Genomic DNA, 72,089 nt, shown 5'->3' on the forward strand with positions numbered 1-72,089 from the left:
CAAACGATCAAATTATTACAACGGGTATAAGCAAAGTCGGTCCAGGGACCGCATCAACGAGCCGATGTGGTCCCCGATCCGACTAGATTTTTTAACCTGCCTGATCGAGATCTGGGCAATTTCAGGCCAGATGTTGGTCGGGCAGGCCCGTCAGTAGTGCCCATACACGGCCCGATTAGCTGCCGAAACGGTCTAAGGGACCCATATCGGCAGCTAGAATCGGCCCGTGTATGGGGACCTTTAGTCCCATTTAGTTCTAGATATAATCCAAACCTTTTTAAATTCTTTAGCTACATCCAAATGGCCAAGTCTAGACGTGGTGCCTAATGATACAGAATGTACAGAATATTTAAATATAACGCAACGTTATAAACAAAATAACCATCCAAGCATCTCCCTGTTGAGGGTGACCAGAAGTCAACTGACGCCTTTAGTCACAGGTTACAGTAAAGTCAAGAACCGAGTCCCTGTTCTGTAAGACCAGCATCTCAACGGCATGTAGTAACTCCCAAGCAGTCAATAATTGACAAAAGTTAGTTGATAATTAACACATTTCCCATTATTTTAGCATATTTTACTCTGTCACACGCTCAATACGCCTGAAATAGCTATTCTAAAAGCTTCTGAACAAAACTACCTGTACCCCATTTAACAACAACACTGTAATCCTGTTTATAGGTTTACAGAAACAGAGGTCAGCATGTAACAGATAAAATTAAACGGAGCCAGCTGTAAGCTAAGGGAAGCACTTTAATAGTTCCCATAAAATCCCTGGACAATGAATCTGTTTTTGCCCTTAAAAGGTATTAGACGTGACAGTATTAATGGCTTAGGGAAAGGAGATGGTTGCACGTTCAAGCTGGGTCTTTTTCATTCGATGGGGTGATTTTCTACTTTTTATTCCCCAGTTTGCCAGGGCATGCACATTCATTAAACTCGTTACCATATGTGGAACTGATTCTCAGAACTGAGATGAAGTCATCAGAAACATTCAAGGTTACATTTATTTATTAACGTTTTGGGCACTTCAGTAAAATGCCACGGAGAGTCATTTAGATTTCCAGGATGATTCCCAAGGCTGTTGCAGAAAAGAAATAGAAAGTGAGTAACTGTCCGGCATTGCATTCCTGATCTCGATTACTGTATTGCAAAGGAAAGACCCACTTGCTTAATATATATTTTGCTCACTAAATGGACATTTTTAAAACTATTTATTTGAAATTATCTCCTATTGGGTGGGCAGCAGATGGCAGGTGAGTTTCTGGGGCTTTACTGTTTACATGGTTGAGTTTATGAGGCTTATTTCCTGATGAAGTCCATCTCTGAAGATACTACTAATGCCTTGGCACTGTGTTCCCATGCTTTCCCCTTCATGGCATGGGGTTGCTAATACCTGGTAGTGCTCCCTTTAGCAGAAACAACCTCAAGCAGGCTTTTCTTACATTGTCTTACACATTTCTGACATTGACTGGAACAATTTTTTTCTAACTCCTCCGTGAATTGAATTTTTCAGCTGTGGGACATTTGTGGGGTTTCTTGCATGTAGAGACCATTTAACCCCCACCCCCCCCAGCAACCCAATAGGATTTCAATTAAGGCTTTGATTTGGCCATTCCAAAAACCTTAGTTTCTTTCTTTTTTTAGACAGTCCTTGGTAGGATTCACTGTTGTCATGTTGCAAGGTCTTCAGATGAGCTTCAATCTTTTGATGGTCTCACATTATCCTTAAATACCTCTAGTACAATAAAAAAAATCATATTAGATTTCTATGATTGTGAACTGAAGGCAGCCCCAAATGCTTTGCAATTAGTATCAGGTTCTGTCTTTGTTTTTTTCATGTCATCTGGTATTGTGGCCAAAGAACTCTATCTTTACCTTTTCTGTTCTGAGCACATTGATCATAAAGTCCCAGTCTTGTCCTTTGTTCTGTACGGCAAATGTTTCCTCCCAGCACACATCCCATGTAGATTTAATTTCCGCAGCCTCTTTCTAATGGTAGACTTAAGGTCCCCATACACAGGCCGATAGTAGCTGCTGATATCGGTCCCTTGGACCAATTCGGCAGCTTATCGGCCCGTGTAGGGGCAGAAACAAGGGGCCTGCCCGACTGATATCTGTCCTAAAATTGTCCAGATATCGATCGGGCAGGTTAGAAAATTCAGTCGGATCGGGGACCGCATCGGTTCGTTGATGCGGCCCCCGAACCGACTGCCCCATTGATGCCAATATAATTCAATCGTTTGGCCCCAGGGCCAAACAATCAAATTATTTTTTTTTTACCTACACCCTCCCCGATATCGCCCACCCGTAGGTAGGGAAATAGGGTGAAGATCTGCTCGCTTGGCGATCTCGCCAAGCGAGCGGATCTCAACATGTATGGGGGCCTTTATGTACTTTGATGTTACTAGTTGCAAAAGTTACCTGTAGATCCCATGATGAAATTATGTTATTCACAGAGACATCCTTCAGCATCTTGAGTTGTGCTCTTGGCCTGGCCTGAACAGTTACAAGATGTTCTTCACTTGTCAAGATCTTCCAGACAGTTGAATAACTAATGTCCAATTGTATGGCAATCTTTTTAAATACTTTCCCAGACTCACAGCTATCTATAACTTTCTTTCTAAAGACCTCATAGAGCTCCTTCAATCTAGACAATACATTATTAGCCCCCAGACTGTCTCTTGTATGTGCTTAGGAAGTAAAGATGTGTAATTCAAAAGCAGTGCATAGGATTCTAGCAATAGGCAAACAGTACAAATGGATAAACATCCAGTTTGACTATTATGGTTAAAGAGGTTGGTTACCTAAATAATTGAAGTGCATAGAAGTGGGAAAACACTATATTGAAGGGTGCTCTTTTGCATCATAAACATTCTAGCTTGCATTCCCAGCAGAAGCATGGGGTATTCACATGGATGTTCCCAGGGTGAACCCATAAGGCAAGTCTAGCACATAAACTCACAGTTGATATTATACCTGGTAGGAGAAATCCATAACAGGGACCCTGCACTTTGTTATATTTAAAGACCAGTATTACACAGGGTGTTTTGTGCTGCTAAGATGGGCTTCACCCAGTTGGTGAGCAAGACATTTCAGTATTACAGATAACTATATGGAGCATATATGGCCCAGTTCTCCCAGTAAAGCCAGCATTGGCCGAACTGCCTCAGGGCAACATGCTGCGGTGTTTCAAAATGACCATCTATATCTCAATACCAGCAACCTTTGCCAACCAATGCATATTGCACTGTTAGTGTTTTTTTAAGATTTTTACTGTTTATTACAGATAAACTGATTGGCAAATGATTTTCAGAAAAACTACAGTTATCAGACCTCGTTAACAAAATAGAGTGCTGTCAACAGAGGAAGATTTCCCATGGTGGATAAGTACTTCCTGAAGAGAAGAAAAAGAAGAGAGTTGGAAGCAGAGGCCTAACCTAGATAGGAAGTAGACCCTGTGGCTGTTAGGGGAGCACAGGAGGTGTAGGGGCCCAGTTGGACATGACTTATAAGCAGTGTCAATATCTTTTTGGGGGGCTAAAATGATGTTGCTATGAGGCCCACTAACCTTTTGTTATGAAACTGGCTGGAAAAATGCCCTTTCCTAGACTGTTAATCTCTGAGGGGCTTCTGACAAAATCATTATGCCGTAACCGTGGGTGGGCTCTAGAAGTGAGCAAGGGAAGTTAGTGAGAAAAACTCTTAATGATTTACAATGTGGACTTGTAGTTGAAAATGTTATAATAATTATAGTCATCAATATGTTGATGTCATAAGGGTTCAAACTGGAGTTAACCAACAGTCAGTACGTCCATGTAACCACATGGTTGCCGAAGAATTGCAGATCTATAATAGTTTTTATCTTCCTCATATATTCTTGCTAGAGTAAAGATGCCTGATTCAACTGAATGCCTGATGGATAGTTGGATGTATTTGCCTGATGGATAGTTGGATGTATTTGAAGGTTCTGTGGATGAGCAGGTGCCTAAAACTGGGCTGCCGAAGGCAAAGTATCAGTTTTGCACAATGTACTTATTTGGGTCTGACGTTTTTGAAGTAGTGTACCTGCAAAAACGTTCCACCAAAACTTAGAGAAGAAGCAAAGATATGGCAAAACAGAGAAATAAGTAATGACTGAGTTTTTGTGGTGCATTAGCTTCAGATACTGATAGACTGATACAGTGATATTTCTACTGGCAGAAACAGATAATGGTGGCTCCTAATCTGCTTTCTAACACTTGAGGTCCCCATACACGGGCCGATTCTAGCTGCTGATATGGGTCCCTTAGATCGATTCAGCAGCTAATTGGCCCGTGTACGGGCACTACCGACAGGCCTGCCCGACCAATATCTGGCATGAAATCGGGCAGATTGGGCAGGTTAAAAAATCTAGTTGGATCGGGGACTGCATCTGCTCGTTGATGCGGTCCCCAAACCGACTTTGCCTATACCCGTCATTATAATTCGATCGTTTGGCCTATATTCTCCCGATATCGCTCACCTGTAGGTGGGGGATATTGGGAGAAGATCCGCTCGCTTAGCGACATCGCCAAGCGAGCAGATCTGAAGGTATATGGCCACCTTAAGAGCAGATTCCCCCCGGATACACACCAGATACCAGATATCCAGGGGGCTTTTGCACCACCAACAAAATCCTGCAATCCTGTGTGCAGGTACATCACCGTTATATAATTAAGTGTCCTTAGTCATTGTATGGACAAAGGGGGCACACTGTTATGTGACAATGTCTTGGGTTTGTGGTGGCTAAGTGAGTTTCAGGTTGTGCCTGTTGCCAGTATACTGGGTTGGATGCTCACAATTTGCACAAAGGATTGTATAGTGTCTGGGGGAGTATGGATTAGGCCATATCCTTTCTTGAGATATCCCGACTAATTGTTGACAGCAGCCATTAGTTGGGTTTGTATGGTTCGGAGGAGATGTCTCTCATGCAGGTTGGGCATGCCCTAGAGGAGAAAGGAGCTCCGTGATCACCAGGGGTGTCAGGGGGGTTCCCCAGTCTGTAAAAGGGGTTTTAGACTAAACTTTCTGGTAGGGTGGGGTTGCCACTTGTTTGGCTTTGACCTGAATAGTTCAGATTTTCTGTTCAGGTTTCAACAGTCTGTTAGGGTTTCAGCCTTGTGAAACATGAACAATAATCTGGCCAATAAATGAAAAAGACATTAATTATATTAAGATACTCATCATGATTTTTTCTATCAATGTGGCTTAGTTATTCAATTCAGTTAATATCTTATTACAGAATGAAAAAAAAATCAATCAAAAATGTGGAATTGTTTTTCTTAATTAGCACTGTTGTATTTCAGAGCTTTTTGGATAACTGGTTTCTGTAAAATAGATGCACTTCTGCATTAAAATTGTTGAAAATGCTATGTGTGCTTGTGGGGTTTGTCTGCCTTCTGTATAACAGATCCCATACTTAGTTAAAGCAGTGATCTCCAACCAGTGGCTCGGGGGCAACATGTTGCTCTCGTGTTGCTCTCAGTGCCCCCAAACCAGGTAGGTATTTCTTAATTCCTGACTTAGGGGCAAGTTTTTTTTGAATAAAAACAAGATTTCCTACCAAATAAAGCCCCTGTAAGCTGATAGGGTGCATAGAGGCTGCCTAATAGCCAATCACAGCCCTTATTTGGCTCCTCCATGAACTTTTATGGTGCTTGTGTTGCTCTCCAAGTCTTTTTACATTTGACTGTGGCTCATGAGTAAGAAAGGTTGGGGATCTCTGACTAAGGATTGGACTTATCAGACAGAACATAGATCTAGTTAGGGTTGCCACCTACCTAATTTTGAACCAGACATCCCAGTTTTTCAAAGGTCTTTCCAGTTCAAAACTTTCTGTCTAGTTTAAAACAGGACAGAAATCCCGGCAATTGTGTCTAAGTGATGCAACAAACCTGCCCTGGCATCATAACCCCTCTGACATCATTGTGCCCACCCCTGATGTCAACATGCCCACCCCCAGCATCTCTGCCCCACCTCCTGATGCCATCAGCCCTGCACCCGTTGTTTGGGATTAGCCACCAGCAAAGGTAACAACCCTATGGTAGGGGAAAATGGTGCCAGAAGGGCACAGCAGGCCTCAGAAAAGAAGATGTGCCATAGGGTTGCCACTTGTCCGGTTTTGACCAGCCTGGTTTTCAGAAGGGTTGTCCGGGTCAACAGGTCAATGGAAACACCATTATTAGCATTAGTTTGTAGATCCCTTGACAGGGTTCCAGATTACCACTTGGCAATGCAAGGCATTGTTGAAAGAAAGATTTGAATATTAATTTCCCTGCCCACCTTTTATTTGACTTTTTTCAGGATGCAGCAAATGAAATATAGAAATCTTTTTTAGAGTGCCTACTGTGTGCTCCCTTAAATAAAACTTATTGGTGGCAGCTTTTGGCTTCAGGTCAGCCCTGTCTTTCTGCCTACCATAGATCAGGAGGTAGAGGTGCCACCTGGAGGTAGGGTTGCCACCTGGAGGTAGGGGTGCCACCTGGAGGTAGGGTTGCCACCTGGAGGTAGGGGTGCCACCTGGAGGTAGGGTTGCCACCTGGAGGTAGGGGTGCCACCTGGAGGTAGGGTTGCCACCTGGAGGTAGGGTTGCCACCTGGAGGTAGGGGTGCCACCTGGAGGTAGGGTTGCCACCTGGAGGTAGGGTTGCCACCTGGAGGTAGGGGTGCCACCTGGAGGTAGGGTTGCCACCTGGAGGTAGGGTTGCCACCTGGAGGTAGGGTTGCCACCTGGAGGTAGGGGTGCCACCTGGAGGTAGGGGTGCCACCTGGAGGTAGGGTTGCCACCTGGAGGTAGGGTTGCCACCTGGAGGTAGGGGTGCCACCTGGAGGTAGGGTTGCCACCTGGAGGTAGGGTTGCCACCTGGAGGTAGGGGTGCCACCTGGAGGTAGGGGTGCCACCTGGAGGTAGGGGTGCCACCCAGTTGAAGACCACTTCACTTGTAGCTGGTTTTGTAGATATGAGTGTAACTCCCAGTGAAATCTGTATCAGAAGTTTCTATTTCAAGAAAAAGGTGAAGCAGTTTTGAGGCATATGTGATTCGTAAAAGGCAAAAAAATCATAAACCTAAAAAAAAATGCGCTGATTAAAATATTCGGTTATCGTGCGCTCTAAATTCCCACACAATCTTGTCTAGCTGTGTTTGTGTAACTCTGAATGGTACTTAATAACTCATGCTTCCTGGGAATTCCGATAATGTAGGTGTCGTTTAAAACCATTGACAGTTAAGGACCTAAAACTCTGTGCAGCCCAGGGCCAAGATTTTCTTTTTTTTATTTCCTTCTATTATATAACAATCCGGACCCTCAGTAAATTAAGGCCACAGGGGGGAGTAGAAAAAATGAAAATCTAAAGCAAGCCTGCCACCTGCTGGTCTGTTGGACTCTCTTCAATTATGGAGCTAATAGAATTGATTTGATGGAGCTAATGGAGTTAAGGGGAGCAAAGCCAAAAGCAATTCAAACCCAAAAGATAACAGGAATCAAAGCAAATATTTTTAGTTTCGCAGTCTGGTGTTAACAGTACAGTTGATTAAAGGAACATTGATCTCCTTTTTATGCTATCTGCTACCGTATGTGTTTGTATGTACATGTACAAGGTGTCCCCTCTTTCATTTTGCTCCTGCGATGGTGATATCTGAGCAGGGACGAACTGGGCCAGAGGGGCACCGTGAAAAAACCTGACCCAGACCCAATCTCCACCAGCGTTCCCCCACTGATCTCCCTCCCCCGATCGTGCCAAAGATAAGTATAATGTACACCCCTGGGGGTGTGTGGTGGTCGCAGCAGGGGCCCCTGAGGGGGGGTGTGGGGGCCCCTGGGGTGACAGCCCCAGTGGGCCCTGCAGACTGCAGTCTGACCCTGTACCTGAGGCACATATTTGCAGGGTCGGACTGGGGGGTGAAGTACCCACCTGGGCTACTGCCAAAGTACCTCCGCCGATGCATCCCCTGCAGGGGCCCCCGCCATGCACCCCTAACCCCCCGACCCAATGTCTTCCCCTGAATGCGTATCAGGGGAGGACATCGCTGGCCAGGAGAAATGGCAACAGGGTTGAGTCTGGGATGCTGGGGCCCACCAAGGCCGGGGCCCACTGGGTATTTTCCCCTATCTGACCCTGCATATATGCATCACCCATCTATGCACACTGGGCACCACCCTTATTTGCAGTGCTCTCTCTGTTGGGGTTGCCACCTTTGACCTCGGCAAAAATCAGACAAGAGGGAGCGATGATGATATGATGGGCAGAGCAGTGATATATGAGGATGGGGTCATGACATTTGGGGGGTGTTTATTCATTTTGGGGGAAACTTGAAAAGACAGTTGAGACCCGAACAGCCCTAATAAAAACTGAACTGTTTAGGTCTAATTTGAACAGGTGGCAACCCTAGTTGGTGTATCCTCTGGAGAATCCTCCCTCAGTCTTTTTAAAACTAAACTTAAAGACTCCCTTTTGGAGCACTCGCCCAGCACCTGATCTGGGAACTGGCACTTATATTGTAATGTCACCCACTGTGATCTACAGCACTTATATTTGCCTATTTGTGTCTGTAAGTTACCCTCCCATATAGATTGTAAGCTCTACGGGGCAGGGACCTCCATCCTCTTGTGTCTTTGACTCTTAACTTATTGCAACTGTATATTTTATTTATTTGTATTTATTGTTATACTGTGTATTTATCTATTATTATCTTAATAACCCCCTGTTTGTATTAATGTATCCTACTGTACAGCGCTGCGTATATAAGTAGCGCTTTATAAATAAAGATATACATACATACTTCTGAAAGAACCAGGCGGCCCGGGCTCAGAGGAAGACCCAGGGGGCATGAAAAGGGCATAAAGTTCTAAGGTGGGTGTGATTAGATTTGGTGCATTCTGGGATATGGATCACATTTCTCCCAGACTGGATTACAAATATTCCTAGCAGTCAGTGGATCACAAATAGTTGCCATTCACTGCATTGCTGTACATACAGCAGACATATACACTAGATAGCTTTGCATCAAATAGTTTTGACCTTCAGTATAAACAATAAGGAACTCCCCGTCTGTGTATATAGGATGGTGAATTTATTAGAGAAATGTCTCAGACCTCCATGGGTCCTTCCTCAGGTACCTGACCTGATCACCAGAAGTCAAGAGTTTTAACACAGATTAAACGTGTATTAGGACTAATAGTGTCTGGGCGTTACAGCAAAGCATTAGGTTAGAAATTGGGTGCCTTATACAGAGGGCCTTAATACCAGGCTGGAAGCACAGGAATCCAACAAAAGAGAAGATTCTTAATTCCAAATCAGCCCCATAAAATGTCATATTCGCAAGGAACCATTATAGAGCTATAGTGAAAAGAGTTGTGTAGAGCACATATGCTCTGTGTCTGGGTATATTCAGTGAGTGAAATATAATGTATATGGTTTGGGGCCTTTCATTAGGATTCAGGCATTAAAAACTCCCAGATGGACAGTAACCATAAAACAGTTCCCGTGCGCTTGATTGATGCATCGCAGACCATTTCTATCTTTGTTTCTGGTGCTACTGGAAGTCCCAAAAGACAACAGCCCAGTGATATATTGCACCGAAGGCAGAGCCAGCCCCAGAGAAAAGGCAATGTGTTTGCTTGCGTGTGTATAGGCACTCCTTCTCCGGTACCCTCAAGCAATGAACTGCAACAGCCAAGACAGTGGGAGGTCCAGAAGCTGCCAAGTCTAATTAAGACTAACGTATACGTACAGGCAAATATCCTGTGCATATTTAGAGATAAACAGTTATGTAGGGCAGCCTAAGTATAAAATATAAGAATCAGACTGACAATTACTATACATTGGGCACCATACACTCACACTTGCCATGCACATAATGGTAATTATCAGCATGACAAACCTTTACCACCATCATTGAAGCCGGACCTGAATCATCATACCAAACTCTGCTTTTATGACTTTGTAAGATGCGCTGATTCATTGTTTAATGGTGGGTGTTGGGTTTGGTCATCCTCACTGAAATTCACCGCCTCGGGTTCTAATACGTGAATGGCAAGAACCTTTACCATATGAGTAATATTTCCAAATGAATAAAAAGACAGTGAAAGTGATTAAAGGAACAATGTAGCCCACAAAAAGGTGGGGCTTTTGTTCACTTTTTCCATTAGATCAGTGGTTTCAACCTTCCTAATGCCGCAACCCTTACAGTTCCTCATGTTGTGGTGACCCCCAACCATAAAATTATTCCTAAGACCATCGGAAATATGTGTTTTCCAATGGTCTTAGGTGACCCCTGTGAAAGGGTCATTTGATACCCAAAGGGGTCCCGACCCACAGGTTGAGAACCACTGCTTTAGATGTTTGATAAAACACTTTGGCATAGGCCAATCTTTCATTGACATAGTTCCAGCAGGGGTTTACAGATATTATACCCATCAGTCTCTGCTTACAATGTAAGGTGCTTATCATACACACATATACGGGCAATTTTATCAAGAGCTAGGTAACCTACATAGAGGTATGGGGAGAACATATAAACTCCCCTGCCCCAAGTCCTTCTATAACTGTTTACTTTCTGCTCTTGGACCCATGTACTCTACTCTTTGTGCTGCATACTTTAGAAATACTATGATGAAAGAGCTACTCAGTGTAGACATTCCTCACCTTCCTTCTCCCTCGGATCCGATAGGGAGGTTTTTTTTGGCTGGGTTTCCATGCTCTTGCTTTCTACATTTGTCTTTATTCACAATTGGCTCTCGACTAAAAGGATAATAGCTTTGTACAGAGTCTAAAATAAATGTTAATCAAAGTGAATCCCCTCTTTTACACTGTTTATTTTCTTAACTGAGGTTTGAGAGAAATCTATTTTAACTGTCTATTTCTGGAGCGCTTGGACAGTCAATTAAGTTAAATGCTGCTTCAAGAATCTGCCCCAAGCCAATTGCTGAAGCTGAAACGTTTGGTCTGAAGTAAGCCCCCACCTGCTAATCACGCAGTGCAGAGACATGAAGAATGAAAAATAGAATAACAAAAAATAAATATAATTGAATAAAAAAATACAAATTTCACATTTCATTTGACATTGCAAATGTAAATTCAATTTCAGCAAAGGGAATATGGGGCTAGATTCAGTTTAGTGAGAAAAAGTTATCTCATGGTTTATTATGTGAAAACTCATGGACGAAATTCAGTTCGATGAGAAAACACGTTTCCCCTAATTCAATTCCAGTTTTGTTCCCGTAGACTTTAATAGAGTTTTCACCTGCTAAACACTGAGATAAGTTTTTCTGAATTGAATTGCATCTCATATTGAAATCACCAGAGCTTGATTTTTTATTATACTTGATCCGTTATCTGGAAACCTGTTATCCAGAAAGCTCTAAATTACAGAAGGCCATCTCCCAAATAATTCCCATTTGAAAACGTATTTCCTTTTTCTCTGTAATGATACAAAAATAAAAACCTTGTACTTGATCCCAACTAAGATATAATTACCCCTTATTGGGGGCAGAACAGCCCTATTGGGTTTATTTAATGGTTAAATGATTCCCTTTTCTCTGTAATAATAAAACAGTACCTGTACTTGATCCCAACTAAGATATAATTACCCCTTATTGGGGCAGAACAGCCCTATTGGGTTTATTTAATGGTTAAATGATTCCCTTTTCTCTGTAATAATAAAACAGTACCTGTACTTGATCCCAACTAAGATATAATTACCCCTTATTGGGGGCAGAACAGCCCTATTGGGTTTATTTCATGGTTAAATGATTCCCTTTTCTCTGTAATAATAAAACAGTACCTGTACTTGATCCCAACTAAGATATAATTGCCCCTTATTGGGGGCAGAACAGTCCTATTGGGTTTATTTAATGGTTAAATGATTCCCTTTTCTCTGTAATAATAAAACAGTACCTTGTACTTGATCCCAACTAAGATATAATTACCCCTTATTGGGGGCAGAACAGCCCTATTGGGTTTATTTAATGGTTAAATGATCCCCTTTCTCTGTAATAATAAAACAGTACCTGTACTTGATCCCAACTAAGATATAATTACCCCTTATTGGGGGCAGAACAGCCCTATTGGGTTTATTTAATGGTTAAATGATTCCCTTTTCTCTGTAATAATAAAACAGTACCTTGTACTTGATCCCAACTAAGATATAATAATTCCTTATTTGAGGTAAAGTAATCCTATTGGATTAATGTTTAAATCATGTTTAGACTTAAGGTATGGAAATCCGAAATATGGAAATATCCCTTATCTAGAAACCCCAAGCATTCTGGATAATGGGTCCTATACCTGTGTATATACAGTATACAACTATATATATATATATATATATATACAGTATATATACAGGTATATATATGCCATCCTAAAACCTTGAAAATGTCAAATTAATTTAAAAGGAATTAAATCAAATGAAATCAATCAAATTCATGACACCAAATTAATTAAATTCAAAATTGTTTCTGAAACTTATACTATTAAATGTTATTTCATCCCCACTGACTGATATCTTTCTCTAATAGAGATATTTCCTCATCACTCATTCTGTTATTACTACAGTTCCCGCTGTGAAATTGCTTTGAGTGTCAATGCCAGAATCCCCTGAAGGCGGCAGGTTCTCCCACACCCTTATAAAATAGTTGTAATGGATTTCCATGATATACTGCACTGCCTGTGCTCACACCCTTCCCACATAAACACTTTATTTTACATTTTTGCCCCATTTCACTGTCTAGATTTGTGCTCCGGGTGCCAGCAAGTCCATTTCGCTGGCTCCCTCTCTACTCCACACACTATCGACTTTGCTCAAATGTTTTAAACAGTTTTCATTTGACGTTCTTTATCTCCCTCACTCCGGCTATATGTCAGGTTCCATCTGTCTTCCCTGTAAGATAGCTGTAGCAATTCTGTAACCTGTTAACTGGAGAAAATCACTGGGATTATGCAGCCAGAACTACATTCCCAACATTTTATATCAGGACTTGGGCCTCCTATTCTGCAATTAGTGACAGATTTACTGAACAGCACCAAATGGGACTATAGTAATTTATTGCACCTTCCCTTGTTACCAGCTGAAATACACTATATTCATTGTTAACACACAAGGTTGGTATTATATAGATCCATCATTGCAGGTTTTCAGTCAGCAGCTTGTAACACTGCATGTTCTTCAACAGACCTTAAATTCTGCAAGGGTCAATATGTGGTTCATTAAGGGAGAACTAAATCCTAAAAATGAATATGGCTAAAAATACCATTTTGTATATACTGTATTTACTGCACCAACCTGAGGTTTTAGCATCTCAATAACAGCAATGACTCAGTGATCTTTACAGTTGTCACAGGAGCCCTCCATCTTGGTCAGTGACACTGCACATGCTCAGTGGGCTTTGGGTGGCTGTTGAGAAGCTAAGCTTAGGGGTCACCGCAAAGGCTGAGGCTGGCCTATAATATAAGCTGATGCTATAAGGCTAACTATTAATTTCTGATGCTAATTGCACTGGTATCAGAGCTTTGATGTAGTAATTATCTGTATTAATTACTAAGCAGCCTTAAATCATATACAGTATACACGGCAGTCAGTTCCAGATGGCGGAAGGAGAAGCAGCTCGCAAAGTCCGTCCCTCCCTCCCTCTCTATGAGAAGTAGGGGGTCTGTGTTTGTTGTTGCAGTTGACAGAGGGTACCATTACTCTGAGCTCCAGGGGAAGTTAAAAGGGGTAGTTGACACAGAGCATGAGTAGCTTGGTAGGCCTGGGGTCCTGACAAGAAGGTAGTCAGCCTCAGTTTAGGTCAGGGAGGAAGGGAGGCAGGACCCAGGCGTTACTTGGGAATTATATCCCCAATTTTAGGCGAGTAATGATTGACAGTTATGTAAATGTTTGTTCTACAAACAGTTTTGTTACAAATCTAGAATGTTATGTAATGTTAAAGGAAAACTATACCCTGTGACTGAATACTTAACCACCAGATAGTTTATATTATGTTAAGTGACCTAGTAAAGAATCTCACCAAACTGGAATATATATATCAGTAAATATTGCCCTTTTACATCCTTTCCCTTGAGCCGCCATTTAGTGATGGGCTGTGTGCTCCCTCAGAGATCAGCTGACAGGAAATAATGCAGCTGGAACTGTAACAGGAAGTAGTGTGGGAGCAAAAGGCAGAACTCTGTCCATTTATTGGCTGATGGGGCCTAGCATGTATGTGTGCCTTGGCTTGTTTGTGTGCACTGTGAATCCTATGATCCCAAGAGGCGGCCCTTAATTCTTAAAATGTCAGTTTTCTATTTAGGATTACCCAATAGCACATACTACTAAAAAAGTATATTTTTATAAAAATGGTTTATTTAGATGAAGCAGGGTTTTACATATGAGCTGTTTGTGCAATATATTTTTATAGAGACCTACATTGCTTGGGGGGTATAGTTTTTCTTTAAATGTTATGTTTAATAATCTGTTAACTGTGGCCTTCTCTTTTCGAACTAGAGTGTCTTTATTGGGGAAAAGCAATTCGTTTGGAGGTCAGTAAGTAAAGGACACTGCCCCCGTCATGGTGATTTTGGCCTTCGTTGTCTTTTAAGACCGGCTTCAATGGGATGTGTTGGTGCAAAGGAAAGATGTTTGCAAATTGTATATTTTTTCCATGATATTTCCCCAGAGGATCTGGATGCTAAGCTCGGTAAAATATGTTCCTGCTATCAGGAGGCCTTTTCTCCGTTTTCCCACACTAAATTTATCTTTATAAAGGGGCTGCGTGGTGTACAGACGGCAGCCTATATACGCAGGACTCTCGGTTAGCTCATGTCTGTACTCTCCGGCTACAATGTACATAGCAAGTGCACTTATTACGTATGTTCCAACCGAGGCACCGGCTTGTATGTAAACTTCAGCTGCGAGACGTCCTAACAATGTGCGCATTAGGCATACACATTAATATGTCACGGAGGAACCCTTCAGGAGAGAATGCGTTCATCTACACAGTATACATAGCAGCACATTGGCCCGTGTGTATTTAAAGATTACAGCTGCTTGACAAATCGGTCAGGAGTAATCTAACTTTAAAATACACCGCAGAACCGGTCTGGATCAGGAATCTAAATAGCTACGAAATACCGAGCGGCCTGATTATAAAAGCCTGGAAAAGAATATTTTGATATATGAACTTTTCTATCTCCTTTCGCAGTTGCTCGCGAGCCACACAGATGGTTTATGTACACGCTAATTTGTTTTCATTAGCTCATAAATTTTGGAAAATCCCAGAGGAAAACTTGCCAACCTTGCAGAGGCCTCGGATGTGTTTTCTTTAAGGCAGAGACGAGCTGTCAGTAGATATAAGCTCCATGGTAATAATAAAAACTGATGTAAAAAGAAGCCTTATACAGTATAAGCTGGATAAAGAAGATATTAATGGTCATAACTTTAACAGACACAGGGGAGCACCTAGAGATCCTCCTAGGCCCCACGTTCAAAAACACAGTCTATTCTCGTTATTATGTTACTGCTGCTTTTTAAGGGACTATTTGCACAGCAAATTTAATGATGGGGTCTCCCCAATCCCCAGACCCCCTTACCCTTCCAAAAAGCAGGTTTCATGAAGAAAAATTCAGCATTGTAGAGATACAAATGGATTCAGAAATGGTTTGCATTGCTAGATGTGCTCCTGAGCCCAGTGGTAGATATGAGAATAGCACCCAAGCAGGAGAGTCGCTTTTGCTGTTATGTGACTTGGGTCATATTGGCAGTACAGTACACTGAGTAGGAGAAACAGAAGCTTATCTGAAAGCAGTTCTATTATGTTGTGGGCTGGCTCCTTCTGAAAGCTCAGACTCAGGCACAATGGCGCCTACACACCAATATTACACCAAAAAAATTTGTTGGTTCAAAAATAAAATGTTAAATAGTAGAATTAATTATTTGCAACGTAATGTAGAAATATACCATTAAATTAATGACAGATCCCTTTAAGACCACCATGACCAATGGTTGGCAAAATGTAATCACTGGCTATTTGGGCTGCTTACTCTTTTTCCCATTTACCACTAATTTTTTTAATGGCAAGTGAGGGTAGTGGCTGTCTAGGTCAAAATCATATATAGGGGATAGGGTAAACTCCAAACATAAAGGAAAAAGCAGATACAGAAGGAAGTTATTGAAGGGGTCACTCTACTTATTTCTTGACCAAATTCTTTAAAGCAGTTGCATGCATTTTTTAGTTCAAGGCTCCCTTGGAAGTCTAACTAGTTTACAGATATTGCTTAATATTGGTGTATAAAGGTGGCCATACACTCAGATTTTTGTCTTCTTCCGACGAACTTTCGGAGATCGAACATACGTTTAAATGCAATGATCTAAAACTAACATTCAGAGTGAAATTGTAGGATAAAGCCCTAAAAATATCAAAAATATCGAAAATCGAGGATTTTCTGAACATGTAATAATTGGCAGACACCAGTTGTATGAAAGTGACTTCCTGGAAGTTCATTGTAGGTCCCCCAAGGATAACGCCCTGTTCAAGGGCTACAAAATTATTAAAGCCTATCCTGCATGTGAAAGATCCATTTGGGCAATCAAGACAATGAAATTTGGGAAAAAAATAGAACCCTTTAAAGGGGTGGTTCACCTTCAGGCTAACTTTTAGTATGTTATAGAAAGGTCTATTCTTAGCAACTTTTCAAATGATGTTTATTTTTGATAGGTTTTTAATTACTTGTCTTCCTTTTCTGACTCTTTCCAGCTTTGAAATGGGGGTCACTGACCCCCGCAGCCAGAAAACTATTGCTCTGTGAGGCTACAATGTTATTGTTATTTGTATGTTTTATAGCTTATCTTTCTATTTAAGGTCTCTCCTCTTCCTATTGCTTTCTCTCTTTTAAACCACCGCCTGGTTGCTAGGTTAAATTGGACTCTAGCGACCAGATAACTGCCATAATTCCAAACTGGAGAGCTGGTGCACAAATGCTAAATAATTCAAAAACCACAAATGATAAACCAATTGCAAATTGTCTCAAAATAGCATTCTCTATAGCATACTAAAATGTACAGTAATTTAAGGGTGAAAAACCCCTTTAAATAGAAGTAACAAGTGTGGTAGGTAATGTCTATTAGCCTTAATAATGTACCCAGAGACTTATGGAGATAGTATCAGCACAATACCTTGTTTCAATTCTGGAATAGTGCAGGTTCCCCAGTGGCCACTTCCCATCGGCACATCCAAGCAAAAACAGTCTGCAACAGCACCACTTGTATTCTTAATTAAAATGCCTTTATTGCATGTATCTTTTTGGGCATTACAGCTGTAATGCCCCAAAAGATATATGCAATAAAGGCATTTTAATTAAGAACACAAGTGGTGCTGTTCCAGAATGTTTTTTCCCAGAGCCTTATGGGCCAAGGTGCACAATATGGAGTGGGACCCTTCCCCAGGCTCTGCCCTCCATCCTCCCTACCACCTGGCGCCTAGGTGTCTAGGTAAAGACAGCCAGCACACTCAAAAACATACAAGATAATAGTCATTTAAAAGGCAAAGGAAAAAAAAAAGACCAACAGTAAACTTTTTCAGTGTCCGTGCCACTTTGTCAAACTAAAAGGTTGCTCAAATGCTGCTTTATGCATTAGTCTGAAAAATGCAGCATAAAGTCATTTTATATGAGCTGAGACTGTCCCTTTACCCTCTCACTCACATAAGAAAGCTAAATAGAATGTGGAATGGAAAGAACGCACATTTTATTAGAAACTACCAGCACCATTAACGTCATTTTAGCCGTCTCTTTAAAATTCAGAGAAACCACAGACGCACTGTATGCAATGCATCGGTGCAAGTGTTTTCTCAGATTGTTAAACACTGTAACGTAGTATAACAATACTTGGACTTTGTATATATAACGCACGTGGCTGTTTACGTATTCCTTGCCAATACAGGCCCCAAGATAGAAATACTGAGTAAAGCTCATTAAAACTTCTTATCAGCTTTAGTTGGCCATACATGGGCTGATAAAAAGTGATAACTTGGCCCCTTCAGACTCCAGCTCATCAGGCTGTATAAGCCTTTCAATGGCCTGCATGGCCAATATCTAGTGAATATTAGCCAGATATCTAGTTAGGTTAGAAAATCGCATTGGGCACATAGGCATGTAGAAGCAGTGTTCTCAACGGGTTGGCATAGTCTTAGGATCTCATTGTTCCATCAACCGGATTTGGCCCAGCAAGTAGGTAGCCAAATCAGATGATTTGTTGAACTCACCAAAGAGCTGATCTATTAGTGTATGGACATATTTAGTTTCCATTGGTGTGCATATTATCATTTAGTTCACTTTTGTATGACTCAAGGTCCTTTACAGAAATTCAGATCGGGCAGCAAAGAACTTCTTGTAGACCTTATGGCTCATTTATTATTATGGGGCAAAGTAAAGTCAAGTAGGACCTATGCCACTACTCAGTGGGCACCCCAAGGTCTTGCAGCTGTTCCATGAAGCATCAGGACACAATGTTCTCGGATCTTAAATCTTTGATGTTACATTTTCAAAGAGAATATAATGATGCATTTAAAAATGGGACACTTGGGTTCATTTTAAGACAGCTCTTAAAAATATAATAATAATATAGGGATCATATTTTCCCAGGTGTTTGCTACACAATGGTAGCATAGACCTTCAGAGGAGATGAATGGTGTCTGAGATAAAATTGCTAAGCTGGAATAGGTAAGTCAAAATAGAAGGTGAACTAGACAAGGGAAGATTACCAAATGACGCTTAATCGCTTATGGGGCATGCTACATCACATGTCAGCTAGGGATACGGAATACAAGCAAGTACAGCTTCAACGTCCTGGTTTTATCCTGCAAACTCAGGTTACATTCTGCTCAAAAGAGGACTGAATGTCTTCAGGAATGTGATCTGCTATCATTGTTATGGTCTTTAGGATTTTATAAACAAATGATAACTAAGGAGTATTAAGGGTCTTGCTCTACATATTCTAACATATATTAATTGGAATTTATAAGCAAGCAAACCTGAGCTTGAAACTAGTGAAATCACAGAGAATAGAACCCATCCCAGTGGAATGATTTATATTAGCGCTCTGTAATAAGCTTCAACCATTGCACTGGAGGCATCTAGCTACAAATAAAAGTGGTAAGTTGTTGGCTGGCTCTCCATGGTGTCCTATCCAGTTGAATTTGGTATAATCACCAATGGACATGGATGACCTTATTCTTATGCTCTGTTCAAAATGTAGCAAATGAACATGAGCTGTGGATCTTCTTTGCTTCCTAATCTTCTAATGCCCCAGGCTTTTGCCAACATGGTGCATTCTTTGTTTAAATAGATGACCTGTGACCCAACTTCCAAGCTGAAATACAGGGGAAAAGAAGGGGTAGAATGGTCAACATCAGACAAGCTGCTCAACCAAATCTAGGCATGTGTTGCGAGGTCAACAGATCACATGATCTTTCATATAAAAAAATGGATCTCACACCAATGTAGTCCATGTAGAAATAACCCTAGTACCTGGAAGTTCAAGGAGTTGATCAGGACCACTTTATATGGTTAAGTAGAAGGGAAAGGCTTACATTATCATTAATTTTGCATAAATTTGACTCACATCAACCCAATGTCCATCCCTTTGATAGCACGTGTGATAGTTGAGAAACAGTGATGCCAAATGACCTGAAATCTGGGGTTATGGAGTGGCCTTGTGTTACGTAACTGGTCTGAAAACAGAAGGCAACAGAACACACTATACTATTGGTGTACCAAATTTGTCTAGTCATCCTATCCTTTAGGAACAGACTATGGTCAGTGTAACATTTTTTTGGCTATATTTGATAAATCCAGCTGCTCTCACTGTATATTTATGACTCTCAGATGTGCCCCTTGCAACAGGTGGAGAAAGGGTCAGATGAGGCGTCTCAAATGCATATTAGCCAGAAACATTCAAGGGCACCAGTGGTTTTTGAACCAGATAAACAACTTATTTAACAATAGCAAAATACTTGAGTACATATTTTATGTACTTGAGTATACATACTTTAGTTCTCTTTGGGTCTACTGTATGTATGTATGTATGTATGTATGTATGTATGTATGAATAACTTTATTTATAAAGTGCCACAAGGGTACGCAGCACTGTACAATCTTACAGAATACAAAATTACACACAGGGAGGACGAGTGATATAATAAATAAATACAATAAATACATATATGTATATATACTGTATATATAAGTGCCATGTGGTATGAGACACAGTAGGAAGGAGGTCCCTGCCCCGTAGAGCTTACAATCTGAGTGGTTGGGTAACAAACAGGCACAAACTGGAAGGTAAGAGTGCATCAGGTATGGGCACTAATAACACAAACAGATTTTTTGGGTCATTTACGACCTCCTGGGCAGTATACAAAGTGTAAAAAATTGTACATTCCTCTAAACACCCCTTTGAGTACATATAAATATATATATTCACTTTATGATGTTATACTGTACATCCCCACTGTCTTAGATTGTTTCACTTGCTATTTATCCACACACTGTTTCTGGATATTTGACTGCCGCTTGTTAAAAAGCAACTCACCCATATATCCCAAATCCTAAACTGCATAACCCATGCACATAGGGTACAATGCAGCCGTTCTTGTAAGTAGAATGTGTGAACATGAGGAAGATGTGAAAGTCAACTTCCTTTCTTCCTTTGGAAAGATCACAGGCTCATCAAACCTTGGCCTCGGGGTCTTACTAAATGCTTTCCTGTGTTTATGTCTCTCAGAGCACTTCTCTTCTTGTGACTCTAGCATATGCACTGCTAATCTCCCTCGTTATCCTTTCAAATGCTACATATGTTGTACATTGCCTCGGAACAATGTGACAGCCAAAATAATAGGCAATGTCACAATTTAAAATATGTTTTCTAATACAGAGAGCTGTCGGTAGGGAGAGATGGTGCCTATAGTAGCAGTGGGGGGATAATAGCCTCTGGGAAGGGACTGGGGCTGTGGGATAGCAGGTATAGTAGGGAGAGATGGTGCCTATAGTAGCAGTGGGGGGATAATAGCCTCTGGGAAGGGACTGTGGCTGTGGGATAGCAGGTATAGTAGGGAGAGATGGTGCCTATAGTAGCAGTGGGGGGATAATAGCCTCTGGGAAGGGACTGGGGCTGTGGGATAGCAGGTATAGTAGGGAGAGATGGTGCCTATAGTAGCAGTGGGGGGATAATAGCCTCTGGGAAGGGACTGTGGCTGTGGGATAGCAGGTATAGTAGGGAGAGATGGTGCCTATAGTAGCAGTGGGGGGATAATAGCCTCTGGGAAGGGACTGGGGCTGTGGGATAGCAGGTATAGTAGGGAGAGATGGTGCCTATAGTAGCAGTGGGGGGATAATAGCCTCTGGGAAGGGACTGCGGCTGTGGGATAGCAGGTATAGTAGGGAGAGATGGTGCCTATAGTAGCAGTGGGGGGATAATAGCCTCTGGGAAGGGACTGCGGCTGTGGGATAGCAGGTATAGTAGGGAGAGATGGTGCCTATAGTAGCAGTGGGGGGATAATAGCCTCTGGGAAGGGACTGGGGCTCTGGGATAGCAGGTATAGTAGGGAGAGATGGTGCCTATAGTAGCAGTGGGGGGATAATAGCCTCTGGGAAGGGACTGCGGCTGTGGGATAGCAGGTATAGTAGGGAGAGATGGTGCCTATAGTAGCAGTGGGGGGATAATAGCCTCTGGGAAGGGACTGGGGCTGTGGGATAGCAGGTATAGTAGGGACAGATGGTGCCTATAGTAGCAGTGGGGGGATAATAGCCTCTGGGAAGGGACTGGGGCTGTGGGATAGCAGGTATAGAAGAGAGAGATGGTGCCTATAGTAGCAGTGGGATAATAGCCTCTGGGAAGGGACTGGGGCTGTGGGATAGCAGGTATAGTAGGGAGAGATGGTGCCTATAGTAGCAGTGGGATAATAGCCTCTGGGAAGGGACTGGGGCTGTGGGATAGCAGGTATAGTAGGGAGAGATGGTGCCTATAGTAGCAGTGGGGGTTATAATAGCCTCTGGGAAGGGACTGGGGCTGTGGGATAGCAGGTATAGTAGGGAGAGATGGTGCCTATAGTAGCAGTGGGGGGATAATAGCCTCTGGGAAGGGACTGGGGCTGTGGGATAGCAGGTATAGTAGGGAGAGATGGTGCCTATAGTAGCAGTGGGGGAATAATAGCCTCTGGGAAGGGACTGGGGCTGTGGGATAGCAGGTATAGTAGGGAGAGATTGTGCCTATAGTAGCAGTGGGGGGATAATAGCCTCTGGGAAGGGACTGTGGCTGTGGGATAGCAGGTATAGTAGGGAGAGATGGTGCCTATAGTAGCAGTGGGGGGATAATAGCCTCTGGGAAGGGACTGGGGCTGTGGGATAGCAGGTATAGTAGGGAGAGATGGTGCCTATAGTAGCAGTGGGGGGATAATAGCCTCTGGGAAGGGACTTGGGCTCTGGGATAGCAGGTAGTAGGTACTCATTCTAGCCTTGATATTTTCTGCTCCATATCTATACAGTACTGATGCAAATTAAAATATATTACCCTCCAGTTTTTGCCAATACATTCCCTATTCACTTAGATTGTAAGCTTTATTGGGAGGAAACCTCCTTTATCCTGGGTATTAATACTTAACCCTCCCCTTACTAATTGTATGTATTTTACTATCCTGTACCTGTTAAAATGTTGCCTTAGATAGATGAAATATACAAATGTCACGTAGCATTCGTGTATCTCTGCATATGTTGTAACAAGATGGTTTTAAGGACACAGATTTAACAAGTGCCATTTGAGATGTTCCTCAACATATGATTCTTACACATGTCACTTTAAATAGATCTATAAATATTTCTATGATGATTTTAGTTCCTAAAGTTTTTTATGAGCGCCCTTGCAGTGCGCCTTCCCAAATCTAGACCCCTGATAGCTTAGAATGGGATGAATGCTAAGGGTCAACATGTCTGAATGGTTTGTTAGGAGCTAAAATGACACTGAATATACATACCAGAGTATTCCGATGTGTTCAAATAGCTTTTACTGGAATCACTGGCTAAGGAGCGATTCTTCCTTAAAAGTGTATGAATGCCAGGGGTGGCCTCCTCCGTATCTGCATACACAGCCTTTCCCATACCGTTCTTCAGTATTAATAAATTATTTTTACTTCTTTCTTTAAAATTCTCTAAAGGTACAGGTCATCTGATGAAATGACAATGTACTGAAATACAAAATCTGCAACAGGGTTTCTCAACCTTTATATTAAGGACACAGATAAAGTTTGGGGTCAGTAGAACATGATCACGGTTAAGGTGCCCATACACCATAAGATCCGCTCATTTGGCGATGTCACCAAGCGAGCAGATCTTATTCCGATATCCCCACCTACGGGTGGGCGATATCGGGAGAATCCAGGGTAATTCAATCGAATTATGACGGCAGGTATAGGAAAAGTCGGTCCAGGGACCGCATTAACGAGTCGATGCGTTCCCCGATCCGACTAGATTTTTAAACCTGCCCGATTGTTATCTGCCCGATTTCAGGCCAGATATCGGTTGGGCAGGCCTGTCATGAGCAGCGCCCGATTTCAAATCCACCCGCCCCCCATTCGCGCCCCCCTCTCCCCGGTGCGCATGCGCGCCCATTTAAACTTCTATACGGAGCAGTAGGGAGAAGTCCCCATTGCTCCGTATGGCCATTAAATGTTAAAATTTCATTGCGGCGGGGCGGCATGCCGCCCCTAAAATCGTGCCACCCTAGGCCCGGGCCTTTGTGGCCTCGCCACAAATCCGGGCCTGGTCATGAGTGCCCATACACGGGCTGATTAGCTGCCGAATCTGTCCACGGGACCGATATCGGCAGCTAGTATTGGCTCGTGTATGGGGACCTTTAATTATAGCCTTTATTTTTAATTACTATTGGGTATATAAGGACAAAAAGTTTAGCATATTAATGGAAGATCGTAGAGGCCCACCCTAAACATCACAGGGACCCATGTTTTGCAGTCCAACCCAGACACTATGAATCCCTGGCCTAAAGTACATGATATATAGGTTACTGAACAGTCTTTTTTACAATGCTGAAGCCTTGGGATTCCTAAGCCTGCAATTAAACCCATTTAAAACTAAACTAAAATAGAATGAACAGTGATATTGTGTGTTTCAGTAAGTCACAGTGCTCTGTTAGGTTGTTTATGGACAAATCCAGCAACTTAAGTTGGCCATTTACCTAGAAGATTTGTTTGTTTATTTGGCAAGATCACCATCTGGGTCCAATTTGGGCCAGCATGTAGGTAGTCAAATTAGGGGCCAACAATCAGATCATATGGAAAGGCACACAAACCTGTCAGATGAGGACCATATTAACGTGTAGCGATGAGCAAAAATTTGCCACGGAAAAATTTGCATAAAAAATAGGCTTGGTCGCAGCAAAAAAAGAAGCACGTGACAAAAAAATCACGCAACAAACATGTTTTGCGGATGTTGCTCCGTTTCACAAATTTTCCTGACGTTACGCGAATCTTTTGGCCAAGCGAAACAGGACAGATTTGCACATCTTTATCAACGTGCCATTGCGTTCCACATCAGATGGTAAAATCAAACATGCCCAATAGATATCTCCCCTACTACATTTTTATTATGGAACACACATTGCCCTTTCCTCTTAGTTTCTTGTAACAGAACATGCATTTGTTATGTTTCCTGCTTGGTGAGCAGTACCTCAGCCTGATCTCATCTAAAAGCTCACGTACAATTAATTGTACATTATTAATAGGATGGGTTCTGTGCCTTTGTACTACAATTAATGCAATAAGGGTTGCTACCTGACCAGTATTTTACCAGTGTATCCAAGCTAAGGGCAAGGCCGGTATTACAAATTTACCAGGAAAGTAATAGCCGGTAAATTTGTAATTAAGTTCAGCCCCTGGCCCACTCCTTAAGCTCCTGATCTGTCCAGAATCTAGCAGATTCTCTCTGTAATAAATGGTTAAGGAAATTATGAAACCCATTTTAAGAGACAGTATTTAATGAAACTCTGAGACTGAGTTATACAGGGAAAACTAATTATCAATCATGTATTGTAAGGGATAATGTACCCCCTCCTGTAAATGATAAGGATATTAGAAATCACTGAGGGGTTCTGTGACGATATAAAGGCACAAGGCTGCAGGCTGAGTTATACAGGGAACTCTGAGTATCACTCATGTATTATAAGGGATAATGTACCCCCTACTGTAAATGATAAGGATATTAGCAGTCACTGAGGGGTTCTGTGACCATATAAAGGCACAAGGCTGCAGGCTGAGTTATACAGGGAACTCTGAGTATCACTCATGTATTATAAGGGATAATGTACCCCCTACTGTAAATGATAAGGATATTAGCAGTCACTGAGGGGTTCTGTGACCATATAAAGGCACAAGGCTGCAGGCTGGGTTATACAGGGAACTCTTGAGTATCACTCATGTATTATAAGGGATAATGTACCCCCTACTGTAAATGATAAGGATATTAGCAGTCACTGAGGGGTTCTGTGACCATATAAAGGCACAAGGCTGCAGGCTGAGTTATACAGGGAACCCTGAGTATCACTCATGTATTATAAGGGATAATGTACCCCCTACTGTAAATGATAAGGATATTAGCAGTCACTGAGGGGTTCTGTGCCCATATAAAGGCACAAGGCTGCAGGCTGAGTTATACAGGGAACTCTGAGTATCACTCATGTATTATAAGGGATAATGTACCCCCTACTGTAAATGATAAGGATATTAGAAGTCACTGAGGGGTTCTGTGACCATATAAAGGCACAAGGCTGCAGGCTGAGTTATACAGCGAACTCTGAGTATCACTCATGTATTATAAGGGATAATGTACCCCCTACTGTAAATGATAAGGATATTAGCAGTCACTGAGGGGTTCTGTGCCCATATAAAGGCACAAGGCTGCAGGCTGAGTTATACAGGGAACTCTGAGTATCACTCATGTATTATAAGGGATAATGTACCCCCTACTGTAAATGATAAGGATATTAGCAGTCACTGAGGGGTTCTGTGCCCATATAAAGGCACAAGGCTGCAGGCTGAGTTATACAGGGAACTCTGAGTATCACTCATGTATTATAAGGGATAATGTACCCCCTACTGTAAATGATAAGGATATTAGCAGTCACTGAGGGGTTCTGTGACCATATAAAGGCACAAGGCTGCAGGCTGAGTTATACAGGGAACCCTGAGTATCACTCATGTATTATAAGGGATAATGTACCCCCTACTGTAAATGATAAGGATATTAGCAGTCACTGAGGGGTTCTGTGCCCATATAAAGGCACAAGGCTGCAGGCTGAGTTATACAGGGAACTCTGAGTATCACTCATGTATTATAAGGGATAATGTACCCCCTACTGTAAATGATAAGGATATTAGCAGTCACTGAGGGGTTCTGTGCCCATATAAAGGCACAAGGCTGCAGGCTGAGTTATACAGGGAACTCTGTACACTTTTGCTAAAAATGTAGCTGCAACTTTCCAGAGGAAGATTTTTATGCTGCCCATCACAGACCAGGACCTGCTATATATGTAAATACTGTATGTACATAATATGTGCATATTGCAGTCTGCTGAAGAGGTAAATGCAGAATATAGAAGTATAGCTGCGCTTGCTGATAGATGTTATTAAATAAGTCCAGACAAACTGTATAATACACTATTAGGAAGTGTATTTGTAGTGTTTGTGAAACTGTAAGTTCCTGCGCGGCTTTGTGCCATTTTATTATTATATTTGGGTATTCACTGAGCTCTCTCCTTGTGCCTCACAGTACAATATCTAATTGCACCTCTAAATCCAGCAAAAGTAATTTAGCCCTGAGAGACTACATATATCTGCATAGTGTATCGAGCTGCACTCCAAACAAACAGCGAGTCTGGCCCAATGGGGAAGAGCAAGGGAACGCTCTATGGGCTGAATGCACAATTACAGTTTAGATTCTTTACTGCTGGTAATTTTCTCCTTTGCTACAATCTTCGGCTTACATTGCTTTCAACATGTTCAAGAAAAAAATTATTTTGAAAAATCAGGCAAATGGCGCCAGAAATTAGAACCGAACAGGTTATTTTTTTAAAGGTTCATTGGGAATGTCATATCCATCAGACATAGGGCAAATATTATGGGAGTAGTACAGGCACTTTCGCATAAGGATATCCTTATAACCAACAGAGGGGCCATTCATTAGGGTTCAATTCAGTGCAAACACCATGGTTCCCACTAATAGGGCCCCACAGAACACTAGTTGCATGAAGAGGCAAACGCCATTGTGTCCTACATATCTATCCATAGGAGGAGTAAAAGGGAACAATAAGACAGGAAGATTATAAAGGAAATTAAACCTTCATTGTCATCCACCACAATCTATCTATATTTTTATATCTAAACTTTCATTGTCATCCACCACAATCTATCTATATTTGTATATCTATCTATCTATCTATCTATCTATCTATCTATCTCTTTTTATATCTATCATCTATCTTTCTATAACTATCATCTGTCTATCTTTTTTTATATCTATCTTTTTCTCTATCTTTATTATATCTATCTATCTCTCTATATATCTATCCAAGTGTTCCGGCCCTATGGGTTGTACAACTACACCTCCCTTGCTGCTATATAGAAAAATAAAAACAGAGGGCGCCAGAGGTTCTTGCAAACAACAAAATAACAAGTGTTTATTGAAAATCCACAGGGTTACTCACAGTACAGCTTCTCAGAGGCCAGTGGTACAGGCAACCCCACATACAGAGTGTAATACAGACTGACACTCCCCTGGGGACAGATTGGCAGGAATCTCGCTTCAGAACCTGGTGGGCCCCACTTGCCCAGACCCTATCCCCACTAGAGCTCCTCCCTGACCTCCCTCCCCTGATCGCACCTAGGTAAGTATCAGATATGCACACTTGCAGGAGGAATAGGAGTGTGTGTGGGTGGCAGGGGCCCCTGGGGGTATAGGGGGCATCTCGGTATAGGGGGCACCTGGGGTGAAAGTCCTGGTGAGCCCCATACACCCCGGTCCAGACAGAACACAACACAACCAGAAGTTGAATCAGCTCATACCTACTGAGATGCCCCAATTCCTGAAAATTATCGTAATTTTGGGCCATACGTGATTTTTATTTCAGTGGAAATTTGCTATTTAAATTGTGATTGCCACAATTATGTGCAAATTTTTTAATTTTTGCGAGAGTGCAGTCCTTGGCTGCTGAGATCAGGTACTGATTTAGGGGGACATTGTTTTGGGCATAAACTAAACAGCTGTCAGTTTAGTCATGAGCGGCCAAGTCATCAGCCGGCACAAGGATAGAACCATCTACAGTACATACATTACAATGGCACTGGGGTTTGAGCCTCAGAATATTCTTGTGTTTTTTAACAAAATACAGTGAAATGGGAAATGCCAAACTGTTGCCTTGCATTGGGATCCTTCTGGGACCGGTTCCATACCGGTGCCTGTGTATGGTTCCATTATAATGGCAAATTAGAGTGCAAGGATAATATTCCCACTGGGAGCAGCTGGGATACAATCCCAAGTGAGGTCTCACTAAAATGGATGCAAATGTTACATTTATTGATGCCATTCATCAAAGGTATTTGGCTCTAAACTCCATAAAGTTGAGCTTAGCACAGTCATAATTATCGCCTGATCGCTCTCGTTTTCACGTTTTCGCATAATTTTTCCTCTTTCTCTGTTTTTTGTCTCCTTCTCTCTCTTTTCTTTCTGTTATTTTGTGCCAGACCATTGTCTTTGTACATTATAGCTAACAATGTCCTGGCCTCAAAATAAGTAGGCTTGTGTAACTCCTATTTATAAAATGTGCATCTGTATAAACAGTAATTCATCTTGGAACTGTCGTATAGCAAAAACCATCAAACACAAACATTGAATTTTAATTCTAAAAAGATCCAATTGCTCGCCATGTTCTTCCCAGTTCAAATTTCTTGTCTTCAACATTTAAACCAGACATCTGCTGAAAATACATGCCTTGCCTTACGGCATTTCCTTTATGTTATTTAAAATTTGTGTTGCCACTTATAATGGCTTATCTCTACATTTATGTGAAGAAAATATATTGGAATAACATTTTTGAGAATGTCAGATAATATCTCTAAATCTTTCTGCATTTCTGTATCAAACATAATGGATCCTGTAGTAAGGTCTAGAGAATCTTTGTATTCATCTCCCTCCTAGAGTTGTTGGGGACTAACAGGTTCCCTGCAATATTTTTATGTCATCGGAGGAGGTGCAAGTGGATTCTTTAGGTGTGCATTGGTTTATGCTAAGAACATTCTCATTGGAAAGCTGCATATGCGATCTGCCCAGGAGTAGGAGAACCTATATAGATGAAAGCTCTCCAAAAAAAATGGTCAAGGTAAGTGCGTAGGAAGGAGCCACTTTAAAGCTAGGCCCAGAGGAGAGGCCCAGGCCAGAAGGATTGTGTGACACCACATTAGGGTGAAGACACACTGGGCTACTTAGTAGCAGCTACTTGTCATGGCTACTAAACACCAGAAAATCCCCTGCCATAGACAATAATGAGAATTGCCTCTGCTAAAACACATGTAGAGACAGTTATCTGTAAATGACCAGCATTGTCTATTTTAGTAGCCGTGACAAGTAGCTGCTACTACTAGTAGTGCTATGGGGCAAATGCCTCAGTTCTGAAACAATGAACAATATGAAGGATGGATGAGCTGCTTCACTTCTAGGGGAACAATGTCCAATGTCACAGTGAACTCTTCTTTATCTAATGATCCTAGAACATCCTAAATTGGCATTAACCTGAGCCAAGAATCACCTTTTCTAAACTAGAAGGTAACACAAATGCTACTACTAGAAAATAATAACCCAATCCATGAATAATATAAATTGGCATAACGCTTATCTTCCTAACAATATCCATGCTTAAGTGTGAAGACACATGGAGCTACTAGTAGCAGCTACTTGTTATGGCTACTAAAATAGACAATGCTGATCATTTACTGATAATTGTCTCTTCATGTGTTTTAGCAGAGGCAATTCTCAGTACATTCCATGGCACGGCATTTTCTGGAGTTTAGCAGCCTAGACAAGTAGCTGCTACTAAGTAGCTCTGTGGTCTTCACCCTAATTGTTTCATGGTGAATCGAAGTTTGTGTCTAGATTAAGCAAGATCAAGCCTCAAGATTCTGATCACCACTAGATAAAATATAGAAAGAAAAAGAACAACAATTATATGGGGCAGTCATTTTCTATCAGTATCAACCTAGGACGTGTGAAAATATTTAGACTTGTAGTAAACCCGGTGTGAATATTAGTGAAATAGTATGTCATTACCTGGGGGGAATTTGGTGGGGTTTTCTCTGGTTATTAAAAAAAATGATAAAGACCTGTTGAAAAGAGCAGAAATGTGGAAAAAGTATAGACAATAGGGATTACTGTCACTCATAGTTTCAAACAGTCAGGATGAAATCTTTAAAAAAAAGGCACAAACGGATAAATATAAAGGGTGAAATGCACATTTTACTGACCCGGGGCTAATTCCACCACATTAGCTTACTCCTATTTGTACGTGCAGAGAAACTCTGAAAGGACATGTGCTTTCTAACATGATAGCTCAGTTTGATGTCCTGTGTCTCTTTTCTCATCCTATTTACTATGTTACTATGTAAACAGAAAGATTCTGAGGCTTCTGTGGGTCAGGCAGCAACTGATAACATGATTTGGTTCCATGGAAACATCACCATTTAAACAAATATTGTGAAGATAGGCTTAACTGTAAGATGAAGTTCAATCAAAATGCATTTACTGTACTAAAATACCATAAATATTTGGCATAACATCAAATAAACATTTGTATTAGACAAACATCAAGTATTAGATTTTAATTACCATAAACATAATAATATAAGCTCCTATAATATGTTGGTAAAGAACATTATTATTATTATTGTTATTAATACTAATAATAATAAACATCTAAAAGAATTATTATTATATAATAGTAATATCCCTTAATGGGCCATTTGATTAACTTACTCATGAACTGAAATTTCCAGTTTTAATAACATACATAAATACAAGTTAATTTTAAGTATAATAATTATACAATACGTATACAATAAGTATTTATACGCTAAATAAAACTGTATAAAAATATCATTTTTGGAGAAAACATATTCTCTTTATTAGTAGTGATGGGCAAAATAATTCACCAGGCATGGATTCGGGGCGCGTCAAAAACTTGTTGCCTGCGTAAAAAAAATATTTATTTATTCGTGTTATTACTGTTTATTATGTTATAGACAGTGATAAAAATCATCACTAACTTTATTAGTGATGAGCAAATTTTTTTGCCAGGCATGGATTTGCAGCAAATTTCTGCATTTCGCCATTGGCAAATTGTTTTGCGAAACGTTGCCGTTGAAAATTTTGGCACGTGTCAAATTGGGCGCGGTTTCGGCAAAATGGGAGCGGTCACGTAGAAAAAAAAAAAAGACGCAGGCAACAACAGAGAAAATGCGAGGGCGACAAAAACAGACACAGGCAACAAAAAAACGCGTTTCGTGGATTTTTCGCCATTTTGTGAATTTTACTGTGAAGCAAAAAGGGACAGATGAGCTGATCACTATTCAGCCACCAAATCTAGAATTTGGTGCATGTCTAGTTTTTCAAAGGATTCAAAGTAAACCAGGTTGTGGGTGATGAGCTTTTTATTGTTTTGAAAAAAAAAATGACGTGGATTAACAAAATAATGATCATCGTGAGGGAAAAGTAAGTGAAGCGCAAGATTTGCCTGAGCCCAAGCTACAAATAATAATAAATCTGCCCCTAATTCATCGAAGTGATTTATCTGCATATTTACATTTATTCTTATATAGTGAGCAATGTAAAGGTGCCCATACACCTTAAGATCCACTCGCTTGGCGACACCTACGGGTGGGCGATATCGGGAGAATAATTAGATTGTTTGGCCCTGGGGCCAAACAACCGAATTATTACAGCAGGTATAGGCAAAGTCGGTCCGGGGACCGCATCAACGAGCCGATGCGGTCCCTGATCCGACTAGATATTTTAACCTGCCCGATCGGGATCTGGCCGATTTCAGCCCAGATCTCAGTCAGGCAGGCCCGGCGGTAGTGCCCATACACGGGCCAATTAGCTGCCGAATCGGTCTAAGGGACCCATATCGGCAGCTAGAATCGGCTCGTGTATGGGGACCTCAACAGGTATGGTTTGACAACGATTGGTGGGTTTTTACCCAAAAGGAACAGCAATTGGAACCTAAAGGCTTAATGCTAGTTTATCTATTTCCATGTACAATTCTGGAGAAAGAGCCTCCTAAGTTTGCTCAAAGCACATAAAAGAGATTCCATGAAATAATCTAAGTAAAGGGAAATATTATTGTTCAGCGACCCTTTAAATAGAATCCAAAGGGGCTATGATTTATACTGTACATATTGTTTAAAAAATATGGAAGTATAATCAGTGTAGGGGGATTATAACAAATAAACATGTTCCTAGTGTTATTTTGATCTGTCAAACTGTACTTACATATGTTTCTTTTTTGTTAAAGCTTTAATTCCAAGACAAAAAGAAAACTATGTTCTCCCCTAATGCCCCAGTTCTATTATATTCCCCCTTTTTGTCCTTCTGCACCTCTATTATTTCTTGCAATGATCTTCTTTCCTTTCTAAACCAATAAAAAAAAGTCTAAGGGACTACAAATGTGAACTTACATCAGCAAAAAGAAAATATATGATCTAACGGAGATTCATTTACTGAATTGTTCCACTGAATATGCAATATATACTGTAAATGCAGCAGGATGGAAATTCCAAGTTTCACTGGGTTTATCATTTGCAATAAGGATTAAGGAAAAGTAGCATTACGTGCAGCCTCTCTAGTGCTTCTGACTAATCCAGCTTTTTAACTTTTCACGCTTGGCATTCTAGGTTTTTACAACTGCTTCCGTTCTGGTTAATTTAATATCTTATAATAACAACCCTTACAGCTTATCTATGCATCACTATATATGCCTCACCTGTATAAACAGGTACACATACTGAGGTCATTTTATTGTAACAGTTACACACTGTATATAAAGGAAAGATGTGCAATATTTCTCAATTTGTCCGGTAATACAAGTTTAAAATCTAGAGTTTCTCATATTGGGTTTCCCCCGTGCCCGTACCTGCTACATTAACATGACTACACAGAACACAAATATCATAATGTATATTCACTTACTGTATATACACAAGGGCTTAAGAGAATCTGTTGTCACAACATCACCTGCAGAGCATTCCACAGTGTCACCACCCTATCTGTAAAGAACCATTTGCATTGACATTCCTGCTCCTCGAGTCTCCTAAAGGGGGGCCTCTTGTCCTTTATTCTCTTCTATACATCTATAATGCCCTTTAATGTGTTTACAAACAGTAATCATGCCCAATGGCAAGCTCCTCTTCTCCAGCGAAAAATCCAACTCTGATAGTCTTTCCTCATATTTTAATTGTTCCATTCTTCTTACTAGTTTTGTTGCACATGGTTACACTATTTGTCATTAATATCCTTCCTATGGACTGGTGCCCATATGAGGCCTTGTTTTTATCCCTAGAGTCAATCCCATTTTTGTAAGAGTGTACTATATTAGGTTAAGGTCTCTTCCATGCACATACTATGGTCATTTAATCAGGAACTGAGTAATAAGTATGCTAGATGGGAGGAGACCAGATAGTCAGAGAGTGGTCCGGCAGGAACCATACACAATACCCCAGCAAAATATCAGTCCAAACCATTCAGCCAATATACTGCCCAGGACTCTAAACTTCTATATAGGAGGGAACCAGGAGGTAACAGTCTGGTTAAGATCATGAGGGTATTAAAAAATATTTGATATGCAAGCAGCAAGCCTACTGTTAGAGTAAACATTTTCCAATTCTTAAAAATACACAAGACACAAACAAATGGGATCTATATATATATATTTATTTATTATGAAAAATAAATTAAAATGATTTTATTACAGTGACCTTTCTCAAGGCTAACAAACAAGAGATAGAGAAGGTGGCTGTGACCGAAACATTGGGCTCTAAATCCTTTTGATTTATTTTTCTAGTCCTGTTAAGTGCAGCACTCTATTTTATCTCTATAACTGATTAGCACCCAGGCAATTGTTTTCCAGAGATGAGTGCTATACATATATATCCTTTTAGTATATTATTGCTAGGAACTAAGACCCTCATGAAGGATCTTATCCCAACCCTTATATATTCTCTGTTGGTGATGGTCTAATCCTTGGCTTAAGGGTAGCAAGCTTGGTACAGTAACACCAAAAAATTCCAAAATAATGTACTGCTACCCTGCACTGGTACAACTGGTGTGTTTGCCTCAGAAACACTACTATAGTTTATATAAAGAATGCCCCTGTGTGTCCACGGGGGCAGCCATTCGAAGGAGAAAAGGCACAGGCACATAGCAGGCAACAGATAAAACACTATTGTATTCTACAGAGCTTATCTGGTATCTGCTATGTAACCTGTGCCTTTTCCCCTTGAATAGCTGCCCCCGGGGCTAAACAGCAGCTTATTTATATAAACTATAGTAGTGTCCCTGTAGCAAGCACTGCCAGTGCAGGGAAACAGTACATTATATTTCATTTACTTAACAGTGGTTTCTACCATGGGATTCTAGCCCCTCCATTGCAGCTCTCTGCCTTTGCCTCAGAGTCTTCTAACCTATGCCTTAAGACCTGAGAAAACCCAATAATAACGCACAGGTAAAGGCTTATATCAGTTCGATTACCTTAAATTATCTGTATTGTTCTATAACCATTTCTTGTAGTATCTTCAGCCCTCAGATATTCTGCCCTCCTGTGCATCCTCCATTCCATGTACAGTCTTCTCCTGTCTGCTTTGCTGACCTTGGTTAGTTATAACCATCAGGACTGTTGGTATCCCATACACACTGTGGAATAATTAAGAAGCAATTCTGTAACAGTTAAATAGTATCAGTTTATAAATTAGGTAGTTCAACAAGAGACAGGTTGTTCTTCATTGATTTATGTAATTGTTTCACTGAGATACAGACCCCTAGCCTTTGTATTTGAGGGACCCTATTTCTTTCTTGTCCAGTCCTAATAATGAGAAACCCAACAGGCTCAGGAAGGCTGAAATGAATGATGGTTCCACATTAGCAGGAGGGCTGGTTGAGGCTTAGCATAACTCTCTTCCAACAAGAGTAAAATGACCCCATGGGCTGGATTATATTACCTGTGAAAAGGGATTCACTGGGTTTAATAACACAGACAGCAGGGAGAGTTTGTCAGCGAAATTCCAGTGATTTTTCTTTTTACAAGCTCCTCGCCATGAATGGTATCTAGATCATTTATGACTGCTCTGTGTATTTAGATTCATTCGTATTTTCTTTTGTCTTATACTTGTCTTAGAAATGTATCTACTGTAGTGGATTTATGTCCATCCCGTTAAGTTGTTAGACAAGCATTTCCAGTTTCCGTCAATCAGCAGCTGACAGCCTGTCTGTGAGCAAAAGCACAGTCTTAAGTCACGTCTGTCCTGTTATAGAAAAGCAAGTTTCCTATTACTTGTGTATGTGCAGCACATATATGTACAGAATATCCGATGTGCAGAGCACAGAATAGCAAGGCATAGGCTGACCCCTGTCCTTATTATCTGCCATAGGGCAGGTGTTGGAATTCAGGGTTCCAAGCCAAGTAGTTTGGCCTATGGCTCTGAAAATATCAAACTTTTTTGTAATTTAGATACGGGGCCTTAAGGATTCAAGACATGCCTTGTTATTAGCTGTACCATTCTTTTCTCCAAGGGCTTTAATACCTCTTTTAGAGGTTTTGGGCTAACTACAGGTATAGGACCTGTTATCCAGAATAATTGGGACCTGGGGTTTTCCAGATAAGGGATCTTTCCGTAATTTGGATCTTCATTCTTTAAGTTTGCTAAAAATCATTTAATTATTGAATAAACCCAATAGGCTTGTTTTGCCTCCAATAAGGATTAATTATATCATAGTTGGTACAAGGCACAAGGTACTGTTTTATTATTACAGAGAGAAATGAAATCACTTTTAAAAATAAGAATTATTTGCTTATAATGGAGCCTATGTGAGATGGCCTTTCTGTAATTCGGAACTTTCTGGATAGTGGGTTTCCGGATAAGGGATCCCATACCTGTACTACAGAATTCTGTATATATATATGAATATAGTCTGTTTCTGAATGGCAAATAAAGGCTTACGAAACTCAGAGTGATTACGCTGGATTTGTGTCAAAATGCAATAGCAATGGCGTCCATTTTGATGCAGTTGCAGCCAACACAGCAAAGAGTAGGCACAATTATGGGTAAAAACCTTGGGAATTTGCAACTGAAATTGCACTTTGCACTTGCATTAATAAATGTACAAATACGCAGCTAAGATGAAACACTGCTGGAGAGTCTCCGAAACTGACAAATACAAATGCAGAATTACAAGGGCCAAGCCGTGGAACACAAGAGTTGCCTGCATACCAAAGGGTTCTCAAGCTTGTTCTGTGCCAGCAGGTAAGAGCACATATAACTATAAAATTACAATTTACAATCTGCTACCATGGTAACATTACTCTTTTATGTGTTTGTTTTATAACTGGTCGGGATGGACCTACATGACCTCCGTGTGTATTACCTGTTTGGCACGCTACCTCAGTGGCTTTTCTTCTACACTTGGCTACATCACATTGCTCTGGGAACTTGTGTATCATACAATATAATGTAGATATTAGGATACTGTATTAGAAGTCATCTGAGAAATCCATGGCCCATTTGAAAGGACTCCGTCTGCAGCCCTGTGCCATTTAATGGTTATGGTATGCCTCTGTAACCGATACTCTGCGGGAATTATATTCAAATATATATCTCCTCCTTGATATGTGTGTGTCCTTAAGAAGGATATTAATGAGCTGGAGAGAGAGCAGAGACTGCAACTAAACTGGTAAAGGGGATGGAAGGGTTAAACTATGAGGTTAGACTGTCAGGGTTGGGGTTGTCTTCTCTGGAAAAGAGGCGCTTGCGAGGGGACATGATTACTCTGTACAAGTACATTAGAGGGGATTATAGGCAGATGGGGGTTGTTCTTTTTTCCCATAAAAACAATCAACGCACCAGAGGCCCCCCCTTTAGATTAGAGGAATGGAGCTTCCATTTAAAGCAGCGTAGGGGGTTCCTCACGGTGAGGGCAGTGAGGTTGGGGAATGCCCTTCCTAGTGATGGGGTAATGGCAGATTCTGTTAATGCCTATAAGAGGGGCCTGGGTGAGTTCTTCAACAAGCAGAATATCCAAGGCTATTGTGATACTAATATCTACAGTTAGTATTAGTGGTTGTATTTATAGTTTATGTATGTGAGTGTATAGATTGGTAGGTGTGGGTTAGGTGTGCTGGGTTTACTTGGATGGGTTGAACTTGATGGACAATGGTCTTTTTTCAACTCTATGTAACTATGTAACTACTATGTAACTATGTGTGTGTATTAGGGATGCACCAAATCCACTATTTTTGAATTCCGCCAAACCCCGATTCCTTCATAAAAGATTCTGTCGAATTCTGAACCAAATCCTAATTTGCATATGTAAATTACATAGTTACATAGTTACATAGGGTTGAAAAAAGACCTGTGTCCATCAAGTTCAACCCATCCAAGTAAACCCAGCACACCTAACCCACACCTACCAATCTATACACTCACATACATAAACTATAAATACAACCACTAATACTAACTGTAGATATTAGTATCACAATAGCCTTGGATATTCTGATTGATCAAGAACTCATCCAGGCCCCTCTTATAGGCATTAACAGAATCTGCCATTACCCCATCACTAGGAAGGGCATTCCATAACCTCACTGCCCTCACCGTGAAAAACCACCTACGCTGCTTCAAATGGAAACTCCTTTCCTCTAATCTAAAGGGGGGGCCTCTGGTGCGTTGATTGTTTTTATGGGAAAAAAGAACATCCCCCAACTGCCTATAATCCCCTCTAATGTACTTGTACAGAGTAATCATGTCCCCTCGCAAGCGCCTCTTTTCCAGAGAAAACAACCCCAACCTCGACAGTCTAACCTCATAGCTTAACCCTTCCATCCCCTTAACCAGTTTAGTTGCACGTCTCTGCACTCTCTCCAGCTCATTAATATCCTTCTTAAGGACTGGAGCCCAAAACTGCATGAAAGGGTTAAAGAGTGCTGCGCTCATGCCGAAAAATGTTCTACTTCTGTGTTTATGTGACAAGATTAATTACCGTATATACTCGAGTATAAGCCGAGATTTTCAGCCCTAAAAAAGAGCTGAAAAAGTAATCCTCGGCTTATATTCGGGTATATACGGTAGATGCTGATGTAACGCTGCCCAAGTGCGTAGCCGCACGCACCCAACCCTCCCCCGGCCGACGCGTGTACATGCGCTTACTCTGCGACCCCCTCTCTGTAAAATACCCCCGTAAAATACCTTGCTACAGGCAGCGAGCGCAGCTAGACCATTCAGACCAGCTAGACCATACAGCCATCGGACTCGTACCTGCATTCGGCGCACACGTGTCATGTCGCACTCTGCGTGACGTGCGTGAGTGTGCACCGAATGCCGGTACGCGTCCGATGGCTGTAGCAAGGTATTACGGGCTGCCGTTTTTCGTAAAATTGCGGATTGTTGTCTCCGTGGTAAAAGAACTTTCATTTAAATGAGCTGTTTAATGAATAAAGCAAGACCTATGCATTCTCCCTTGCACCGTTTGAGGCATTCTGATATCTTTGGTTACAAGGAGAGCCAGCTCGGCAGATAAGAGTTTAATGGTCATTAACACTCAGCTAAACTCTTATCTGCCGAGCTGGCTCTCCTTGTAACCAAAGATATCAGAATGCCTCAAATGGTGCAAGGGAGAATGCATAGGTCTTGCTTTATTTATAAGTTCATGCCATTTTTTGCACCTGACAGTTCATCAATATGAAAATGGACATTATGCCTCAGGGGGATCGCACATCCTGCCAGACACATTCGGAGACATGTCTCATCCTTTGGCTTTGATTTCTCTTATTTTATGCTCCTTAAGTCGCCAAAGATTTTTTTCTCTGCTCTAATAGGGCTGCAGTATGTGACACGTTGCACAGAAGCCTTATAACACACATGCTCCAGGGCAGGGGTAGGGAACCTTGGCTCTCCAGCTGTTATGGAACTACCAGTCCCACAATGCATTGCAGGAGTCTGACAGCCACAGTCATAGTTAATTAAGGAAAATGCTTGATGGGATTTGTAGTTTTATCACAGCTGGAGAGCCAAGGTTTCCTACCCCTGCTCCAGGGCTTTCTCTTCAGTGGGCAACAAAACCACTGACCCAGGCTGCCCTAAAAATGGATGTCTATTAGTAACCAAAGTCAAATATGCAAAAGTAAACATATTAGAAAGGGAGAGTGGATACCCATGGGCCCCCTGGAGGACCTGGCTGCCTTCCACCCCTCCGTGCCATCACTCATGATGATAACTCCATCCCCAATATGTAATAAAAGCCAAAACAGTAAGACGATGGAATACACAAATGTCTACAGTTATAGTATGAGTTGAGGTTTTCTACTTTCTGTTTTGCTTTCTGTTCTACATTCCCCCTATGTACCCCCTTTTTCCTTCTGTGCCGGGATATCACTGTACTACATGCAAACCTTTCCTTTCTAATCACCCAAATTAAAATGATAACATGGTTGGCCAGTTGGACTAGTAATCCAGCGCTGCCCTTACTACTCAGACACAAGCTAGTGTGCAGGTGTGTTAAAAGAAATGGATGCCTAGGCTTATACTCGAGTCAATAAGTTTTTCCAGTTTTCTTAGGTAAAATTAGGTACCTCGGCTTATATTCGGATCGGCTTATACTCGAGTATATACGGTATATCTTAGTTGGGATCAAGTACAGGTACTGTTTTATTATTACAGAGAAAAGGGAATCATTTAACCATTAAATAAACCCAATAGGGCTGTTCTGCCCCAATAAGGGGTAATTATATCTTAGTTGGGATCAAGTACAGGTACTGTTTTATTATTACAGAGAAAAGGGAATCATTTAACCATTAAATAAACCCAATATGACTGTTCTGCCCCCAATAAGGGGTAATTATATCTTAGTTGGGATCAAGTACAGGTACTGTTTTATTATTACAGAGAAAAGGGAATCATTTAACCATTAAATAAACCCAATAGGAATGTTCTGTCCCCAATAAGGGGTAATTATATCTTAGTTGGGATAAAGTACAGGTACTGTTTTATTATTACAGAGAAAAGGGAATCATTTAACCATTAAATAAACCCAATAGGGCTGTTCTGCCCCAATAAGGGGTAATTATATCTTAGTTGGGATCAAGTACAGGTACTGTTTTATTATTACAGAGAAAAGGGAATCATTTAACCATTAAATAAACCCAATAGGGCTGTTCTGCCCCCAATAAGGGGTAATTATATCTTAGTTGGGATCAAGTACAGGTACTGTTTTATTATTACAGAGAAAAGGGAATCATTTAACCATTAAAAAACCCAATAGGAATGTTCTGTCCCCAATAAGGGGTAATTATATCTTAGTTGGGATCAAGTACAGGTACTGTTTTATTATTACAGAGAAAAGGGAATCATTTAACCATTAAATAAACCCAATAGGAATGTTCTGTCCCCAATAAGGGGTAATTATATCTTAGTTGGGATCAAGTACAGGTACTGTTTTATTATTACAGAGAAAAGGGAATCATTTAACCATTAAATAAACCCAATATGACTGTTCTGCCCCCAATAAGGGGTAATTATATCTTAGTTGGGATCAAGTACAGGTACTGTTTTATTATTACAGAGAAAAGGGAATCATTTAACCATTAAATAAACCCAATAGGGCTGTTCTGCCCCCAATAAGGGGTAATTTTATCTTAGTTGGGATCAAGTACAGGTACTGTTTTATTATTACAGAGAAAAGGGAATCATTTAACCATTAAATAAACCCAATAGGAATGTTCTGTCCCCAATAAGGGGTAATTATATCTTAGTTGGGATCAAGTACAGGTACTGTTTTATTATTACAGAGAAAAGGGAATCATTTAACCATTAAATAAACCCAATAGGACTGTTCTGCCCCCAATAAGGGGTAATTTTATCTTAGTTGGGATCAAGTACAGGTACTGTTTTATTATTACAGAGAAAAGGGAATCATTTAACCATTAAATAAACCCAATAGGGCTGTTCTGCCCCCAATAAGGGGTACTTATATCTTAGTTGGGATCAAGTACAGGTACTGTTTTATTATTACAGAGAAAAGGGAATCATTTAACCATTAAATAAACCCAATAGGGCTGTTCTGCCCCCAATAAGGGGTAATTATATCTTAGTTGGGATCAAGTACAGGTACTGTTTTATTATTACAGAGAAAAGGGAATCATTTAACCATTAAATAAACCCAATAGGGCTGTTCTGCCCCAATAAGGGGTAATTATATCTTAGTTGGGATCAAGTACAGGTACTGTTTTATTATTACAGAGAAAAGGGAATCATTTAACCATTAAATAAACCCAATATGACTGTTCTGCCCCCAATAAGGGGTAATTATATCTTAGTTGGGATCAAGTACAGGTACTGTTTTATTATTACAGAGAAAAGGGAATCATTTAACCATTAAATAAACCCAATAGGAATGTTCTGTCCCCAATAAGGGGTAATTATATCTTAGTTGGGATCAAATACAGGTACTGTTTTATTATTACAGAGAAAAGGGAATAATTTAACCATTAAATAAACCCAATAGGGCTGTTCTGCCCCAATAAGGGGTAATTATATCTTAGTTGGGATCAAGTACAGGTACTGTTTTATTATTACAGAGAAAAGGGAATAATTTAACCATTAAATAAACCCAATAGGGCTGTTCTGCCCCCAATAAGGGGTAATTATATCTTAGTTGGGATCAAGTACAGGTACTGTTTTATTATTACAGAGAAAAGGGAATCATTTAACCATTAAATAAACCCAACAGGAATGTTCTGTCCCCAATAAGGGGTAATTATATCTTAGTTGGGATCAAGTACAGGTACTGTTTTATTATTACAGAGAAAAGGGAATCATTTAACCATTAAATAAACCCAATATGACTGTTCTGCCCCCAATAAGGGGTAATTATATCTTAGTTGGGATCAAGTACAGGTACTGTTTTATTATTACAGAGAAAAGGGAATCATTTAACCATTAAATAAACCCAATAGGGCTGTTCTGCCCCCAATAAGGGGTAATTATATCTTAGTTGGGATCAAGTACAGGTACTGTTTTATTATTACAGAGAAAAGGGAATCATTTAACCATTAAATAAACCCAATAGGGCTGTTCTGCCCCCAATAAGGGGTAATTTTATCTTAGTTGGGATCAAGTACAGGTACTGTTTTATTATTACAGAGAAAAGGGAATCATTTAACCATTAAATAAACCAAATAGGAATGTTCTGTCCCCAATAAGGGGTAATTATATCTTAGTTGGGATCAAGTACAGGTACTGTTTTATTATTACAGAGAAAAGGGAATCATTTAACCATTAAATAAACCCAATAGGACTGTTCTGCCCCCAATAAGGGGTAATTTTATCTTAGTTGGGATCAAGTACAGGTACTGTTTTATTATTACAGAGAAAAGGGAATCATTTAACCATTAAATAAACCCAATAGGGCTGTTCTGCCCCCAATAAGGGGTAATTTTATCTTAGTTGGGATCAAGTACAGGTACTGTTTATTATTACAGAGAAAAGGGAATCATTTAACCATTAAATAAACCCAATAGGGCTGTTCTGCCCCCAATAAGGGGTAATTTTATCTTAGTTGGGATCAAGTACAGATACTGTTTTATTATTACAGAGAAAAGGGAATCATTTAACCATTAAATAAACCCAATAGGGCTGTTCTGCCCCCAATAAGGGGTAATTATATCTTAGTTGGGATCAAGTACAGGTACTGTTTTATTATTACAGAGAAAAGGGAATCATTTAACCATTAAATAAACCCAATAGGGCTGTTCTGCCCCCAATAAGGGGTAATTTTATCTTAGTTGGGATCAAGTACAGGTACTGTTTATTATTACAGAGAAAAGGGAATCATTTAACCATTAAATAAACCCAAAAGGAATGTTCTGCAGAGAAAAGGGAATCATTTAACCATTAAATAAACCCAATAGGACTGTTCTGCCCCCAATAAGGGGTAATTTTATCTTAGTTGGGATCAAGTACAGGTACTGTTTTATTATTACAGAGAAAAGGGAATTATTTAACCATTAAATAAACCCAATAGGACTGTTCTGCCCCCAATAAGGGGTAATTTTATCTTAGTTGGGATCAAGTACAGGTACTGATTTATTATTACAGAGAAAAGGGAATCATTTAACCATTAAATAAACCCAATAGGACTGTTCTGCCCCCAATAAGCGGTAATTATATCTTAGTTGGGATCAAGTACAAGCTACTGTTTTATTATTACAGAGAAAAATGAAATAATTATTAAAAACTTGAATTACAGGTATAGGACCCGTTATCCAGAATGCTTGGGACCAAGGGTATTCCGAATAAGGAGTCTGTAATTTAGATCTCCATACCTTAAGTATACTAAAAAAATCAATAAAACATTGATTAAACCCAATAGGACTGTTCTGCCCCCAATAAGGGGTAATTATATCTTAGTTGGGAAAATACAGGGTACAGTTTTGTTATTATAGAGAAAAAGGAAATCAATTTTAAAAATCTGAATTATTTGATTAAAGTCTCCGTAATTCAGAGCTTTCTGGATAACAGGTTTCCGGATAATGGATCCAATACCTGTATTTGTTTAAAATGGAGTGGGAGATGGCTGTCCTGTAATTCGGGGCTTTCTCGATAACGGATCACATACCTGTATAGTGTGAATCAGACATGTTTATTCCTTGACATTTTGACAGGGGTACTGTATAAGACTGTTTCATCGGATACACTTGCCTTAAGTTCCAGATGTGCAAGTCCTTTCTTGCATATTGATGTCCTGTTTCCACACAGGTATGTCATTGACGAATCACAAGCCATGACATCATGTTAACAGGTCATTTAACCAATTTACTGTTAATCCAGAAAATGACTGGATTGCTGTCGAAATAGGGATTTAGAAGAAAACAGACAGAGACACTTTTCCACTCAAAATGAAGAGCTCCTTTCAATTTAATATATTATCCGTAAAGTTCCGCCTATCACTATGACATTTAGGCATAAACACTATTGTAACTCTATCGACACCCCTTCTGGCACTGACAGGGTTACTCTTACCTGATGGCACAGGACAAACCTGAATCTTTCCGCAGTGGTATTAGGAGAGACTGGGTACCCGGTCATTGTTAGCGCAGTGCCTCCACCTAGTGGGATCTGGGAGTGCACCTATGGGTGCCCACTAGGAACAATAACAACACACACAGTACTTGATAAACTAACTTTTATCTGAAATAAAAGGGGGAAACTAATACAGGCATCAGATCCGTTATCCGGAAACCCATTATCTAGAAAGCTCCGAATTACGGAAAAGCCATCCCCCATAGACTCATAGAAATAATTCAGGTTTTTTAAATTGATTTCCTTTTTCTCTTTCATAATAAAACAGTACCTTGTATTTGATCCTAATTAAGATATAATTAATCTTTTTAGATACAAAACAATCCTATTGGGTTTATTAATGTTTTACTGATTTTCTTAGCAGACTTAAGGTATGGAGATCCAAAATACGGAAAGACCCCTTATCCAGAATACCCTTGGTCCTGAGCATTCTGGAGAACTGGTCCTATACCTGTACATATAACACTCCTATCTAAGTGGCAACTGGGGCACAAACTCACTCACTAACACTCACTAACAGTCCTTTAGCTTAGTTCCAAAATACACAGTCTCTATAAATCTTTGAGTGCTCCTTTATTACTGTCACTATAAATGGGAATACTCACTGGAAGGTCTCTTTGGATATGTTACACTGACTCTTCATGCAAGCCCAGCACATACAGACCTGCAGTGGGACTACCAGCCCCTTTAGCTACTCAGATGGGCTCCCCCTGCAGGTGGTTGTTCCTCCAGTCAGGGCCCCTCACAGGATCTCTGTCTCTCCAGGTACAGTATCTGCCTTCCCTGTACCTGTACCACAGGACAGCTTCTTGTGGGGCCTTTCAGCTCTCTGAGCCCACATGAAATTTCCTGAACACTGGAGCTTTCTCTCTCCTCCTCCTGACTTCCTCTGCTAGGCTTTCTAACTTCCTTTTCCTTTTGGTGGCTCCCAGGCTGCTTTGCAACAAACATGCTGGCTGCCATAAGAAGACACGGGCTCACTGCCTGCTACCCTAGACTGAACAGCTGCAGGAGGGGGTAAGTGCCAGCACTACCTCCCTACACTATTTATTGCGTATTTAATGTATAGCTTTCTAAGTTACTTACTGCGCATTGTACATTTCTGCTCCTGAGACACCTGTTGGGGACATTTAAGGGCCTATTTATTATGCTGCGTAAAATGAAATTCACCGAAAAATTGGTGTATGTAAAATAAATGGAGAGGTTCGCCATCCGATTGCCAGATTTTACACTGTTATTTTACGTAAGTTCCGGTGGAAGAAAAAACACGTTAAAAAATGTATTTTACATTGTTTTTTACACGGTGAAGCCTGGTAAATTTTGTTGCCGTTTTTTACACAGCATAATAAATCTGCCCCTTAATTTGCTGAAGGAATCCAGTGGCGACCAGGATCCCTCTAGACAGGATCCCCTTAATAATTATCAGTGTTGTAACCTGAAAACAACGTACCTGTGCGAGAAGCACCACTGAGAGGTTAGGTTTCACCAAGTCATAAATGTCTCCCCTTATCCGGAAACCCATTATCCAGAAAGTTCCGAGTTACGGGAAGGTCATCTCCTATAGACTCCATTATAAGCAAATAAATCTAATTTTTCATCATGATTTCCTTTTTCTCTGTAATAATAAAACAGTACCTGTACTTGATCCCAACTAAGATATAATTACCCTTTATTGGGGCAGAACAGCCCTATTGGGTTTATTTAATGGTTAAATGATTCCCTTTTCTCTGTAATAATAAAACAGTACTTTTACTTGATCCCAACTAAGATATAATTACCCCTTATTGGGGGCAGAACAGTCCTATTGGGTTTATTTAATGGTTAAATGATTCCCTTTTCTCTGTAATAATAAAACAGTACCTGTACTTGATCCCAACTAAGATATAATTAATCCTTATTGGGGGCAGAACAGCCCTATTGGGTTTATTTAATGGTTAAATGATTCCCTTTTCTCTGTAATAATAAAACAGTACCTGTACTTGATCCCAACTAAGATATAATTACCCCTTATTGGGGGCAGAACAGTCCTATTGGGTTTATTTAATGGTTAAATGATTCCCTTTTCTCTGTAATAATAAAACAGTACCTGTACTTGATCCCAACTAAGATATAATTACCCCTTATTGGGGGCAGAACAGCCCTATTGGGTTTATTTCATGGTTAAATGATTCCCTTTTCTCTGTAATAATAAAACAGTACCTGTACTTGATCCCAACTAAGATATAATTAATCCTTATTGGGGGCAGAACAGCCCTATTGGGTTTATTTAATGGTTAAATGATTCCCTTTTCTCTGTAATAATAAAACAGTACCTGTACTTGATCCCAACTAAGATATAATTACCCCTTATTGGGGGCAGAACAGCCCTATTGGGTTTATTTAATGGTTAAATGATTCCCTTTTCTCTGTAATAATAAAACAGTACCTGTACTTGATCCCAACTAAGATATAATTACCCCTTATTGGAGGCAAACAAGCCTATTGGGTTTAATTACTGTTTCAATAATTTTTGTAGCCGACTTAAGGTAGGAGATCTGAATTACTGAAAGACCCCTTATCCAGAAAACCCCAGCTCCTGAGCATTCTGGATAACCAGTCCCATACCTGTACCACCCAAATTACAAAATGAAATTGCCATGGCTATTCTATGCAAAGTCCTCTTATGGAGGCTACCTACCCAACCTGCAGAAAACATCATCAAAAAGTGCTGGATAGAAATAAAATAAAAGTTCACCAGGAACTTTTTTTATTGCATAATATGAGGGTAATAAATGTTGCTTTGGTCCAACAGTTTTATGGAGTATATGAGCTTCCACTGACTGCTCATACACACTGTAAAGCCTCCCTGTATCTGCACAAGATTTAGCTTGATAAGCGTTTTTATAAGTTATCTGAAACTAATTTCTGTGCACGGAAATATTTTGATATATAATTGAGCAAGACTTCAGTAATTACCTTGTGTTGCTGCTATTTACTTATATCTGAGTGACTTCTTAGGGCATTTTACCACTATTTGTGATTGTTGTATCCCTTAATTTTATATTCTATTGATCTTGAGATGTAAGAAATCTGCGGTTTAATTATGGAGATGTTGTTCCTAGTCAGCTTGTTCATGTGGTTTTGAACAATATAGTACATACAGAATGACAGTTTCCTGGAAATAATGCAAGGAAATTTAAAATAGAACAAAAGCACATCAAATTACCCACTTAAGTGTAATTAAATTGGGTGTAAGAAAGGAAATCAATGTAAAATAAGTATTGCACAATCTGTAATGCCACAAAATCAGGGTGGTTATAAAACTTGCTTAATCAGATAGAACAATTACAACAACAGAATTCAAAGGTGAACCTGACCTTTGAGGATGGTTTGACTCAATGAGCCGCAAATATCATGCAGGATTTGAAAAATATGTAATGGGGCTCATTTACAAAGATAGCGCCCAACCAGCATTTATTGTGATCAACCTACTATCAATTAGAAGATGAACAAAAGACAACTGCACTACTGTCTCTAGATCATATAGGGAGCAAGCTATGCTTAGATATGTTTCAGGGCGTTGATTAGCAGATCACCGTGACCAGGACCAAATGTGGTTATTAGTGATGTGCGGGCGGGTTCGGGCCGACCTTGGCACATCACTTGTGGGTCACGTGCAGGTTAAGCTCTTCCACTCGCCCTTCTTGCCTGCAACCTAACATTTCCGGCTGCCTCTTCTGGCTTCTGTATTTATAGGCATGCACCTATAAATAGAGGGGAGAAGCTGGGACAGGTAGGGTTTGGGTTGGGAGCTGGCGGGTTAGGGTTGGGTGCAGGTCGAGTTTTTCTCGGCCCACACATCCATAGTGGTTATGCCTCTGGAAAACTCAGTACGAGAGGTTTCATTTAGTCAGCTGTGTATGCAATCTATCACTCACTGGTCCAGCAAGCAATGCGTTGAGTGTGGCCCTCAGTGCAAAGTAGTGAGTTCAACATTGCTCAGTATTCCATATGGCTGCACCCATAGGACACCATGCAACATTTGCAGCCAAAATCTAATGCAATGAGAAATTCCAGGTCTCTCCCCATTAATGACTCTACTGAATCGTGGTGTGTAGTGTTGGTTTATTGTGTAAATGGATAAAAAAAATGACTTTTGGTGTTTTAGTGGTGCAAATGAATCATTTCCCTCAAGACTACAGGGTAGGCCTGTGCCATGGCCCATAAGAATGCAACAGCCTGATGTTAGTATGGTACCTTTCAAAACACAGCATTCTGCCAGGTTCTGCCAGCTGCTCCGAATGCTTTACTCTGCTAGCATTGTTTATGGCAGTAGATGAAATAATAATGACAAATGCACAATTTATGATGTATAAATTGGATTCAGAGAACTGTGGGTTTTGCCTCAAGAAAGGGAGTTCTTTGATTTTTTTAATTGAAAATGTGACTCACCAATGTCTTTATAAACAGTGCAAATTTTGTTAGCTTTTAAAAAATCAAATTAAAATTCGGCAGAAGTGACATGTTCTTGAGTTCAGTGGTCATTTTATGGTATATAGGGTGCTAGAAGCAATGACTTTCTCCCTCTCACTGCAGCACTTGCATTCTATACAACCAAGTCAAGCTAAGCCCATGCCTAGTACTGTTTCCACCATGAATATGTTAGAAGGTTCTGCAGCACATGTACTGTAATTGGGGTGATCACAGATAAGGCTAACAATAACCTTTTGCTTCTATAGTTTGCCTAAAGGATTCAAAACTTATGGGTCAAGACACAAAAATGGGTCCCCATACAATTCTGGGTAGGACTTCATGACCCCATTCAATAATGAGTTAATTTAAAAAACACTGGTTTACCCTTATCCAAAGGGATCTCATTTTAGGTGTAACCAGAGTGGATGCCTATTGTATTAGAAGCAAATAAGATGGTTGCACCTGCTATCCTGTATTTTGCAGCTATTGGGGTTGATGGTTCAAGAACTACAGTGAACTGTTGGAAAAGGTCTTGCAGACCCATAAAGAGATAACTAAGCTGACTTCTATCAAATCATAGTAGTGCTATAACAGGTAATAGGCTTGTTCTGTAGAAGAGAAGCTACAAGCCCCTGAATGCAATGTGTTTATTGGGTGGACTTATAAAAAGCCATGGTACACACCTGAAGATGGTAGAACCTGAAGACAGAGTTATGTTTTCCAACAAATTCAATCTGTCCAAAACAGTGCGAAATAAAACTATTTAACCTCAGGACTGGTATTTAGTCGATGTCTTTCCACTTGCATTAGCCCAACTAGCTCTACTGGCTACTGCTGCTCTAATAAACTCTCCCTTTCTGTTATTTCTATCTCTGCCCTAATCTTTGGCATCTGCCGTTTTTATCTCTGTAATCAGTGCAAAGCTTTCTGAGAAGTGCATGCATTCATTTAATGGAAGTGTATGTTGGTTTTGCATTTTTATAGCTGTGCAAGTACAAACTCATCAAACACTGAGCACAATGTATTTTTTTTGGAATATTGCCTTTGATAGCTTCCATATGTTCTAATATGTTTGTACTTGTTTATAGAGTGGATCCAGTTTGAGGCAGGCTCACCAAAGATATAAACATTGGAAGTCAAAATAGCCAACTCCAAACTATGAACCTTGACATATATTTTAAAAGAAGCTATAACTTATTTATGTCTCCATAGGTCTTTTCCTTTTTTTGCCTTCTGGATTGTCCATGTCGTTTGTTATAAGCATGAACCTTTCTCAGGTGAGAAATCTCACAAACAGAAGGATTTTCTATTTGTGTTTCATGCATGCTTCTGTTCCGTTGATGTCTAGGAGAGGACCTCATTTGTATCAACCAGAAGATAAACACTACTTGAAGATAATGCAAACAATATAGATTGTAAGATATACCATTAGCTAATGATATAATGATGGGGCCAGCTATGTTCTTGGATTGTTTAGGTAGCTGTAAATATAATGCAACATCCACTTTAGTAGCTACTACTTATTTATAAAACTTTAACCATCATGGAAACGCCATTGTTATTTGCTTTATTCTGCCCTGTTTACCCCTTCCTTTGTATGTATTTATTTATATAGCACCACAATTGTACACAGTACTTTACAAGGGGTATAGTTATATTAAGTTATAAAGTAATAATAGATAAGTCAATGCTTAAGGTCCCCATACACGGGCCGACTATAGCTGCCGATATCGGTCCTTTGGACCGATTCTGCAGCTAATCGGCCCGTGTATGGGTAGAACAGAGCGGCCTGGCCGACCGATATCTGGCCTGAAATTGGCCAGATCTCGATCGGCCAGGTTAGAAAATCTGGTCAGATCGGGGACCGCATCGGCTCGTTGATGCGGTCCCCGAACCGACTGCCCCATAGCCACAAATGTAATCCCAGGGCCAAACGATCGGATTATTTTTTTTTTAAGTTACTTTCTACCCGATATCGCCCACCCGTAGGTGGGGATATCGGGTGAAGATCTGCTCGCTTGGCGACATCGCCAAGCGAGCGAATCTTATAGTGTATGGGGACCTTTAGAAATAAGAGCTTTAAGTACACAGTTTGATTGAGCTCCTTAGTCCAAGGAGCTTACAATCTATTAGGAAAAGGAGAACAAACAGAAACCAAAAGAGGGGTGCAGTATAAGTACATAGGATAAGGGTGTGTTGCTACAGAGGAAGGCTAGCAAAGCATGTAATCTAGTAGGTGATTTTCAAGGAACAAAAGTGTTAGTTTGGGAGCTTACCTGATGCAAGACAGGAAAGCATTCCAGAGGCGGGCACAATCAATGAAAATGGTTTTAATGCGCAACTGTTTTGTTGAACTTTATGGGAAATAGATTGTCCTTAGCTGAGGGAGTGTAAGGGTGGTGAGAGCTTATATATATACAGAAGCAAAAGAATGAAGGGTTCTGAAAGACAGGATAAGAATTTTGTATTTAGTGCGCTATGTGAAGCCAGGTTGAGGGGAGTGATATAGATGCAGGTGAGATCATGTGGGCAGCAGCAGTGAGGACTGAATTCAGTGGGTGGAGATATGATTCAAGAAGACCAGCAAGTAATATGTTCCAGTAGTCTTACCTGGAGAGTATGAGAGCCTGGACCAGTGTTTTAGTAGTGTAGGGGCAGAGGAAGAGGCTTATTTTCATATTGTTCTGGTGAAGGATGCGATAGAATCTGAGAGCGTGAGAGATGGATCTAAGGTGGCACCCAGACACCTTGGGGGACTGGATGTAGGGTGACATTTTGAACTGTAATGTTAATCAGAGGGAGGTGGCCAAGTTTTGGTGGGAATATAAGCAGTTCAGACTTATTAAGACATATTAAGCTAAAGGTGGCGAGCAGCCATCCAACACACAATGGCTCTTCCCCTTCTTCACTCTTCCAATAAAGGTGCCCATACACGCACCGATGTTATCGTACAAAACGAGGTTTCATACAGTATTCTGTGCATGTATGGTGGGTTGACTAGGTGAAAAGCCTTAGATAACGGCCAGGGTGGAAAATTTTGATTGGGTGCTTTTAAAGGCAGTAGTAGGTTAATGCTGAATCATCAGATAGGGGTATAATTCTGTTGTTTCTACCTGCATATCTGACAAATCAGCTCTTAACGTTAGTGGATGAACAATCTTGGCTGCAACCAATGGTTGCAGGAAAGATCGTTATTGTAGCGTATATGGCCACCTTTACACTCTGCCCCATTTCTTTTTTCTTCGGCTTTTGCCCTTGACCTTTCCACTTCGTCCATGTCTTCTGTTGACCCCTTTTTCATTTTCATTCTACTTTTCTGTTCTCTTTTCTACTTTTCATTGTTCTCCCACATTTTTTTATATTCTTGCTTGTGTGGCTGGTTAGACTTTGTCCGAATCTCCCTTTGAAACTCCCTGCTTATTAACCCCTTGCATGGGGTTCACAGAACTGGACACAACTGTACTCCAGTAAAGGTGTCCAAAGCCTGTCTGGGTGAATTTTGTTTTTTAATTACATCTGGGCCAACACAGGACTTTTACTCCTACAAGAATACACCTGTATCTATCTGATTAAGGCCCTGACTGCTTACATTTAGAATGTTCTTCCCATGGTACTCCTTTCTGATACATTATCATAATGAGGTTAATTCATAGAAATGAGGAGAAGCAGAGATTACAAAATTTTTGATTTCTTTCCCAGAAGAGGAGCCAGTAGCCAAAGGGCTGCCATTAAACAGGTACGAGGTGTTAAGCTTGAATTCAAGTTCACACTGTTCCTTTATGAAATATGATTTAGTAATGTTTATAAATATGTATTACTATTGTCATGCCTTGGTGGAACTTTATTATTACTGTATTATTTGTATCTTCTTTTCCTTCTACTGTTATCACCATATGTATATATGTGTGTGTTTATTTTTATATGCAACTTTGGCATGGGTCCCGCAAATATATCTGTCTAGCTACCAATACAGCAATACACTTGATCTGGGTCTGTCTGGGTTTCATAGTCAATTTAGACCCATAGTAATTACAGACCCAGACCTGGAGATCCTTGATCAGGCCCTGTTCCTCAGAAACATATTCCATGCAGCCATTGGTGTAGTGTTACAAAGCTTACAAAGGACATGTAACCCCTACACCCACAAAAAATTTAATCAATGAACAGCCATCTTTAAACACCTGCACCTCTGGTTGTTCAGTGGTTAATAGTAAGGCTGCAACATTCCCTTAATCCCTTAGGATTCTTTCTCTTCATCTAACCCACTCAGTCCCGTCCCTCAGGAATTTACTTTGGCTGTTGGCTACTGGGCATGCTCAGTTCCAATCTAAGGCAGTGAGTCTTCTCAGCTCAGACTACTAGACACGCCCCCTACAGTCTAGCCACCAATAAAGAGATGGCATTGCTGGTTCCCATAGATCTAGCTCTGATTACGTGCCACTGAGTTAAAGCTGCTATTTGTGATGCTGGTGAACAGAGGGGATATATGGTTGGGACCTCCCTACGGCAAACTTGGTGCCATTTCTCTAAAAGGAAGCATTGTTTCAGCAAAAAATACCATAGACCTGTTAAGCTTCATACCTATAAACCGGAAGCATGGATAAAAGCAATTAATAATGCATTTTGGAAAACAATATAATAAATGTGAGTGGGAATTATTGAAATTGTTATGATTATTACCCTCTATATAGCATATATATATATAGAGAGAGAGAGTTACTGCTGACACACAAACTCACTCTAAGGCCAGTTTCATTAGAATCCAATGATACTATACCAGTATGTATTTGGAGTGTAGGAGGAAAGCACAGCACCCAAAAGACACCCACACAAATATATAAAGAACACACAAGCTCTGTGTAAGTGCCCTGGTCAGAATCAAACCCAGGGCCCCACTGTTTCAGGTCTGCATTTGTAAGCAGTGTGGCATCTTAATTATGAAATTATTATTTATTGTTTGTTATTATAAAGACAAGGCTATTTGAGCATATGTTGCCTACTTGGTTTTAATGAAGCTTTTGATGGCGTCACACAGGGGACTATTTGTCTAAATTAGAGAATATAGCTATGCTGCCAAGTATTTGTACTTGGATAGAAAATGTCCCAAAGGACAGAGTGCTAAGACTTGTGTTTAATGGATAATTTTCTGTTTGGACCACTGTTATAAGTGGAGGAACCCAGAGCTCTCTCCTCACTCAATTTATCAGTAAGGAATTAATTGGTTGTGCTTTAATGTTGGAATAAAAAGGAGATATCATTTTGTGCTGAACACCCAAAGCTTAGAAAGGGAGGTTTGTACCCCAAACAAAGGTTTATATTGAACGGGATACAGTGAAATAATGCTTAAAACAGATATAAAATAATGAATCCAGAGGTATGAGGGTGGGGGATTAAAATAAAAAAAGATAATAATGAAATCTATAAAAAACACAACCAGCTCTTAATGATCAAAATTGCAACATTAAGCACCCAAAAGGTAGACATATATGGGCTAGATGTTGCAAAAATTGGACAAAAACATAGCCATATAGCGGGTGGGTACAATTGTAATGTCACCTGAGTGCTCTGCCTGTCCAGTATTTGCTTATGGCAGGGCTGTCCAACTAGAGGCCCTTGGGCCAGATGTGGCCCTCCAAAGGATATTTATTGCCCCCAATATACTCAAAGCTCCATAGATTTTACTGTATGACATCATCACGTTCATTTAATCCAGCCCATACTATATGAGATATACAGTAATTGGCCCATTACATATAATGAGTTGGACAGCGCTACCTTAAGCATTGATGGTAGGTAACAGCAGGCCAGACCTTTTGTCCAGCCGTATTGATTGTAATTCAGTTGGATTCCAAGGCAGTCTGCCAAAACCACCTCATGGAGCTCTTACATGCAGAGATGGTTGGGCAGCAAGAATGAAATCATCCAATTGTCTGACCATAATATTGCATCAAGCATGGACACTTTTGACCCTCTAATGTTCTATCTATCTGTTTCTGTCTGTTTACAACAACAACTGCAGCTGCAGCCAAGCAACAATAGAAGTTCTTGCATTCCTAAAAGGTACTTGTTTCTTGATCTTCCCTATGGTCAGACTGCCACCTGTTCTGAAATGCCAGCTTGAGTACCAGTTGATGTAGGGGAACCCTGGTACTACCACCACCATAATTCATGGGTTGTCACTGTTGGCTATGCCAATTCAGGAAACAGTTTTGTGTCTAGATCAAGCACAAAAGCCATTTTGATGCCGAGCACTTGAAACAACCCCATCCTGACCCAGACAATTTCCAACACAATAACACCTGATTTTTGTTAAAAAAAAAAACAAGCGCAACAGTGTGTACCTTGATGGAAAAAAAAATATATAAAGCGGGTATACAGCAAAGGGGGGAGTAGCGAAAGTCCAAATTTCACTTTGGAAATCTGGTAACCTTACTGTATAGCAGGGATCCCCAACCTTTTATACCCGTGAGCCACATTCAAATGGAAAAAGTGTTGGGGAGCAACACAAGTATGAAAAAATGTTCCTGGGGGTGCAAATAAGAGCTATAATTGGCTACTTAATAGCCCCTATGTGGACTGGCAGCCTACAGGAGGCTCTGTATAGCATTATACTTGGTTTTTATGCAACCAAAACTTGCCTCCTTACCAGAAATTTAAAAATGAGCACCTGTTTTGAGGCCACTGGGAGCAACATCCAAGGGGTTGTTGAGCAACATGTTGCTCACGAGCCACTGGTTGGGGATCACTGCTGTATAGCATCGGTCTCTATCAGTCTATCTCTATGTTTGCTTTTCTGGATCATCTGTTTATCTCTTGTTATCATATATCTATCTCGTTTAGCCATCCCTTTAAATCTGTCTACAGTTTTCATTCCATCCACAGCTTTGTAGAGAACATAAATATCGGAATATAACACAACATATGTCCTATTCCATCCTTATGTCTCAATAGAGGCTGCCTATAACACAGGACCCCATTTGCCACACTGCAACGCCAATAGTCTCCATGCAACCGCGCCAAAGCCGGCTCCGAGGATACTTCTGCAGCACAGATGTTTGTAATTCAAACACGACACCAGGAAATACTAATCTCCCACTGTTATTATTCCGTACAAATATCACATAACAAGTGACAGGAGGGTTTACGGCAGAGCAAGAATCCTTCCCCACCACATTCATTGGGAAGGAATAATGAATTTAATGAACTGCACGGTGCGAGATGAATTTGCCACACAGCGCTGGTCTGTATCAAACACAAATCCACACTCATTGTGGCGAAGAAAGCGAGCCTGGTCCGAGGCATCTGTGGAAATAAATATAACTGAAATGCATTGAAGAATTAAAGGGGGAAATGTTATGACATTAAGAATAACATTATATTTAACGCTGAAGGATCCAATCATCTTTCTTTTTTTTTTGTGTGTACTTTCAAAGGACGGTTATGGGAGGCAATCTGAAGGAGACTGTAAACAGCGTGCAAATCTATTCTGCTCAGGGTTTCTCAATTTTTAGCTCTCTGGGATAAATTAGCAGGAGAATCGCACAACACATGGTTTGTATCTATTGCCTCCTCTCTGTTACACAATGGATAAAGGGATCAGGGACTGCGTTTCTTGCATGATGCCTAAAAGCTGAAGATCAGAGGAAGCAAGTCGTTTATAGCCTCATATATTGGGCTGGTTAATTTATATCCTTCTATCTAGGGTTGGTTACCTGCACCACTTTCTTTATATCCCTTGAACTGGTAACTAGTTCATAGAGGCACAGAGATTTCCCCAGACCTGGAACTTAAGCAGCCAATGATAAGTTAGCTTCTACTAGTCCATTGCAATTAATATATTGAAAACTAATGTGTCATTGGTTACTGAACAAACCCAAGCTCTGCCTGAGTAGGTCATTATAATTGATAGTTTATTTCTCACAAAAATTCTACCATTCTATAGTGTCCTATATTGTCCTCATAGTAATAAGGACACTCTAGAACAGGGGTCTCAAACTCGCAGCCCGCGGGCCATTTGCGGCCCTCGGTACAATATTTTGTGGCCCTCACCAACGCCTTCTCAAAAGCAATGAATGGATCGCGATTTTTATTGCGATTCAAGGGATAATGCAAGGCACGGCGGGCGGGAGCTGCTGATTGCGGAAATGACGTTATGTCATCATAACAGTTATTATGGGAAGACGTTCTGTGTGCACAATTAGCTCCTTAGCAGCTAATTGTGCACACAGAACGTCTTCCCATAATAACTGTTATGATGGCATAACGTAATTTCCGCAATCAGCAGCTCCCGCCCGCCGTGCCTTGCATTATCCCTTGAAAGCCAATTTTTTGTGAAATCCCTTATGCTGCCCAGCCTCATCCTGACTTTGCCTCCTGCGGCCCCCAGGTAAATTGAGTTTGAGCCCCCTGCTCTAGAACAAAAAACATTAGCCCAGGTGGCTAGAGATTGCAAGAAAAGGTATTTATAAAATCTCTAGTGCATTTTAGCAAAATGAACAGTCGCAGGCTTTACTAAAGAAGGGGGCCAGGATGTACAGAATAGCCCCCTATGGGACAAGACACATTCATCCATTTATACAGTGACAATAAGTTCACAGTTCCTATATCATTTTCTACCCCAGTGGAGCTCAGATTCACACATTCTGTGCTCAGTTTTATGAGGAACCAATTCAGCTGCTCATATGTGTTTGAAAGGAGACCAGAGTAGCCCCACACAAGCATGGGGAGAACATATGAACTGCTTGCAGATAGTGCTCTGGTTGGAATCAAAGCCACAACCCCAGCGTTGCAAGGCAACAATATTAACTGTTGTACCACTATGCTGGGAAAGCTACTGAAATCAGATTCAGTTTAGTATCTGGCCATTCAGAATTCAGTATTTGGACTTATCCAAAATTATGGATCTGGTGCATGCCTATTCTAGTTTTCACTTCATGTCCACAAACTGTCTGGAGGTCCATATACAGTAATCCTTGTAGTTGCAGGGATAAAAACAGATTTCTTTGTGTTCTAGTAGGCGGTTTTAACACTTTTTGGTTACATATATTGCTTATTTTATTCTAGACATACACTAAACTCATGTCAGCCATCCTTCTATAGTTCCTATATCTTTATTGACTACTGTGTTTTAGTGACTGTATTGGAAAGAAACTAAATAATTCCCACAACAAATTCCACTCCAACTGGTGTTCAGACTGCACCTTCACCTTCAACTCAACTGAGATCTTTTAGGGATTATCAAGCACTAGAGGAAACAGAGTTAATTGTATAGTAGATGGAACTATTGGGTCATAATTGTGATAAGCAACAGTATTTATAGCATTTTAGTTTCTCTCCAATAGGTTTATCTAGGGAACATACCCATAGTGGTATGGTGCAGTGGATGTCTATGGAAGCTCATTGATCATATGTGAAGACATTTTTAAAGGAGAAGGAAAGGCAAAGTCACTTGGGGGTGCCAAAATTTTAGGCACCACCAAGTGACTTTAATCACTTACCTTGTACCCCGGGCTGGTGCCCCTGTTCGGAGAAAACAGCACCAGCCCGGGGTACCTGTAGCGCTTCCTCCTTCCGCCTTCGTTTTCCTAAAATGCCAGCGGTCGGCGCAAGCGCAGTCGAGTGAAAAACCGACTTTTCTGTTAAAGTTCCACTATTCACTCTACTGCGCATGCGTGCGGCGAGACAGGAAGTAGGAAGTGCTGCAGGTGCCCCGGGCTGGGGCTGTTCTCTCCGTACAGGGGCACCAGCCCAGGGTAAAAGGTAAGCGATCTAAGTCACTTTGCATGCAGCTCCTCAGTGTTTGAGGATGACACAAACAATGTGTGAGTAATGTATGGGTTGCAAAGGCCTGGGCTAGCAGTTAGACCAGTTTGGAAAATATCAGTCAGTTATAAAACAGCCTGACCTGCCTTCCCACTGCACGTGTCACACCTTGATCAAGTAAACCCCAGATTACAATATTTTATATATTGGGGTGCTAGTTTTTAAGTCGATCAGCCCAAAGCAATGGTCCATATAGTATAGTATGTAAAGGAATGCACACTCCAGCACAAATAAGACAAATTTCATTTTTATATTATACATCGCCAAAAACATGACCAACGCTTTGGTCTCTGTATGGATCTTCATCAGGGTCATTCCACCGTCTATTCAGCCTGAAACCTCCTCTGTGATTGCCTCTTCGTGTACCTTCCATCAGCAGGAAAAGGAGTTGCACTTTTCAGTGAAAGTGAGGGCCACGTCTCCATCCAGCAATCATTCAGATACTCTTGTTTGGGGCCATCAAACCACTGGTATGGAACGCCCAATCAGACAGTATCCAATGTTCACCCAATCAGGCTACTGCTTAGATAAAAGCCATGTGTGATCAACATCAGTCACTGTCTACTCCATGACTTCCATGTATATGAATACATTTTATGGTGCAGTGATGACAAAATCCATAGAAGGTATGGATTACAAAGAATGCTGTATGATGGGGCTGTCTAAATGGATGCCCAGGGGCTGCATGTGGCCCTCTAAATAATTTTAATGGCCCCCAGTCTGCTCTAGGGCTCCAAAGACATCTTCATTTTACACATCGTCTGGCCCTCAAACATGCTGTATGAGAATTAGTCGTCCCACTACATGTAACAAGTTAGACAGCACTGCTCTATGAGCCACAGCTGATAAGAAGAATTCAAAAGGCTGTGTTCACTGAGGCTGGAAAAGCCATTTTAAACATAAACATGTTGGGATCCAATGGGTCCTAAATTCTGAAGCTGGTTGATTTTGGGTGCCAAAATATGTTGTTGGTGGGGGGTTGATGTTGTAGGTGGCTTACTTGGAGGCAGGTTACCATGACACAGAATTAGTCATCCCACTACATGTAACAAGTTGGACAGTACTGCTCTATGAGCCCCAGCTCATAAGAAGAATACCAGGGGCTGTGTTCACTGAGGCTGGAAAAGCCATTTTAAACATTTATAAAGGCACAATTTTAACAGCTCCAGACATAATGTTATATTTGCATTTTTTGGCACAAATTCAGCAAAAAAAAATCTTTTGCAATTATAGAGACAAGCCCTGAAATGAACAAAGAGAACAAAATGTTATGTTTGAAATTCAAATCATGCTCTGAGGAATTAATATGATGCATACAAATATTGTTAAGGTCATTTATAAAAACTCTATGTGTGCCTTTTGATGCATTTTTGTACAGCGCAGTCAACCATAAATAACAATCTAAACTATAGGTTGTCACTACATGAAAGAACATTTTGTAACATTGCACAGATTACACAATCACCCACACCAAAAAGTTGATTTGACAATTTTGGCCCATTTCAGTTGATATATATATATAAACATAACACTTCTTAAAGATAAGCTAAATATTATCATCTGTTATGTATTATATTCAGCACAAAAATCATCCATAAACTTTGCGAAATTGTGCATGATTGTCACTAAGATCCAGTACCACTATTGATCTCTGTGAGTGCTTATTCATTCCCTTATGTACAGGGAAGTCGGTCATAACATAAAAACCTGCATAAACATAAACTGAGGCTGGAAAAGCCAATACAGGTGTTGGGATTGATGAGCCATCACCTGTGGAAAAGTGGAAACGTGTCTGTTTGTGTAAAACCCTGTTGAGAACAAAAAGGCCACGTTGTATTTTTCTCGCCTGCACCCTATTTTTCTCGCCCGAGTTTTTTACGTGAACAGCGTGACAGCGCCCAATTTTGATGCGCCGGTGCCCAATTTGACGCAACCCCGGCTTTTTTCGCCAATGCCGGAATGCGGAAATTCACTGCAAATCCATGCTTATCACTAACCATGACACTGAGGTTAATGTATATTTTATTTTATATAGAACCTGTTATCTAGAATGCTTGGGACCTGGGGTTTTCCAGGTAAGGGATACTTCACGATTTTGCCAAGTCTACTAAAAATAATTCTGACATAAAAAAACCCAATAGGATTGTTTTGCTTTCATTAAGGATTAATTATATATTTGTTGGGAATAAGTACAAGGTACTGTTTTATTATTACAGAGAAGGAAATCTTTTCTAAAAATTTTAATTATATGATTATAGTGGAGTCTACAGGAGATGGCTTTCCTATAATTCAGAGCTTTCTGGTTAACAGGTTTCCGGATAATGGATCCTATACCTCTACTTATGGACTTCCAGGCTGAAGGCCAATTTAGCCATAAGGCTCAGCTATAGAAAAAATAACGTTTGTATACATTAGGTAGTTGGGCCTTGTCCAAATGTTGGTTCACAAAAGAGGGCACCATTAACAAATGGTGCTTAGCACAACTTTTTGGAAGTTCAAGGAGCATGCTTGTATGCAAGTACAGGTATGGGATCCCTTATCCGGAAACCCGTTATCTCCCAGAGACCCCATTATAAGCAAATAATTCTAATTTTTAAAAATTATTTCCTTTTTCTCTGTAATAATAAAACAGTACCTGTACCTGATCCCAACTAAGATATAATTACCCCTTATTGGGGGCAGAACAGCCCTATTGGGTTTATTTAATGGTTAAATGATTCCCTTTTCTCTGTAATAATAAAACAGTACCTGTACTTGATCCCAACTAAGATATAATTACCCCTTATTGGGGGCAGAACAGCCCTATTGGGTTTGTTTAATGGTTAAATGATTCCCTTTTCTCTGTAATAATAAAACAGTACCTGTACTTGATCCCAACTAAGATATAATTACCCCTTATTGGGGGCAGAACAGCCCTATTGGGTTTATTTAATGGTTAAATGATTCCCTTTTCTCTGTAATAATAAAACAGTACCTGTACTTGATCCCAACTAAGATATAATTACCCCTTATTGGGGGCAGAACAGCCCTATTGGGTTTATTTAATGGTTAAATGATTCCCTTTTCTCTGTAATAATAAAACAGTACCTGTACTTGATCCCAACTAAGATATAATTACCCCTTATTGGGGGCAGAACAGCCCTATTGGGTTTATTTAATGGTTAAATGATTCCCTTTTCTCTGTAATAATAAAACAGTACCTGTACTTGATCCCAACTAAGATATAATTACCCCTTATTGGCGGCAAAGCAAGTCTATTGGATTTATTCAATATTTAAATGATTTTTAGCAGACTTAAGTTATGGAGATACAAATTACGGAAAGATCCCTTATCCGGAAAACCCCAGGTCCCGAGCATTCTGGATAACAAGTCCCATACCTGTACCTTTAATGAATGGCATTAAAACACAGAACCTTTGCTTCCATAGCCCTATTCTATGAGAAATAGCCCTACCAGAAGATGCGATGGAGATTGGAAGCTACATATAGGGGCTGATTTACACGAGACGAATCCGAATTGGAAAAATTCCGATTGGAAACGAACATTTTGCAACTTTTTCGTAATTTTTGCGATGTTTTTCGGCGTCTTTACGATTTTTGCGTAAAAACGCGAGTTTTTCGGCGTCTTTACGATTTTTGCGTAAAAACGCAAGTTTTTCGTAGCCATTACGAAAGTTGCGCAAAGTCGCGATTTTTTCGTAGCATTAACACTTGTGCGCAAAGTCGCACCTTTTTCGTAGCGTTAAAACTTAAAAGGCGCGACGTTTTGCGCAAGTTTCAACGCTACGAAAAAATCGCGACTTTGCGCAACTTTCGTAATGGCTATGAAAAACTCGCGTTGTTACGCAAAAATCGTAAAGACGCCGAAAAACTCGCGTTTTTACGCAAAAAACGTAAAGACGACGAAAAAATCGCAAAATTACCGATCATTACAAAAAAAACGCAATCGGACGCATTCGGCCCGTTCGTGGGTTAGTAAATGTGCCCCATAGAAATGAGACTCGTTGCTGGAATACAATGTGTGGCCTCCTATTACAGTCGAGGGCTGACGCTGGGAGTTGCAGTGCAACAGCTTCTGGAATACCATCTTTTGACAGCACCAATATGGGGAGGGAAGAGAGAAATAATTGCCTGTCTGTTACTTAGAATTTCAGCAAGCTCCTGCCATCACGCACTTTCTATCTGGCATGGAACAACGGTCTCGAGTTGCCTGGCAATGTGATGTAAATAAAAATAAACAGAATTTTCCGTATTGATGATCTCCTGCAGGGCTTGCAAACTAATAAAAACAAATAAAGCCAATGAACCCAGGCCTCAGTGGGTGTACGGCTCAATTCCATTGCAAAACAAGGTTTTTCTTCCTTCCCCCCCCCTCCCCACTCCTTCAGAGAATCAGCATTCAGGCGGCTCAGATAACATCTGGATTTCTCCGTGCACGGCACGTTTTTAAAGGCATTCTTTTGATCCACACACACTACGCGGAGTTATATTAATTTTCCAGGAATGATTCAGTTAAACTGGCAAAAGCCTTCTAAGAAGTACTTATTTTCTCAGCATGCCATTAGTGCTACCGTACCGTATGGGAAAGGCTTCAGGCCAGACCGCGCCATCTATTTGATAATGGTGTGGCTTATAAATAATCCATTCAAATGCGCTCAATGGCCACCGTCACAAATTCTCCTACGAAGTCTGATTTTGAAAGACACAGGGGCTCATTCATGTTGTGTTCAGCTTTTCAGCTTCTGCAGATCCATACAAACACAGATAAATATACTACAATTCATTCTGGGTGGGGACGCAAAGGGTTTTTTTTTATATGAAGATCTAAAAAAATAGAACACATCAAGCAGGGTTATATATTGGATCTATTTGGGCAATGGAGACCCCCAAATAGGTCCAATATATAACCCTGCTAAGGATTCCTATCAAACCCCGCTGATAAACTACTGGCTCCTTGGGTTCCAATGGCTTAAAGTGATACTGAGACATTGCAATAAAGAGAAATTGTGGTATTATGGCTTTAAACAAACCAGTTATATATGTTTTATGTAATAACCCTATGAGCCCAGGGTTATCTTTAGGCTCTGACACCTGACCAGTAAAACTTTTGGCCCTATTGGTTTGTTAGCTTATTGGCCCATGTATGGGTCTTTTACTATGGCTGCCTGACCAACATCTGGCCAAAAATTGGTTAGATATTTATATATCAGGCAGTTTAGAAAATCCAGTTGGACAAGCACCACATTGGTGCATTGATGGGGACCTTTTCCAAAGGGTGTCCATACAACAAAGGCCAAAACTAGGTATAGGCAGAAGAGTCATATGCCCAGAGTGCACTAGTGAGGGGGCACTGGGACCTTAGGCACCTACCTCTGTTGCCTCCTCTAACTCCAGCCTTGGGTATCAGATATATGGAGCCGAGAGCAGTGGTGGCGCCAGCAGTGGGGTGGAGGAAGTTAGGGAAAGAGAGAGTTAAGGGAGGCTTGCCTTGGGTGCCCTGGTGCAACTGAGTGTCCAAATTATAGGATCAGTCCAATCTAGCTGAGCATGGGGGTGGCCAGATTGGGCAAAAATCCACTGGTCTAGAAACCTTGCCAGATGAGTAGATCTTCCTGTGTGTTCCCAGGTTAACTGTTGTTTTAGAGGAGCAGGCTGGTCCCTAAGCTCAGGTAAGTGACAGCAGCACAGAGCATGTGGGTCAGCAGCAGAGAAGCTGGGGAGCTACTGGGGCTGCCTTGGAGGCACAGATCTTCCCTGCTGGGGTGACCTTGGGTACATTGGGTGTCAAATTGCTGGCCTAATTCTTGGCTTGAGGATGTAGGAAGCAGTCGAGGGTGATGTTATGTAACATGATACATTACAGAATACAGTGTGTGAGCGCTTCTGCACATGAAATCACTTTTACAGCCCCAAACTCGCCATTAAAACTTGATAAATCGCTTCCTACTTTGCTTTGATTTGGGGTGTATTTTTCTAACCACAACAGCCCAATTAAATGTTTTCTACCTACATTCCTTGGCAGTTATTAAAAGGAACCAGGGGAAAGTAGAGGAATGTGCTCTTTTTATATATAAATATTTTTTATATAGCTTTTATAGGCTTTGCCACCTTCTCCTAAACTGGCTTTCCTGTTTACTCAAGTCAGGTCTTTATGGACTAAACCAAATAAATAGTTGTACAAATTCTAGCAGCAGCCAGGATCTACAATGCCACAGGGTCTCTGTCACTGGTTTCAAATCATGCCATTAAGATTATATTATTCCGTATTATATTCCTTAGAGAGCTCTTTTCTAACCACTTGTTGATGCCAAAGCTCCTGAAGCCCCTTAATAGAATAATCCCACAACTTTATGGTTACCTGTGCAAATCTTCCTTTTAGTGGCGTCTCCAAATCGACTCAGCGAGCCCTCAGTCCTACCGCAGAATTCAGTGCCAAGAAAGTGTTACATAAGGAAGTATTTCCATATGTCGGTGGGAGAGGGCACCTGGGATTCATTCGGGTTATCCACGAGGAGCGTGCAACTGGCTACACCAGTTTAACAGATAAATGTAAATAAATACTTACACACAAGTTAATTTTTTCTACTCAATCTATCCAATTGTGCATACACTGAATAGGAATGAGCCAAAAATGGATTTGAACCTAGGACCCCAGTGACAAAAAGACAACAGTGCTAACCGTTGCACCACACTTTAAACTATCTGTCCCCCAAAGAGCTGAGATGGAGGATTGGCACACAGTGCTTTGTGGGCCGAGACATGGGCATAAGTGGGTTAATTGTGCACAGAGGCATCATTATTAAAATGATAAAGATTTAATATGTGTAACTGAAAGGTTGAAAGACTGTATCAGGATTCTGAGGGGTTCTGACAGCGGTGTAAATGACTGGCGATTGCGCTATGATTTATGGCAATCTGGTGCGTATTAAAGGCGAGCACACCATGTGTAACAATTATAGCAACATTAAAAACAGCATTTTGCAGTGAGGAGGAATGTGAGCGGTTATGCAATATGCTAAAAAAAAGTCACGGAAGTAATTGCAGCGTTCACTCGCGGATTATTAACCTGTTGCAGAGCAGATACAGTCCTATAATGTCTACTGGGTGTACTTGTACAATAGGGCTGCTGTTCTATATTATATGGCCCAAAATTCATTGCCTGTGGGACCCTGCCAGTTCACTGAATCCTGATGGCTGGCTGTGGTGCATTTGCAGAGGGGAATTTTTGGCACAGTGTCCTGTGCAGCTGATTGGCTATGGTGGTCCAGAGCGAACAGGGCCTCAGAGGCAATTTGAACTATTAGTGGTACAGGTATCGGACCCCTTATCCGGAAACCCGTTATCCAGAAAGCTCCGAATTACTGAAAGCCCGTATCCCATAGACTCCATTATAATCAAATAATTCAGAATTGTAAAACTGATTTCCTTTTTCTATGTAGAAATAAAACGGTACCTTGGAATTGATCTCAACTAAGATATAATCAATCCTTATTGGATGCAAAACAATCCTATTGGGTTTAATGAATGTTTTATTGATTTTTTAGTAGACTTAAGGTGTTGAGATCCAAATTACGGAAAGACCACTTATCCGGAATACCCTTGGTCCCGAGCATTCTGGATAATGGGTCCTATACCTGTATAACTAGATGTTGCTGGGTCTCACAGCAAATTTGATTTAGGGCCCAAAAATATTGCCAAGTTGACCAATTTCACCAAGATATATTAAAACTCCAAAAGAGACTGTGAGGTCTGTGAGGTGATGTAAGAATTTGCCATCCGGAACTTATTTTGGACCACTCCTTACCACTCAAGATGACTTCCATAGACTTTAAATGCCAGCTGCCTGTCACCAGAAGGACCAGGGACCTTAGGGTTGGATGGAATGAAACAACATGCAAACTGGGTAAATGGGTATAATACTGAAGTTATGACCTTATTCACGAGAAAGATTCCTTACAAACAAAACTATTACTGATACTATGGATATATTACTTTACAGGCCCATCTTTTGGCGCACAGAATAGCTAAACAGTTACATGGTTTCACCCTTTGCTTCTTCCCAAGACTTGAACCATTAGGTAACTGCAGTCGGGCCCCTCTGATTATTATTTCACATTAGGTCCTGCCATGTAGTTTTCACTGGGTAACTGGAAGCAGGTTCAAGATATTTACTCCCTGTGTTTTGAACTGTGATTTAGACACAGATTTTTCTTGGTCTTTCTAGCTCATCTACTGCTGGTCAGACACTCATGGTTTCACCTTTTGCATTTGCCAAAGACTTAAACAGTTGGGCAACTGGAAGCATTTGTGACATTTGCTCCCTTTGTTGAAACAATTGGTTCAGAAAGAGGATTTCCCTTGGTCTCCCAAGATCGTCTTCTGCTAGCTGGGCATTCACTAACATGTTCCACATGGTAGTAGTTTTAAGATGTTTGCTCCCTGTGTTTGGAAAAGTTCAGATACAGGATCTCTCTTGGTCTCCCTAGTTTATCTTCTGCTGGTTAGACATTCAGTGACATAGTTCCACCCTTTTCTTCTGCCCAAGACTTAAACCATTAGGCACTAGAGGAAGTATCAAAATGTTTGCTTCCTCTGTTTGGAATAGTTGGTTCAGACACATGATTTCCCTTGGTCTCCCTAGCTCATCTTCTGCTGGACAGACACTCTATTACATGGTTTCACCCTTTGCTTTTAACAAAGACTGAACCATTAGCTAACTGGAGCCAGGCCCCTCTGAAGAATTTTTTTGTGGGGGGCCCAGTGCCATGTAGTCATGTCACTGGGTAACTGGAAGCAGTTTCAAGGTGTTTGCTCCCTGTGTTTGGAACAGTTGGTTCAGATACAGGATCTTCCTTGGTCTTCCTAATTCACCTTCCGCTGGCCAGGCATTCAGAGTTGATTCAGACACATGATTTCCCTTTGTCTCTCTAGAGCATCTTCTGCTGGTCAGACACTTAATTATATGGTTCCATCCTTTGCTTTTGCCAAAGATGTAAACCATTAGGTAACTAGAAGCAGTTTAAAGATGTTTGCTCCCTTTGTTAGGATCAGTTGGTTCAGATACATGATCTCCTTTGGTCCCCCCTAGTTCATCTTCTACTGGCCAGACATTCAGTGACACGGTACCACTCTTTGTTTTTGCCAAAGACGTGAGCCATTAGGTCGATGGAAGCATTTTTTTTTTTATGTTTGCTCCCTGTGTTTGGAACAATTGGTTCAGGTACAGGATCTCCCTTGGTCACCCTAGTTCACCTTCTGCTGGCCAGGCATTCAGTAACATGGTTCCACTCTTTGCTTTTGCCAGAGACTTGAGCCATTAGGTCGATGGAAGAATTTTTGATGTTTGCTCCCTGTGTTTGGGACAATTGGTTCAGAAATAGGATTTTCCTTGGTCTCCCTAGTTCACCTTCTGCTGGCCAGGCATTCAGTGACATGGTTCCACTCTTTGCTTTTGCCAAAGACTTGAGCCATTAGGTCGATGGAAGAATTTTTGATGTTTGCTCCCTGTGTTTGGAACAATTGGTTCAAAAATAGGATCACATGATTCCACCCTTAGTTTCTGCCCAAAGACTTGAACCTTTAGGTAACTGGAAGCAGTTTCAAGATGTTTGCTACCTGTGTTTGGAACAGTCGGTTCAGATACAGGATCTCCCTTGGTCTCCCTTCTGCTGGCCAGGCATTCAGTGACATGGTTCCACTCTTTGCTTTTGCCAAATACTTGAGCCATTAGGTAGATAGAAGCATTTTTGATGTTTGCTCCCTGTGTTTGGGACAATTGGTTGTCCCAAACCCAGGATTTTCCTTGTTCTCCCTAGATCATCTTCTGTTGGCCAAACACTCAATGACATGGTTCCACCACTTGTTTCTGCCAACAACTTGAACCATTAGGTTACTGGAAACATTTGTGCCGTTTGCTCCCCGTCTTTGGAAAAATTGGTTTAAAAATAGGATTTCCCTTGGTTTCCCTAGATCATTTTTGCTGGCCGGACACTCAGTGACATGTTGTGGCCTTTGCTTCTGCCAAAGACTTGAAGTATGAGATACCTAGAAGCAGTTTCATGATGTTTGCTCCGTGTGCTTGGAACAGTTGGTTCAGTTACTGGGTCTCTCTTGGTCTCCCTTATTCATCTTCTTCTGGCCACAAACTCAATACAGTACGTCATTTAGAATACAACAAAGACCATACAGGCCGCAGAATATGAAAACAATTCTCTTGCCCATAAGTGAGGCAACCCAAGAGATAAATCACTCAAATCTGTCAAGTTAACAGTTCTGCTTATGATTTATTTTAACAGCTGCACAGAATTTTCATACAGGACATCGCAGGGTACATTGTGTCCTCACAACTTATCTTTTTCCTAGGAACAAACTAAAGGATGATTGGTGCAAACATTGTGTTTGGAGTCGCACTCCAGGATGAATCATGGATTGTAGGACATTTATAACATTGTACTGTATCTGTGTTCAACTTTTTCCTCTGATTGATCTTTTTCTCTGTTTTGAATTTCTTTGCATAGCAAATTTATTGACATTCTTTGTCATTCTCTAGTTCAAGGATTCCGAAATACAGATCCTAAAGCTCAAAGGTAAACTAATTGTCCATTATTCAATCATCATTGTCTATAGTGAAAATAACCTCTACAAACTGATGCTACTGATTGGGATGCTGACATATACAGCCTCCTCTCTAACTGGATAATGAAATCATAGCTCACAAGTCACATGGCCCAGAGGTGCTATCAAATTGTTGTTGCAGGTTTTGGGTGACTTTATGTGATATTTGATGGGTTTGGAGTTCAAACACATGTGGAGATACACTATAGGGGTGCTCAACCCAAAAACTACATCTAATCTCATTCCAAGCAACTTTCCAATGTGCATTTAATAAAACAAGTAAGGGGAATTGCTACTGAGCTCTAGCTAAACATTAGATGATTTTTAATTAAATTAAAAAGAAAGGTAAAATCGATTGGGGGGATATCAGGATTTGGGCCAGATGAGACCTTAGGCGCCGGACCTAAATATGCCTCCCAGATGTTGGAAGTGGTACAAGTAATGTCAGACCTGGGGAGGGGGGGAAATGCTCCAGACCCCTCACCCCCCAAGCTCCACCACAGGATTTCCATTGGTAGGTCTGGCAGCGGCTGGGAAGGATTTTCATTCCTCTAGCTTTTTAAACTTTATTAATTATATAGGCGCCCAAGTAAGGCTGCCATCATAGCCTAGGCCCTCACAGTGCTTATATATAAATACGGCCCTGATTCTAACAGCATGGCGCTCTGTACATAGTACCAAGGTTGGTAACAAGTAACTAGGATGGGGCAATTACAAAGGCTGAGCACCTTTTATTTTCCCAGAATCCATCACCCCTACAGTCAGTGGTGCAGTCAGGACGGGGGGTGGGGGGGGTGGAACTAGATGGCCCAGTTTATGCTCCCTTCTTGTTCAGCATATTAGACAAGGGGCTGTGGGAAGCAAATCGGTTGGCTGCTTCATGTTGAAGTGTACAGCTCCAAAGGAAATCTTTTCCTAAATGGAAATGATACCTTGCAGTATTCATAGGCAGGTTATACATTCATTGTATTGGCTCTATGATGCTTATCATTTTGCTGGATTTGAGAGCTGTCCATGGTTTCTTTGATGCAAACATTTTATCTAAGGCCTCCAATAAAGCAGAGTCTGCTGCTGGTTAACATTAATCATCAAATGATATGGACAGTGGTGCTGTGACTTTCGAATTTAGCTGGGGAAATTGATGCTAAATATGCATTAGCATTTGGTCAGTTAATTACCCTTACCCATCTGCTTACATATCATGCCAGTGACCCGGCCCTGCTCTTTCCATCAACACAGAGGATAATGTAATGAAAAACACAACATTTGCACCAGATCTAATAAGCAACCAATCATTTTCACTGAACAGTAAATTCTACTTGCTGATTGGTTGCTATGAGTTACTAGACCAGTAGCACCTTTGATTCATGTAAGCCCATGATGACTGACTTAGTCCCTTGATGATGAGAATAATAATGAGGCTGTATAATGGCAGAGTACTAATAATATATTGCTTGTGCTGCCTGCACTTTCACATCTTGTGGTATTTCCATGTAAGCTGTACATTTAGCAACTTGCTGTCACTTCTTTGACCACAAGATGGCAGAAGAGAGTTCTATTGCTCACCATTAGAATAATTTTTGCTTAGTCTCAGGGTAAGGGGAGAATATTAGAGCAGTGCAGTATTCCAACACCAGGATTTTGATAGGCAAGCCTCTGGACATTGGCTCAGAGGGATTCCTGAATAATTGTATAACCTTACCTACATAGCTGTACAGTCTTTCTACTGCTTTGTACTTGGTAGGTCTCCCCCTGCTGCACAGGCTTGGTACTGACAGTTTCCTTACTGTCAGTACCAAGCCTGTGCAGCAGGGGGAGTCCTCGGTTAAAAACTGATTTTATTTTAACTGCACATCCCAGGGGGTTCAAATGCCCTGGGTGCTGGCCAAAAATGAGGAATATAAGGACAGAGAGCCGCACAAGCAAGGACTTAGCAAATAGTGAAAAAATTTATTGTAGAAAATCCAACGTTTCGAGTACTAACTGTACTCTTCTTCAGGGATACAGTTAGTCCTCGAAACGTTGGATTTTCTACAATAAATGTTTTCACTATTTGCTAAGTCCTTGCTTGTGCGGCTCTCTGTCCTTATATTCCTCATTTTTGGCCAGCACCCAGGGCATTTGAACCCTCATAGGGTGTGCTCCACTCTTCCTTATATATATATATATATTATATTTATGTCAAGAAACCAACACTGTTGCTTATTTATAGGTGGCAATATCACTTTAACCCTTTTATGGCAAGAATATCCTGGTCATATTATAGCCCTGAATAGCTAGTTCTGCAACAGCAGTTGGAGAGAGGTAGGTCAGACATCCCTGATTTATGCCCCCTGGGGCGCAGCCTTCCTTCATACCCAGGGCCCCGTTCCCTTCTATAGTTCTTTCTCTTGGTATTAAAGATCCAGTGTTTCTATGGAAGCAGCAGCTGGGAGCAGAATTGCTAGATAAAACTGATCCCTGGGTAGGGGGACCTGTATAGGGGGTGTCAGATCAATAAAAGAGGATGCCTTGTAAAATATATCTGATGTGTATTTGTATAAAGCTCAACATAGAACCCTGAACAATGTATTTTTATACAGGGCATGCTGTGCATGTATGCATTCTGTAGGGTTGCAAGGGCTTTTAAATCCAGCTTCATGGCTGCATGGCTAGTCAGCAGTTCAATTAGATGCATGTTGCTTACTGCATTGTCTTTCTGCACTCACAATATATATATACATATATATATATATATATATATTCATTTACATTATTGCC

This window comes from Xenopus tropicalis, chromosome 2, assembly GCF_000004195.4.
Source record: "Xenopus tropicalis strain Nigerian chromosome 2, UCB_Xtro_10.0, whole genome shotgun sequence".
Taxonomy (NCBI): Eukaryota; Metazoa; Chordata; class Amphibia; order Anura; family Pipidae; genus Xenopus; species Xenopus tropicalis.